General features: G+C 28.5%; 4 protein-coding genes across 29 annotated transcripts; 1 reads left to right on the top strand and 3 right to left on the bottom strand.

The window, feature by feature from the left end:
* The first annotated feature begins 3,309 nt into the window (after positions 1–3,309).
* LOC145180627 (TIP41-like protein) lies at positions 3,310–13,561 on the top strand. Of its 4 annotated transcripts, none has more exons than XR_016450506.1 (7): positions 3,310–3,491; positions 3,587–3,766; positions 11,204–11,300; positions 11,440–11,545; positions 11,659–11,754; positions 11,843–11,905; positions 12,238–13,561. XR_016450506.1 is itself a non-coding variant. In XM_090081023.1 (7 exons), exons 1-7 carry the CDS (start codon positions 3,373–3,375, stop codon positions 12,313–12,315), a joined length of 765 nt encoding a protein of 254 aa, XP_089937149.1. In that variant the 5' UTR covers positions 3,310–3,372; the 3' UTR covers positions 12,316–13,561. The 4 variants fall into 4 exon arrangements, 3 of the variants coding, with proteins under 3 accessions (XP_089937149.1, XP_089937150.1, XP_089937151.1); XM_090081023.1 differs by having other exon boundaries at positions 11,440–11,571; XM_090081024.1 differs by lacking the exon at positions 3,310–3,491 and adding an exon at positions 10,293–10,381 and having other exon boundaries at positions 11,440–11,571.
* On the bottom strand, positions 11,907–14,290 carry LOC145180626 (putative sodium-coupled neutral amino acid transporter 11). Its single transcript, XM_080055540.2, has one exon. It carries the CDS (start codon positions 14,150–14,152, stop codon positions 12,569–12,571), a length of 1,584 nt encoding a protein of 527 aa, XP_079911666.2. The 5' UTR covers positions 14,153–14,290; the 3' UTR covers positions 11,907–12,568.
* Positions 14,291–14,414: 124 nt separating this feature from the next.
* On the bottom strand, positions 14,415–21,600 carry LOC145180625 (uncharacterized). Of its 12 annotated transcripts, none has more exons than XM_090081011.1 (6): positions 21,461–21,600; positions 20,510–20,608; positions 19,839–19,898; positions 17,655–17,727; positions 16,014–17,440; positions 14,415–15,405 (listed from the first exon to the last, which is right to left on the bottom strand). In XM_090081011.1, exons 5-6 carry the CDS (start codon positions 17,424–17,426, stop codon positions 14,548–14,550), a joined length of 2,271 nt encoding a protein of 756 aa, XP_089937137.1. In that variant the 5' UTR covers positions 17,427–17,440; positions 17,655–17,727; positions 19,839–19,898; positions 20,510–20,608; positions 21,461–21,600; the 3' UTR covers positions 14,415–14,547. The 12 variants fall into 12 exon arrangements, with proteins under 12 accessions (XP_089937137.1, XP_089937139.1, XP_089937138.1 ...); XM_090081013.1 differs by having other exon boundaries at positions 21,467–21,585; XM_090081012.1 differs by lacking the exon at positions 21,461–21,600 and adding an exon at positions 20,792–20,881.
* A 3,722-nt stretch (positions 21,601–25,322) lies between these two features.
* Positions 25,323–62,108, bottom strand: LOC145180198 (uncharacterized). Of its 12 annotated transcripts, none has more exons than XM_090081515.1 (42): positions 61,932–62,108; positions 61,670–61,761; positions 61,418–61,483; positions 60,850–60,911; positions 58,480–58,582; positions 58,114–58,175; positions 57,247–57,342; positions 56,492–56,569; positions 55,508–55,600; positions 55,206–55,285; positions 54,585–54,784; positions 53,609–53,709; positions 52,514–52,651; positions 52,187–52,368; positions 51,576–51,732; positions 51,130–51,311; positions 48,799–48,955; positions 48,375–48,544; positions 47,626–47,800; positions 47,315–47,496; positions 46,518–46,674; positions 41,849–42,036; positions 40,560–40,707; positions 39,820–40,001; positions 39,414–39,588; positions 38,990–39,171; positions 38,609–38,771; positions 35,538–35,719; positions 34,174–34,351; positions 33,916–34,097; positions 33,449–33,590; positions 32,239–32,420; positions 31,998–32,142; positions 31,487–31,656; positions 31,061–31,208; positions 30,026–30,207; positions 29,782–29,929; positions 28,563–28,877; positions 28,243–28,425; positions 27,829–27,975; positions 25,794–25,980; positions 25,323–25,701 (listed from the first exon to the last, which is right to left on the bottom strand). In XM_090081515.1, the coding sequence occupies exons 5-42, from the start codon at positions 58,538–58,540 to the stop codon at positions 25,529–25,531; spliced, it is 5,973 nt and encodes a 1,990-aa protein (XP_089937641.1). In that variant the 5' UTR covers positions 58,541–58,582; positions 60,850–60,911; positions 61,418–61,483; positions 61,670–61,761; positions 61,932–62,108; the 3' UTR covers positions 25,323–25,528. The 12 variants fall into 12 exon arrangements, with proteins under 12 accessions (XP_089937641.1, XP_089937645.1, XP_089937642.1 ...); XM_090081519.1 differs by having other exon boundaries at positions 61,418–61,518; positions 61,945–62,075; XM_090081516.1 differs by having other exon boundaries at positions 61,945–62,075.
* Between the last annotated feature and the right edge of the window lie 9,981 nt (positions 62,109–72,089).

Below are 72,089 nucleotides of genomic sequence, written 5' to 3'. Positions count from 1 at the left end.
AATATCCAGAAACATTCAGAAGCATCCAGACGCATCCAGATGCTTCCAGAAGCATCGAAAAGAAGCATCTAGAATCTTCCAGAACAGGTTCACATAGGTTCATTTTACTATATAAGAGACATGTAAATCGACATTTAATTCAGTCAGTATATGGAAGTCAATCAGTCAGTATTATCAAGACAGTTTATCGAAGTGAGTTTTATCAAAGTGCTTTATCGAAGAACATCAATACAAGAAGTGAAATACAACAAGTGTTTCATTACATCAATACGGTCCACATCCAACCAAGACGTTGTGTTCCACAGAGCATTATTGTATCATCACAAGGTAAATGTAACACGGTAAGCCTTGAGAAGCGTGATTATTTATTTTTATTATTTTTATGACTTCAAGTGCAAAAATGGCTCCCGACAGTCTTGGATTGGAACTAAGAAAGAAAATTATTTGCGATTACGTAAGTGGAATGTCACAAAAAAGTATTTGTGATAAATATCGCGTGAAAAAATGGACCGAATCAAGACTATGTTCCAAATATCGTTCTACGGGGAAGTTGGCAGCAGATAACAAAGGTGGAAGACCGCGTTCCACCACTTCTAGAGAGGATTCTACGATCGTCAGATCCGTCAAGAAGGATCCCTGGATATCATTAGTCGAGATACAAAAGCAAATAGAGCTGCCTGTATCGGACCGAACAATCAGACGACGTGCTGTTGAAGCCGGATTGTTTTCTTGACGCCCTGCAAAGAAACCGCTGATTTCACTAAAAAACCAGAAGAAAAGACTCCTGTTTGCTACATCTCATATTGACTGGAATGTGCAGAAATGGCGAACTGTCCTGTTCAGTGATGAATCGAAGTTCAACATCATTGGGAGCGATGGCATTTGCCGTGTACGTCGACCGGCCGGAAAACGCCTCGATTTACGTTACTGCCATAAGACCGTGAAGCATGGTGGAGGCAATGTAATGGTCTGGGGGTGTTTTTCTGCTAACGGTCTAGGTCCAATACATCGAAACGATGGAATAATGGATGGTTTCATATATAAAAATATCCTGAAAGATGTTATGTTACCTCATGCTGAATGGAATATGCCAAAATGGGTTTTTCAGCAAGACAACGATCCGAAACACACTGCAAAAGTAGTCAAACAGTGGTTTCAAGACAACCACCTATCGGTGATGGATTGGCCACCTCAATCTCCGGATCTCAACCCTATCGAGAACCTGTGGGAGATCGTCAACCGCAGAATTAATCGTGAAAGTGTTCGTAATACGGATCAACTGTTTGAACAAATCCAAAAGGCCTGGGCAGCGATTCCACAAAGTTTCATTGATCACCTGATCGAATCTATGCCTCGAAGATGCAAGGCTGTGATCGACAACAAAGGATTCGCCACGAAATATAGATAGCGAAATACAGCTTGGTCAACATTTTGTCGAGTTGCACTTGTTTTGTCCAGAAGGAAATCAACTTTTTTTTTAATACTTTTGATTAATTTATTAATTTTCGTGTACAAATAATGAACTTTGTGATGAATAAAATTTGAAGAATTTTGTCTCTAAACAGTTACATAGTTATTTCTCTAAATTAAAAAAATGCAGCACTTTTATATAAAGAAACTAAATTAGCATTATTTGGTTGCAAATGTTTTGTCCAATACCGTATGTATGTATGTATGTATGTATGTATGTATGTATGTATGTATGTATGTATGTATGTATGTATGTATGTATGTATGTATGTATGTATGTATGTATGTATGTATGTATGTATGTATGTATGTATGTATGTATGTATGTATGTATGTATGTATGTATGTATGTATGTATGTATGTATGTATGTATGTATGTATGTAATGTATGTATGTATGTATGTATGTAATGTGTTCTGATTATTCATTCTGATAAAAGTATATAACGACTTAGGCTTGATTATAAAAACAGAATGAGACAATAATGGCGCAAAAAGTCTTGACATTTAACTCACCTGGAGAATTTAAAGAAATGGAAGTTGCTTTAAAAAAGCTTGAAGTAGAATTACAGGTTGAAGCAAATATAACTACATTAAAAAGTGAATTAAAATCTGAAAGAATTATGAAAATGAAAAAGATTCTTGAAGAAGCAGAAGAAACCAATTGGAAATATAAAAAAATTGAAGATCTTATAGCTTTTTAATATTTTCAAATTGTTTCAAATTCATTACTAAAAGTTGCATAAAAACTGTGTGATTGTTTACAAAAGTGTATCATCAATAATGGTTGAATGAGAAAAAATTTTTTTTCTTGGTTTATTTAACTTTATAGATTTATCATCTATATACAAATATATATAAAATTATTCTTAAAATTATTTATTACCAGGCTAAATAAGTATCTAGATGGAAAATGATACAAAAAGACATTTCATGGCTTTCAATTATTAATGTCTTTTGTAATGTAAAAGCATTTATTTTCATAACTGCTGACAATCAAATTTTTTTATTAATGAAAATTGACATTTTTGCTCTGACTCAGTTCCTTTAAAAAGTTAACACTATTCTAAGCCAACCAACTTTTGATTACTTTTGAAGAATAGTTTAAATTATCATTTTTTCAAAAGTTCTACTGTTTCTACAAACAAGTTTTTCTGCAGACTTTTAAATTGCTCCGGAATCTTTATTTAATGTACTTTTTTCATAATGCTTTACAAGATTGGCTGCTTTTTTGGTTAAAAAATACACCTAAAGCATGTTATCAACACAATCCTTGATTTTGCACGTGGTATTCTTAGAATTAAATGTTCATCCTTTTTCTCCTCACACAAAAGCACTGTTCCTGACTCAGTTTTTGTTTAGTTAGACCATAGTTGTGATCAATTTAAAAGTCTTTACTAAGTTCTTTGGTTTTAACCATGAGCTGTAATTGGTAAAAAAAACTGAACAACAATCAGGTGTATTAGCTGTTAAAATGATGTTTAGAATGATTTATAGCTGAGTTATAGTTAACTAGAATAGGGTATGTGAGAAGTCACTGAATGCTTTATTAAAATAAATAAGTCAAAAAATTGCATTTTTTGACTTAGCATTAAAATCTTCAGCATGATTGATTAAAACTCTATTAATATACCCTTTTTTTCAGCCATAAGATGCCAAAATATCAAATAAAAATTGCTCTTTATATATAAGTAATTATGGGCTAAATAATTCTGACTATTTTCTTTTAATTTTAACTTAGAACAAAATACAAAATAGCTTGATGCTTTTGTATAAAAATGTTTTATCATTTACTTTAACTTTGGGGTATATTTATTTTAGTTTTTCTTTTTTTTTTTTTTTAATGTAACTTATTATTAGTAATATAAATTGGGAAGTATTTGAGTGTTTGCAAGTATCACAATGATTTTAGCAAATGAAATAAATATGGCTGCTAAATTAAAAGTAGAAAAAATTTCATTTGGACCATGGAGTATAATTGCTCAAAAAGGTCCAATTATGTCTTCCTCAGATAGTGATAGGTATGCCATAGTTTGAATTTAACATCTAATGAAAAAAATCTTTATACAATATTATAGCATATAGGTATAGAGTTAACTTTTTAATTTTAATTTAGAATTTCTGATGAGTTGAGTCTGCCTTCAGTACCTGAAATGTTGTTTGGAGAGACATTTCTCCAAATAGATCATGATACTGGGTTTTGCATTTGCTTTAATGCTTTGGATGCATTAAAGTTGGTGGATAACAAAAATGATATAATGAAAGTTGGTGTGGCTGAAGAATGGAGAAAATACAGGTAATTTTGTAAAGCCTTTAACAATGGAAGTTTAAAAAGGAAATGTTGAACAATTTATGAAACCTCTATACATGTATTCATACATACATACATACATACATACATACATACATACATACATACATACATACATACATACATACATACATACATACATACATACATACATATATGTATGTATATATGTATATAAAGAGAGATTTTTCATTACAAGTGCTCTTTAAGTAGGAGGTATTAGGTGTCATATTGGACTTGATTTTTGTCTTAATATGTAGCTTTTTTTTGTGTCAGCATTTTGCTTGATTCAACTTTAAACTCAAACATGTTTATGAAATTAAAGTTGGTATGCTCAAGGATTTAAAATGCTTGCAATTTGGATAAAAATAGGATAAATTTTGACTGGTTTTGCCAGTAAAATAAAGCTTGATTAGCTAAATGAATCAATAGAACAGCCTTAGGTAGAAAATGCAAATATATAGGGTAAGTCTACCTTAATGTAAAGCTTTTAGACTTGGAATTAAAATGATGCTAGAAAGCAGCTTTAAATTTGATTTGTAAAAAGATATTCTTGGTACTTTTACTGATGAGATGCATGAAAAAAAGTGTTTTTTTTTTTAATGAAAACTAGGATGCAATTCTTCTATATAAAAGTGCCAATATTATGACAATGTTCAATTATATTGTGATCATGAATGTAAAGTAGATCCTAGATCCTAAAGAAATATTGAAGATGAAGGAGTACAGAATTAAGAGTTAGTTGAAGTGACATTTATGTTAATTCCATTAATTCTCAGTACTAAAATTTTTTCATTTGTTTAAAAACTCTCCATTTTAAAGTATTCTATTTAAAATAAATTTTGTTGAAAAATATGCTAAAAAATGTTTTTGGAACTCAAATGCACTACATAAAAAATGCAAGGACTGCAAAAGAAGATAAAATCTATGATTCTAGGTATTCCTAATAACATTATAGCAAACAAAACTTATCATCAATAGAAGATAAAAGTTATATTAAAAAATACTCAACATATTGTAGCCAACATGGGTCATGCAAAACCCATTATGAATTAAAACTATGATATATTTAAGTTATTTAAATTGTTCAAATAATGTTAAAACAAATCTAAAAAAATTATAATAATAACATTTAATACTTTTTGCAACAGCTTAAAAGTATATGAGTTTAATGTATCGCATTGTTCTCTGATTAGGGTAATTACATTAAGTATACTTCTAAATTTTTTTCTCTTGCTATTTTGGGTTGTAGACTACGGTAATAAAATTTTCATTTTAGTTTTCTCAAATGTCATGTTTTGAGGTTGAGGTGAATTTTATGTTAGTCAGTAAATGGTTTTATCTATTTCAATATTTAAGTCACTGTTCCTAATTATTGGAGTTGACCTAATCTGGCAGACCCCAGAAAAGCCTTTGGTGGGGTAATAGGGTATATACCCCTGACTTCAAAAATGTAACTCCCAAAATCAGGCATTGTGAGATGCCAGAGAAAATTGAGTTCAAAATTTGGTAAATTTTTTTCAATATTTGATTACAGATAACAGCCATTTTCAGTATTTTTACAGGATGAATTTTTCTCATAGTAAGTAAGAGGTATAAAAATTAAGATTAATATGCAACATTAATAATAAATTAAATGTTGCATCATTAATGCTTGTTATATTCACTCATGTCAGCTACAATTATGAACTAATAAATATTTTCTAAACCAGATAAATAATGAAGCACAATAATTCTAGATTTTAAAAATCAAATTGAACATAATAATCTTATCACTTCTTCTCAGCATAAAGTTGAAGGTGATCAACACTCTTGAGATTTTTTCTGCAATCAGAATCTACAAGCTGACCTCCATGAAAAGATTAAGGTGAAGTATGAATAGAAGTCAACCATTCAATAATTTCAGGCTATTTTTCTTTTAAGACCTTGAGGACATGTTTAACTACACCCATTATTAGGTGGAGCTCCATGGGAGGGACAGCATCAATGATTGGGAGATTGTCAAAATTTTTGAACAAAATCGGAGCTTGCACAACATTAGAAAAATCTCTGGCTCTCTTAACATCTCCACCAGACTTCAAAAAGGTTTCATTGTCTTTTTTTAGTGTGCCTATTGTCCGATGAGATCCTGATTTTTCCAGTTCTTTAGCACTGACATCACACCAGCAGTATGGATGCATACTAGAATGAAACTGAAGGCCACAAAGAATATTGGCCATTTTCACATCACAAGAAACAACAAGCTGAATTTCCTGAGCTAGAATAAGATTAAGAATGGTTTTGACATTACCATAAGTTTCTTGCACATCTTCTCCTACAGTAATTAGCATTTGGCACTTTACACCAGAGTCTATGGAAGATTTTTGATGCAACTTGAGACCTGATGAATCAGCTTGATTTTTTTCAGGTTTCTTTTCCATGGCTCCAAGAATGACTTTCAACTCTCCTCTCCCCCCCTAATCTATTTATCATTTTGTAGTTTGACAACCCAGCTAAATGAATTTGTGCCAGGTCTTGTACTGATAGGCAAGTTAATGTTGTTGGTATTTGCAATTTTGGGATAATCCTGTTAATTATTTAATAAAAAATTACAAAATTGCATTGTAGTCAGTTATAAAATAAAACAGCTAAGATATATCATTTTGTATATATTATGTAATAAAACTGCAAAAGGACTTCCTCTTTGTGGTTGTTTCAGTTGAATGGTGCCTCGGGGAGATAATAGTGATTAGTGAATCCAAATCCGAATTTCGGAATTCCGAAATTCCGTCATATTTTGAATTTTTAAAAATCCGGAATTCAAAAACTCAAATTCCGGATTTTTCTTTCGAATTTAGAAGTTCGATTATTTAATTCTTATTTTATTTTTGAAGTTATTTAGAACTGTTTTTATAAAAATTTCAAAAAAAACTTTTTTTTTGTTTTTATATTATGTATTTCTTCCGTTCTAAAAATTTTAAATTTTATTACTAAAAACGTTTTTCAACAACAAAGTTGTCATCCTCAGTAGTATAATACAACAGTTTTTAGTAATAAAAATTAAAATTTTTAAAACGGAATAAATACATAATATAAAAGCAAAACAAGTTTTTTTTTGAAATTTTTAGAATTTCGAATTTAGAAGAACTTTTACTATAGATGGCAGCATTGTGTACTTTCATTGTTATAAATTCAAAAAATTTAAATTTTAGTAGGCTTAGGCTACTGCAAATGCATTAAAATTCTGTTAAAATTAAAATTAAATGAATTCTTCATCAGAAGCAATCATTTAAAAATCTTTTTTTAAATGATTGCTTCTGATGGTTTACCGTTTCGTGTTTTTTGTACGTCAAACGATTTAAGAAAATGTTTAACAATGCGTGGATTCGGTGATATTCCAAAATCACCCACCAGCATACAGAAAGTCGTGATGGATTATACTAAAAAAATTAAACAATTGCAAATTGCTGAAATTAATCAATTAAAAAAGAATTTATGCTTTAGTCTAACATTGGACAAGTGGACGTCCTCTCGAAATAGACGTTATATGAATGTTAACGTTCATGGGTCGAAAAATATCTGGAATTTGGGTCTTTCTCGAATTAATGGTCGATTTGCGGCTGAAAATTGTGTAAAATTGTTAGAGGACAAGTTAGAATCATTTCAGTTAAATATAAGGAACGATATTTCGTGTATTGTAACTGATGGTGCTTCTATGATGCAAAAAGTGGGTAGATTATTACCATGTGAACAAATTTTGTGTTTTGCTCATGCAATTCAGATTGCAATTGTAAATGTGATCTACAAACAAACAGAGAAAGAGGTAGGTGAAGATGATTATGAGAGTGTCCTAGATCTGGACTCTGATGAAGAAGATTGAAGTGATGATGAAGGAATGCAAGTGGGGACGAGAAATGAATGTGATGTAGAAATTACTGAAAAGTTTACATTGCAAAATGTAATCATGAAAGTTCGGGTAATTGTTCGAATGTTTCGACGTTCCCCTTTAAAAAATGAAATGTTGCAAAAACATGTGAAGGAAGATCATGGAAAGGAATTGCAGCTATTGCTTGATTCGAAGACTAGATGGAGTAGCCTGATGTCCATGTTAGAACGTTTTAATCTTTTGAAAAGTTCAATAAAAAAGGCAATAATTGATATCAAAGCGGATACATTTTTGAATGATTCAGAATGGAATATAATATCTACAGTTTCTAGAAATTTGAAGCCTATAAAATTAGCCGTAGACGCGTTATGCCGTGCTGATGCAAATTTACTTTCTGCGGATGCAACATTTACGTTTGTGTTAGAAAATTTTGATGAGAATGAAGAAATTGGCAGTGAAATGAAAAAAGAGTTTGAAGTTCAAATTAATCGAAGAAGAACTGTGGTATCCGATGTTCTTCAATATTTGCATAATGGGGGTAAAACCAAAATTCACAAGAACATTTTGCGTCGCTCGAAAACTGAAATAACCAAAATTATCATATCCTTAATCCAAAGACTTAGTGGTGAAGTAGCATTAGAAATAGACCCGACAGTATCTGAGTCTACTAAAATGGATGACGATAAACCTATCGAATCATTGGAAACTCAGTTATCCTTGCAGGAAATTCTTCAGCAAAAGATAAAGGAATCACCCTTGGAATCACGGTCAAAAGTTCTACAAAAATCATCGATTCATTCCGAAATTCGCAGTGAAATGAAATTTTGGGATGAAGGGGGATCCCGCGGAAAGCTTTTGGAAGATCTTTACAAAAGTTTATTAACAATTCCACCAACTAGTGTGGAGTCAGAGCGCGCTTTTTCCGCTGCAGGAGCATTTTCAACAAAAATTCGATCAAGGCTCAACGACAAAACATTTGATACTTTGTGCTTTTTAAGAAGCTTTTTCAAAAATCAAAATGAAAATTGAACTTTCATTTTGCAATTTTATTTATGTAGTTCAAAAAAATTTTAATATGAAATATTTCCTTATTTTGTAATTTGTTTTAATTTTATTGTTTTGAACTAAATACATTTATGTTAAAAAATAATGTACTTTCTTTTCTTTATATTTTTTAAATTCTTCTATAATAATTCCGGAATTAAACCAGAATTCCGGATTTGATCTCCTGTAATTCCGAAAATCCGGAATTCAGTTTTTTACAAAAATGGATTCACTAATAGTGATGCAAAAAGAGCCTTTTTTGCAATCATGTTTGTTGCAAGCTGATTTTCCTTTGAAGCAATTTCTGCTAGATTTTCACAAGAAGTAGTTTTTTTGCAGTTGTGAGGTTTTCCTCTGCTAATTACCGAAAAACAAGAAGAACACGTTTTTGGCTTCAGATGATGGTTTTGGGCTCTCAAATGATGGCTTAGCTAATGGATGTTTGGATTTTCCATTAACCCGTGCTGCTTCACATATAACACATTCACAAAGAACAAAAGACCGAGTTTGTTTAGAAATATTGGTTGTTGAAAAATCATAAAATTCTGGTAAATTGCATTGATTTCCATTGATGGCTTTTCTCAGTGATGTCCTACAACCCTCACAAATTCTAGAGGGAGTGCAAGGGTTTTCAAAATCGACCTCTTTTTTGAGTACTTCTGTAATTTTTTGCTCCAAAAAGTCAATCAAAACACTTAATTTTTTTTAAAACAAAAAATGCAAATTGCTTTTCTACTTTCCTCATGATTTCGAGTAGGAGACATTTTAAAAAATGAGGAAAAATACACTTTATTTGTTGTTTTTTTGATAATCTATCAGGATTAGCTTGATTTTGACCAGTACTTTAGTGTTATGTTAGGGCTAGGGCAGTTCTTTTATAATTTTTATTTTTATTAAAATGTCTACAGTTTATTGCTATAAAATAGCTCCTTTATGTAAATCTAAGTCAATTCATATTGATTTAGTTGCTTATTATCAAGTTTGAATGAAAAGTTATAACATTTTCAGCGGAATATTGTAAAAAGGTGGTTAACTGATGGAAAAATTTAAGAAAGTTTACCAAATTTTGAACTTGATTTTCTCTGGTATCTCCCAATCCCTGATTTTAGGGGTTATACTTTTGAAGAAGTTTCTAATTGTAGCAGAGTACCTAATGCTGTTATTATTTTAGAGCACTGATGTTCTTATTAACCCTCTCATGCACCAATTATTTTTCCCTAACTAACATAACTCATAAGAAATCATCTACAAAATGACAGCAGTACTATGAAATGTTAAAGTAGACTTTTTCTATAGCCTTTTTCAATTCTCTTTTATAAAACATTGTTTTCAATCGGTTAGAATGCACCATTTGAATTTGGGAAGCTTAGTTTAATTTGTTGTTATACAACAACCCAGCGCGTGAAAGGGTTAAACCAGAGCAGTTGATACTTTTGAATAAAGCTTCTTTGTTCTTTCTACTACTCCATCGAGTTTTAAGGTTTGAAGTATGTATCTTTTTGTGATCTTGGATGATTGATCTGAACATTGCAATTACTTTCAGCATATAAATTTATTCAGATTAATTTATCATTAGAAGTAGTTTGTCTTACATTTTGCTAGGCTTGTCAACAATCCAGTATTGTATGATCTCTTTGTGGGATGATTGGATGATGGGATGTTTGGATGCCCACTATTGAACAGCAAAACAAGTATAGTTTTTGCTCAAATTGTCTTATTAATTTAAGTTTACTTTTTAATTTAAATTAATTTTTGCTTAAATTAACTTATTATTATGTATGAGAAATCATAGATGAAAATGTTTATTACAAACTTGTTGATAATCATGTTTTTTAATGGTCTTTCACATGAAATTGTTATGTTCTTATATACTAAGGATTAACAATTATTTATAAATCATCTTAAATGTAAATCAGATTGCATAAGCAATTTTGCTTTCCTCAAAGTTACTTAAACCAAATGAACAATCTAAATCCATTTTAAAAAAATTGATTTTGTTTTTAGAAAGCATTACATATTTATATAGGCTAATTATGTACATACTTGGGATGTGCATAATTAGCCTATAAAAATATTTTCATTTTCCAAATTTATTTTAAACATTTGAATTTTTTTGAAAAATGAAAACAATATTTAATAAGTTTATAAAAGCAGAACTTGTGAAGCTTGCGGAATGTTTTAATGTTTTTAAAGCTGTGAACTTGCAAATTTAAATAGTTTATGTTTAAAGAGTAAGAATCTTTCTTAAAAGATTTTAAAAACTTTCAGTTCTATTTTGTGACATTTTAAAAGCGATAGTTGAATAAGAAGCGCTTGTAGCTAAACGATTGGAAACTATTTTTGTAAATTTGCTATTTAACAATGTCTAAAGATTTTTACCAGAGCCCTACATGTAACGTCCACCAATTTGTGGAATTCCGAAAATAGAATTTGTTTGAAGGTTACATATTTCGTAAACATTTTAGGCTAGCTTTAAACTGAATTTCTCTTCCAAAATTTTTTAATTCTTTTAGATCTGATAACGAATTCATCGATGATGTAGTTAATCCATTTGATTGGACGTTTACAACTAACTATATGGGTACAATAGTAGCCACTGATAAAATTAAAGTAAACTCTAAAATTATCTAGTTTTTAGATTATAGAACTTTTTCTTTATCACTATGTTGTTTATATGTGCGGTTGCAACGAAATGTGCTTTAATATTAACTAGATAAATATAAGGTTAACGTTGTTGCATCATATTTAGATCAATTCAACAGAAGAAAGAATTGATTTAGAAAAGCTTCGTCAACGTGAAAAGATTATTTTTTACCAGGACTTACTGCTCTTTGAAGATGAACTTGCTGATCATGGTATGGTGATGCTTTCAGTAAAGATTGTAAGTTATAAAATTTATTTTGGTTTCGTATTTGTACTTTTATAACTGTATTTTCTGATTCACTTTTAATCATATTCTTTTTCATAGCGTGTCATGCCGTCGTCATTCTATGTTCTACTGCGATTTTTTCTTCGCGTAGATGGAGTATTAATTCGGATGAATGACACAAGGTTTTACCACGAGGTTAATTTTTGCCATAAATAAGCTGAAAAATAAATAGATTCAATTGTAATAGTTTATTTGCTGATTTTGTTTCTATTTTGTGTTAAAGATAGGAAACAACTTCATATTGCGAGAATACTCTTCCAGGGAGAAAAATATTAAAGACATAACGGTTTGCGTCTTTTCTTATGGCTTTTTTAAAATTATAATATGTATGTTCTACTTTTTTACATTTTTTCAATTCTACTTTTTTTTATCAGCTATATAAATTTCTATATATTACATGATTGGTTATTTTAAAAAAATAGAACTTCTAAAATGCAAATCACAAAAAAGGAGTTGCAAATATTTAAAACAACAGAAATATTTCAGATCTACTCGTATGATTACTTTTTAATGAGAATGAAACAGAAATCTAAAATTTTTAAAGTAAAAATCTTTCTCCTCTTTAACATTTAGTATACTGTTAAATAAAGCAGATTGGCGGATGTTTATTCCATTTAGAACCCTCATCTCGATCCTTCAGAACTAGCTGATCAACTAGACCCAGTAAGCGAAATTATTTCGAAGCTTGAGTTTTAGAAGAATTGCTGCTTAATAAAGTACTGAAGTTTATCTTGTTGAACAAGTTGGTCATTTTCCGACACTTGGTGTGTTTATCTTGATGAACAAGTTGGCCATTGTCCGACAATTGGCGTATTTATCTTAATGAACAAGTTGGTCATTTCCCGGCACTTGGCATGTTTTGAACCTATGAGGCTAATTGTTTTGTGTTTTTTTGTTGTTGTTGTTGTTTTATAAAAGAATCTCTATGGTTAAGTTCGAAACAATAAAATTAAAGATTTGATCCAATCAACTTAGATTTGTTGTTTATCTGAGTTTCTATTGTTCCATTTAATGCCGAAAGCGTTATGAGTGGCCCGAGTAGCTCTGTGCTTCCATTGCAATAGGGAAGCATTCTGGATTCACGTACACATTGTTGTACTTGCATCAATTCGACCCCCGATCCTGTGATTGTTATCGTGATTCCCATTGCTATACTCAATAAACATGGTAGCTTTTTGGTTGACCATAGCGGAGCGGGCGACAGTCGAATGAAAAGAACTGTTGGTAATATAAAAATAAGTGGTACAGCAAAAAACAAACCAGAAAACTCAGCTACGCTTGATAAACAATCAATAAACTGGGCCATGATAAAAGTTGGAATCAGTACTATAAACGTAATTGTTAAATTAAATATATTGCGGAATTTTTTGCTCACAACGACTGCTTGTTGAACTAAGTATCTAATATTCTGACATTCAAGTGGATATAAACATAACACACCACAACCAAAACACAAATATGTGATGGTAGCAAATATGTCCTCGTCACACAAATTTAGTAGAACATTAGGCTGAGTAAAACTTGAAAAAGTAACATAACCGCATATCGTGCCAACTAAAGTGCATAATAAACTATAGGAATGCGCCATGTTTGCTTGTTGGTTACTGCCTAATTCCTTTTGTTGAATTATGGTGACATAATTTAAACGAACCGAATGTTGGCAAAGTATTGCGTACGTGATAATAGCTATTGATTGAAGTAAATTCAGGTTTTGCATTGAACTTGAAGAGATTGTTTGTAATACATTCTCCCTAGTAGTAAAAAGTTTAATTGATAAAAGTACAATTAGGCAAGTCGAAGTAGCAATAGATACGAGAGAGAGTTTTGTGATACGCCGAATATCGCATACAAGTGACATAGGTGCAATAAACAAAACCATAAATAAAATCGTTAATTTCTTTGTATTTATTTGACTTAAGTTAGTTTCTTGCATAATTCTGAACAAGGCTTTAGTTAGTATGTCCCCTAAGATTACATGGTAGATGAGAATAACACTCATTGAGTAAAACAGCGAAATAAGGAAAAGTATTATACATCCGCATGTTCCTTGTATATTACGTCCGATTTTGGGTAAACATTTTTCATCCGCAAGTAAACTGCATTGAAAAAGTAACAGTTCTGAGTATGACGCCATAATTAGGATGGTTAGAATCAAAATAACTCCTAAAGGAACACCAGTTCCACTTAACGCGTATGGCAGCAATATAATGCATGCTCCTATCATCGGAAACGCTTGTGGTTTTGCATCATCGTTTTTGTATCTTGTGAATTCCAATGACGAAGATGTGATGAATACCTTCGGAGAACTTGTTTCGTTGAATTTTCTATCCTTTCGTGTTAGTTTTTGTATTCTTTCTTTTAAAAGCTGGAGATTATGTTCAAATGATGATTTAAATTTATTCTTTGTGTTGACCATCAATGTCTTAGTTCTGCTTTTCAATTCTTCGAGAAGTTTCTTACTTTCATCATTAGCTGTTTGAGTTTGGGAATCTTGTGAATTCTCGATATTTTTTTCTGGATTAACAAGTGCCATCTTTGTTTCCTTGTTTAGAAAGTGCCTCAAGTGAGTTGCAAAAGTAATAACGCTTCGATGAACATTCGTAAATTTTAAAAACGTAAACTCAAAAAGTTAATTTTAAGAACCTAAGTTCAAAAATATTTTAAAATGGATTCCCATAGCATAAAATTTTCCCCCCTTGTAATAATTGTTACAATATACCCCCTGTATTAATTGTTACAATTATTAAATAGCGATTAGAAACTATTAAGATTCAATGTAGAAGAAAAACGTATTATTATAAATGGTGACTTCTATTAATAAAATTCTAAAATTTATCAAATGTGTCTCCCTACAACGTTAATTTAAACACAAGTTTTTTTTCGCGCCAACGATATAACTCGTTAATATTTAAAGTTTTAAAGCGCTGTTTATTTTATCTCTCCATCTGCTTCAACTTCTATTTTAAGGAACAAAGTGTCGTCAACTAAATACTTTGGTGATAGTTGTTCGTGAGGAATGAAGTCGTCGTAGCCTACTATAAGAGCTTTTGTACTGTTACTTGGCCTGGGAATACCTCCGTATTGAGTTATAACATTTGCACCTCGACCAGCAATATCGATTACACGCCGAATTTTAACATGATCTTTGCGTTTATGAATGTCTGCTCGCTGGTCGATCAAAGTGAACTTATAGCACGGTTTAAATGGCCAAGGAAGTATAGCATCATATTCACCGACAAGTACGCAAACGTAAACTGATAAAAAAGAACCAGCTGATTTACCACGACCGTTTAGATAAAGCCAGCCGTTCATTTTATAGCCATATTGACTGGTATGAAAAGGAGCACTTACTAGTGTACCATCAACTAAGCCAGATTTTGCACGATGAAGTTTTTTCATAACGTCTGTAACCTTCCATATAGTTTCACCAAATACTTGCATATAACTAGAAAGCGGTGGTAAAGCATAAGCCCTGACCTGATTAGAATCATTGTCAAATGACTTGTTTATACTTGAATTGAGTCTTTCGTGAATGCTTTGAACTTGACTTAAAACATCAGAATGTGCTTGTGATTGATTTTTTTTGTGGATGTCGAGTTGCTTTTTCATTAGCGACAAAGCTTTTGTTTGCTTCATTCGAACTGCCATTTGTTCATCTTTGAGATTAACGATTTCTAAAAGCAAATCGCCGAGCTGGTGGAGAAAATCCTCTTGCTTTTCTCGTTGTTCTTTAAGCTCTCGTCGATGCGATTCTATAGCATTTTGTAGTGACGGAATAGATGCATACTAAAAAAAAAATGTTTAACCATCGGTATATCAATTTAATTTTTGAAATTATTTTAGGTACATAGTTTCAAAGTGTCGATGAGAAAATATTACATTACTCAATGGGAAACCCAGGATTTAATTTATTACCATTATATCCATCAACGGCGTCCTGATAAAAATTTTTTTGCAAAAAAGGTGCGGTTTATATAAACCAAGCAAAATCTTCGTTTTACAATCAAAGTTTGCTGTGTAAAAAAACTCATGAAAAAACGATAAATATGCATATAACTATGATAAACATTAAATAACCATTACTGAAATGCAATTAAATAAAGCTTAAATAAAGACTTTTGCCAGAACGCCGACAATACATACATATTTTAATAAGATATATGCATATTTCAATAGAATATATACATATTTTAATAGAATATATACATATTTTGATAAGATATAATCAGTATGAATATGAAATTAATTTTATTTGAGAAAACATGACTTAAAACAAAAAGCTAAAAAAAATAGGTTATTTTAGATTTCGACAAAAAATGAAAGCTTAACAAAAATCCAGGTATTATTAGCATTATTTGGAGAACCATTAACAGTAAAAAAAAAGATTTACTTACACTTTCAGGTCCGTATTTTTCGGAACTTATTTCTGATTTTCTTTCTTTGAGATCCTCAGTTAAACGTATGAACTTTTTAACAGCACAAAGCTCTGTATTGCCATTGGCTTTAAGTTTATTTGCTAGATTTGGGCCCGGTAAATTTTCGTGAGAGAAATCCGTAGTAAAGCTTGATGTGGTAAAAGACATTGTTTTCTTCTCTAGGTTGTTCCTTAAAGTTTCCAATGTAGATGAAGGACTCCAATCACAACTAGAGTCGCTTCGATCAGTATTTCTATGCAAGCTCTTTTTAGAAAGAAACTCTTGCGGAGTTTTATCAGAACGCGTAAACGAGGGCGATGGGTAAGGAGAATTACCGGTAGAGTTGCTTGTACTCTGAAGGCCAGAATCCAACCGCTCTCTTGCTTTTGAATGAAGTTGAAATTTATCTGAACTTTTAAGAACATCTGTTTCAAACTTCACCAGTTCGTCAATCTGCTGAAGTAAAATCGCACTTTTGTCAAGGACAGATTCTTCAGTAATCACAGATTTTTCTATGGCTCTTTGAAGTTTATTATGAAGAGTAGATGAATTTTGAGAAATGCATTTATTGTCAATTTTTCCTCCATTAGGCGGTTTGATAGTAGATAATAACTTCGACATGATTTCGTTGGGATCTCGGTGTTGCTTGATCTTTTTTTTACTCGATATTATTTCACGCGAAATTTCTTCTAAAGTCTCTTGCACTTTCAAAATATTATTTAAATTGTTGGATTCATTAACAATACTGCTTCGTTCACCATTTACGTTAGTTAAGGAAATTTCGGCACTCTTATTACAAGTTGATGAACGTTTCAACGAACCGTAGTTTTCAAATAAATCACAATCACACTCTTTTGCAATTTCTTTCTCTAAACTTCTCGGCAGTTTTTCTATGCTTATATCTGTTTTTTTCAAGCAAATCTGCTGAGGACAAATTTCATTTCGCTCCGTAATAGGATTCGTCTGTACGATATTATTTTGTTTTATGAAATTCTCACTTGTGTCATTGAAGAGTGGATTGCTTTTAATAGAACTTCCCTCTGGAAATTCCAGAGTCAAATGAGGAGAAGAGCACTCAGATCTCTCATGCTCTGAAGAGCATTGATTAGATAGGATATCTTCAAGTTCTTTAACTTGCATTAAAAGCTCTGCTTCATCAAAAGAAGTGTTGCTGCATTTGACAGAATCTTCCTTTTTACCTAAGGTTTTTCCACATTCGACTTTAGATGGAGAAGCAATAATAGTTTTCGTGTGTTTTCGTGGAGAACCGGGAGATTTACAACGTTCAGAAAAAATATCTTCGGAATCCCCTTGATTTTTCCAAAATAACACTGCATTTTTAAACCAATCTGAATTCTTAGCGTTTTCAGCGCGCGATAACATTTGCGCCATAGTACCTAAATATTCTAAAAGCAAAAAGATGGAAAATATCAGAAGATATGAATGTGGTTTTGCTCAAAAACAACGCTAGATTATCGCTGATTAATCGAATAGACACATTTAATAGACACAGCCAGTTGGATAATAAATCATTAAAAAAATCGCAAATGGAAAAACAATATAACCGCAAAACTTAATAAGTAATGAGGACGATAAAATGAAACAAATTTGTGTATTTACATTAAGATATCAAGATGTTGCGTTTTATACTTTTATGCATTAATTGGTACCAACAGATCAAAAACCCGGGTTTCTAAAGGTTATACTTTCAGTTAATAAGAATTCACAAGGTGTAACAACAACATAAACCAAAAAGAGAATAAGCTTCCTTTAATATTCCACTCAAAATATCCTGTAATAAATTATACATAATAACTTTGAATCCCTTATAGACGGTGCAAAAATATATTGAAATACGATAAATAATACGCAATAACTCAATAAACTTTAAGTCAACTGTGATTAACATTGCCAAGAATAACACTGACAACGCTGCTATATAAAAAAAATGAAACAAGATGGCGCCTTCCTCATTTTTATTTTATAAGTTTATTACTTTTTGATTTTGTTCTTAGTAGTGAACAAATGAATTTAAGCGCAACCGCAAAACTCAAACGTTTCTTTAACAAAAATTACTTAATGTAACATATTTTTACTTTTATAAGCGTGGTGATTTCATTGTTTAATTTGTTTAAGCGTTGTTATCACTTATTATAAAGGATGGTTCCCACTGAACGAAATTTGTAAAAATATCTCGAAACGATAACTTTTTTGCTGTGTCGCTTTCGTCATTTTTAGCGCTTTCACTGAAGCATTGTCTGCGATGTTTTCGCAACTATTTGTATGATGTGCAACTAAATATTCACTTGTTCTTTCCTAAGTAAAAACTTGTCGGCGTCTATGATCATTTCATTTTTACGTTTTCGTTCTCGAAAGATTAGGTCAAAATAAGATCCAAATTTTTTGATGTTTTTAGATTTTATTTAAAATTTTAATCTAATTTTTGATATTTTTTTTCACTTGGAAAAAAACAAAAATTGCTAACAGCATTACCAGTTAAGTACATTTAGAAGAAAGATGCCAGGGGTCCTTGGCTCCAGACTTCAACCACTTCCATTCCTCATTATATCAGATATACATACATACATACATACATACATACATACATACATACATACATACATACATACATACATACATACATACATACATACATACATACATTTAAAAATTAACAAAGATATTTTTTTCAAATTTTCAAAAAAATGTTTTGTATTCAAAGTGTACCAGATGTGAGAAAAGGTTGTACACTGTACAGAAAAACCCAATATAATCTCTTTATATTCTTAATGCCAAATTACTGCAATTTGTTTTAACAAGTTCCCAATGACTTAGAGTGTTCTCTAACATTTCCAATATCCTTGCTCAATGACAATACCCTTCCCTTTAAAACAAAATACAAACAATCTAGTGGTGGAGTCTGTTGGTGATTACAAATATGACACATCTGTAATTGGAACAAAGCTGGTTTGATAATTTCTTCTCTACTAAACCCATCAGATTAACTTTTATTACTGGGGAGGGAGGAAGGTTGCCAAGACAAATCTTGTTGGCCCAAAAAGATCTTAGCTGAATCTAGAATACCACTTGTTTTTTGTATTACTTAGAATGGAGACATCATTCTTACCTATTATCTAAAAATTAGTTGCCTCATTTTTTGCTTTTCATCCAATTATTTGTATCTTAATTTTCAAGTTCTCTCGAAATTTGGTAAAAATTTTTAAATGTAAATAAACTCAAGATTTATATTTTTATTCCTTTATAGAAAACTAATGTTAAGTTATAAAGTTATCATTAACAGTTAGTTTGAGATTGCAAAGAGATATAAGTTTGAGATGGGGAAGTGATATAAAATTGAGACGGGGAAGGGACATAAGTTGAAAAATTAGTGCACTTTTTTTTTTTACACTATATATTTTTTTAATAATAAGATTTTCTAGTTGTTGTTTTTTTTTAATATTTGTTAAAACTTAAATTATAAAAAAGTAAGTTACATATAAAGCAAAGCTGTTCTATCGAGCAAAAAAGAAAAAGTCATATTTTGATTTACCATAAAATTCATTAAATCAGTCAGTTTCTGTAAATAGAATTCATTAATCCAGTGAATTTTTAAAATAATTATATTAATTTGGAAGTATGTACATTTTTTGTAACTCTCAAATATTACTGCAGTCACCTTTCTCAAAATAAACTATTTAATCTCAATAAAATATTTCATTTCAATAACAAAAACACAAATATCAAAAATACTACTGAATACTAAACTCGAAAGTTTAGATTTGTTATCAAAATTACTAAAATTACCTTAACTTTTAAATAAATATATCCTTGATCATAAATAAATATATCCTTGAGTAACCAGATCTACAAAAACAACAGAAAAACTTTAAATCCAAATTATATAATCACATGAAAGGTTATAGTAAAACAAATTTCTGATCTCAAATAGTAAGAGGTTATATTTATTGTGCCAATCTTTAAATAACATAATTAAAATAAACTTCTCATTCCACATTTGATCAAAATATATTTTTTTAAGTACCAATTCCAGTAAAATCTAGATAGGCAAATCATTTAACTCTAAATGCCCTAAACAGGTCATAATGTAAATGATAAACTATTTAATTATTGGGAACTAACATTGTTTTGCTATAGAACATAATTACCATCCTTTTACTTGTTATATAATATAAATATTTTACAGACAATTTTTCATTCTCAGCAACTTGTTTATCTATATATTATTTGACTTACACATACATACATACATACATACATACATACATACATACATACATACATACATACATACATACATACATACATACATACATACATACATACATACATACATACATACATACATACATACATACATACAACTTTTTTATATATATATAAACTCATATATAGACACATCTCTAGAACAATCATAGCCTTTAAAAAATTACCTAAAATAACCTAAACAAACCTACTTTTTGAATATGAAATTTATTGAACTTCTCATCTTTACTTCTTTACCCACGTGTGTAATTTAACATCATTTATAATAATAATGCAATGACGATGTTCAGCTGGTAAAAAAAGACCAGGCATAAATTATAGAAATACAATAGATTTCAAACTACATCTCTATTTAAGAGTACTTCATTCCGAAGCATGCATGAATGATTTTAAATGTAAAGGCCGGCGTTAAAACGTGATCCCGTTTTCAAAATTATTAGGTTTAAGTTAAGCAGTTTTAATAATAAACAAACCAATAAAGACAGTATACAAAGAAATCTAGTTTATCCGAGCTCCGAGCTGAATCCCTTAAACCTGTTAAATTTTGTAAATGATCATTGTTTGGCAACCGTTTATTCACAGTTTTTTTTTAGGCTTTTTATTAGGCAGCGAGACATTCGGTACTCAAATCGGCTTGATCGGCTCGGATGCCGGAATATATGCTTCCCAGGACAAACAGAAACATTAAAAATAAAACTTGCTATAGTTCATTCGCTTCATGGACCAAATAAGTGTTTTTTAAAGTTTAGAGTTTAAAATAACTGTGGTAGATTAATGACCAGTTGTCATTTAACAACAATAATGATTATTATTAGTTTTTTGTGTCTTTATTATTAAAATTCAAAAAATAGTTAAGATTATCCAAAAAAACTTAACGTGGGTTTGTTCTAAGAACCGGAAAACTGTGTTTGTAAATATATACCGGTCTGCTAAACTGGGAGAAGGGGGACAAGCGATTGCTTCTACCCTTCCCAATGATTTTCATCAGAGTTAATGTACCCTTTTCATTTTTGATTAACGGCTCATTTTTTGTCAAGAAAAATTTAAAAATATAAATTATTGTAGTAATACAAACGCGAATATATTACTATTGACAATACAGCAGAACTAAAAACATAACATCGCAAAGAAAATTTAACTACCATTACAAAAATTCTTTTTAATTTCTTCAACACGTTTTTCTGCAAAACGAAAAAACCAGAACCAATTGAAAGCAAAATTTATTGACAAGTCATTTTATTTGCAATGGCGTGTTATTCATTCCATGCTATATAATAGATATACTGTCCTTAGAAAGCGCTTCTAATCGATGCTAAGCCTTAACCATATTAACTTAGCGTAATATTGTGGAATCCTATTAACGATTGTTACAAAGCAATCAAATTCAAAGACGTAAACAATTTGTACTTTTTTGACAAAAAAAAAAAAACTCGTCGCCGACCTTGTTGACGTTCTTTCTGTTGTCTAAAATTAACTTCAGGTTGACAAAGAAAAATTTCAATCGTTTGTTTTTTAACGTTAGCCCAAAACAACTATTTTTAAGACGTATTTTAGTACATAAGTGTCACACACTTATGCTCATGAAAAAGTTAGGACTGTCCTGGGAAAATATCTTTGTCAAATTATAAAGTTACAAAATAAAGGAAATAAAATTGCTTTTTCAACACACTACAAGATATCAAAATAAAGAACACATGTTTGTAACAAATTTTGTCAAAGTTACTGATAATATGGTGCGGGACCTCAAGTATTTATTACACAATTTTTAACACCAAATACACCCGATAAATTGGCTTAATACTAATTGAATTGAGATCTCTGATTTAAATTTAATTTCTAAAGTTATTTAAGTCTGATCTGAAATCGAATTAATGTAATCTTGTTTAATGTTTCTAAAAAAACGCACATGTAGAAGTAATGTCACAGAAAAATTCTTTAATAAATATAATTTAGAAAGTTTTTCTCAGGCCTTAACGCTCACAAAATGACGCAACACGCTTTGTAGACGCAAAAAAATTTTAATTATTTGATCCGTTCGAAAAAAGATCAAATCTACCCGCAACAATTAACGTGATTTAAACGAAAAACTTCTAGCGTTATCGAATTCAGAATAAAATATTTTCTTTGAACAAAATTAGTCTATATAATAAATCTAAATTGCCAATATAGTAAAATTCCTAAATGATGGAAATTTTCTGTCTTACTCTATGAAAACAGTCTGTAAAATTATATTATGCAAGTTATTAGCTTTTATATTTACAAGTAATCTCCGTTTCTTGATAAATACTAATATTGTTAATTGTCAAAAAAGGTCGCTTAAAGAATAATAGTGATGAAAAAAAAAATGTTTAAAAACTATCCAATATCTCCAGAATCATTTTCTATTTAAAGAAACCTTTGAACTTAACTTAAAGATTGGTGCGAATTATCTCCATTTGATCGTCTAAAAGCGCGCATTAACTGCGATGTTTACTTTTCAAAAATCTTTTATTTTTTTCCCATTAGAAAATTATCTACGATTTTTGTTTGATTAAAAATAATCTGAGTCAGAAAAGTTCGGAACGAGCGATAATTTAATAGAGCTGTACATGTCTAAGTTTATTTGGCAAGATCCTTTTTCTGTTTATTTGATATGTATATCTTAACGTATCAAAGAAAATTATTTATTGAGGGATAAACTTTCAGTAAGATCAAATTAATTCACTATTTCCTAATTACATTCCTAAAATTTTTTAGAGTATTTACTGGTTTTTATATCGTGACTTATTTGCATTATTTTGCATGGTTTTAATTGTTTTCCGTTTCGACCACTTTTAAATTTTGTAATGACAAATTAAAATCAGATGTTAAAATGAAATCAAAATGATGACGCAAATGGTAGGTCCATAATAACTCTTAAATAAACATTTTTAATTTTTCGTTTCTTTTTACTTTAACTTTTAATTGCAGATAATCTTTTGCCAATGAAATTATAGGTTTTTGTTTAGCTAATGTGCCTTTTCGAAGAAAACCCCCGACACCCTATCGAGATAATTTCGGCATTTGCAAACTTGTCACTTGCTGAACAGCTCGTTTTTGAATCGCTATTTTGTAGCGTGCCATTTTTTTTTTTTAAATTCTCGCTCCAAACTCGGTCGAAGAAATAGAAGCATACTCAATATTATTGTATTTACGGCACTACGTACTTGAAAAGATATTTTTCGACAAATTTATTTTGATCAAACATTCGAAGTTACTGAAGCTTTTATAAGAAACTTATACCTGGAGTATTTAACATGATAATAACTGATTATATAAAAGACATACGTTTTTCTAAACTAAACAATATATAACTTATTTTTTTAACTTGTTGTTTTTCAAAGACTTTATTGTTAACAAATGTTGCAGCTAAGAACTTGGAAATGAACTTCTGTATTCTATTGTCAATTTCTCCTAAGTGACCAATTTTGCGGAGACAAAGCTCAATTCTCTCCTAAAGTACTAAACAGTTATTAATGCGCCTGTTGTTAACCAGTTAATAATGCGCCTAATGTATGCGCTTGTGAATCCCAAGGTATGTCCTTGGAACCCCAATGAATGGAGAAAACTATTTTATTCATAATTATCAAAGTTTTTATTTCTGAACTAAAAACTTTCAAATTTGTGAAAACCAGACCAAAAAAACTAACAAATAACAAAATTTCCCTAAAGACTTTCATAGTTATTAGAAAATTTCGTAAACTAGGTATACTTGGGACAGCACGGGGGGTAACTTGGAACGAAAGATTTAATTTAGTTTTAGCAAGTTTGACAGCCTGAGGATTTAACAACTATTTAAGTTAGATTATTAGATTAGATAACACCAATAAGCCCGCCTATTTCAATGCCTCAGGGCTTTCAATTTATAGGCTAAATTCAATGCCAGAGTTTTTTTTCTGTTGGATAACAAATAGGAAATGCAAAATACCGATTATCTTTACCGGAGTAGAACAAAATGTGAACTATGAGAAAAAAAAGCAGTACTTAATCAGAGATTAAATGACTTTTGGAGAAAAAAACAATTATAAACAAACCAATAGTCGACAGAAATAGACTTGTATCTTCCCATCTGGATAAACAACGGTTTTGTTTTTACCATATTTGCAGAAGATTTCTTCACGAGAAAACCGGTATTTTTGACCGGATCTTAAACATTAAAGCCAAGAAAAGACATAAAAGTTTAAAACTTTAACTGAAAGAAATCCGAGCAACAGCATGGAATGAAAAGAAGTTGTTGTAAAAAATCTTGGAAACATTCAATTTAGACAGTTCAAAAGTTAGTTGAATGTTCTCATACCCTTAGATTTAATGATTTTTATCGGCACATCAAACAATAGAGGAACGCTTTCAGGAACGCTAGGATAAACGCATGACGTGTGATTTTTGTTAGAGCTTGAAAAGAGTTTTTTATCAATGTCTTTTATTGTAGAAAGTCACACAAAATAAAGTTTTACAAGAAATGTGTTAGACTTTTTTGAATTCATTTTCTAGATGGAGTCAACCATTATTTTCTTCGCTGTTTCAGGAGTTCTTTAGCATTTAAAACAACAAACTGACCCTTCAATTTGCATTTTCCAAATATTACGCTTCACTTCAGAGCCAAATAGGGTGTGAATTAAACTTTTAAACTGACCAGGTGCTCCATCATTCTAGTGATTACACAGATCTCTTGTCCTAGTTGAGATCATCATATATGACTGCAAAGCATTCATGTTTCAAATCACTACAGCTGTGTAGATTGTGACTTGGTATGAGTGCCTATATACACTCTAGACCTTATACTACTGTTTCAGTTGGCAGTTTTTTAGCTAAACTTATTTGAAGGATTACTCCACCAGACAAGAAGATTTCTTTTAATTAGCTTAATTCTATGTGCTGGCGTTTTACATACCGTGATCGCTTTGTTGATATCACTCATTTTCAAAAATACTCAAGTGAAACATTACATACCTCAACGAATGTTTCAAAGTGAAGAGTTTGGAAACATTTTAATGTTTTAAGTTTTAAAATTTAAACTACTATTTACATCAATTTGCTCATAGAACAGGCTGCTCTCGTTACATAAAAATCAAAGTTTTTCTTTCTGTGAGGTAAAAAAAAATAATAATAATAAAAATAAAACTAAAACTGTACACTAAAATTTTTACAAGGTTTCCATAAAAAGTATAGAGAAAATGGTCTTATAATATTCTCTACTCTTCGTTAACTGACACTGCCTTTCTTTCACTTTTAAATAAAGAAGCGGTTCTTTCAATAAAACGTCCAAATAATGTTACCCCGCCTTCTTTCGCAGAACTCATTGTATTTGAAGTAACATCGGCGGCACTATGAAAGTTACCTTTCAAACGATACCACAATATCTTACCTAAATTTCCGAAATATTGTGATGTTAAATAAACGATTATACTAAATATCATGTTAGAATACATAATAAGTCAAAATTTTTAAAAATGAAACCTTTTCCCCGTAAGTTGTTCAGATTATCAATACTTTCAGTGACGTTCGTAAATTCTTCATTTAATTCTTCGATACTTTTATGAACTGAAAAATGGGAGCGTGTATCTTCACTTCCATCGAGTTGATTGTACCAATCGTTTACAGAATCCAGGTGCTCTCTAATTTTATTCCTTTCACTATCTTTCTCCTAGAAAAAGTGATTTAAAAAAAAAAGAAAGTATTATAAAGAAAGAAAACTGCAGACCAGACAAGTTCGATGTTATTTTAAGACTATCATTAACTCTTTTATATGATAGTTGTAAAATACCATAGAACTTGCCTGGTCTTTAGAATAACAAAGTTAGATGTTGTCTGAACCTGCCAAAGTTAAGTTATATATTGGTGGCCTGGTACTAAACGAGTTGTCTCTACAATACTGTAAATTAGGTAATTTATATAGTGTAAAAAAAGGCCAATGTTCAGACTCATTAAAGGCCAATGTACAATAGAGGTGTGTGAAACTCGAAGTTTCGAATTTGAGTTCGAGTTTATTCAATAATCAAACTCGAATCGAATGTATTTAGTTAATTGAATTTGTTTCGAGTTTCGATACCTTGGTTCGATATTTAGAAAATCTCTGTAAAGTGCTAGTAAAGGACGAGAGAGTAAGGAGCGTTATTTGGAATTATTTTTATAGTCGTAAAATTAACGATATTATTTCTGGTTTTTGTAAAATTTAAAAGTGCAGTGAAAAAAATAATCTTGTCCAACTTCAACTAAAACTGACTTATTTACTTACCTGAGAAGTTATCATAAAAAAGAACCAGCAGACTGTGATAAAAAGGCACAAGAACTTTTGGCATTAGGATAAGCATGCTTTGTTGATGATGAGACGAGTCTTGAATAATGTGTAATTAACTTAGTTTTGCTTATTCTCAACCTGACATAACCCGAATGTACACTTACACTAGTTTGTCTAAAGATATATACATATGAATACAAAATGTAACTTTTAAAGTTGTCAGTTACATAAAAGCCGATGAACAAAATCATTTCATTAATCTTGAACTCAAACTCGATCAGATTTTTTGCAGTTTCGATCGAACTCGATCGAAGAAAAAAACCTTAATCTCGCACAGTGAATCGGAAGGTGAAGAAAAGCCAATTTTCACTTAAGCAAAAAAAAAAATTTCAAAATAAACATGAGTATAGATGGACGTAAAACTACCAAACAAAAAAACACTTATTTAGTTCACTTAACTGCTGTGCAATTCGATTGTGAAAAGCGAAATAAAAATTTAAACAGTTGTAGCTGCAAACTCGGCACTTTTAGCACCAAGCCACAAATATATGGGGCTGCCCCTCTCTTTCATTAGTGAAATGGAAAGCATTAAGCAGACTATGGAATCACGACTACTGCAGTTGTTGCGGCAAAAATATTACTCTTATTAATTTCAGGACAGTGTAGAATGATGTTGTTTGCATATTTTGCGATGGTTAGTTTACACTAATTTTGAGGGATGAACTCTGGGTTTATATCTAGTGTGCAAACCGCATTGAATGCTCTGGGATTTTTTTTGCAAACATTATACAAAAAAAAAAAATATTTGTATTATTATTTTATACAACATGCTTACATTTATTTAAACAAACTAAAAAAGAACGATAGTAAAAATATCTTTAAAAGTCTAAATGGATTTAGAATTTAGTAACGAACAATTTTTAAAAATTTGTGATTTAACAATAATATATATATATATATATATATATATATATATATATATATATATATATATATATATATATATATATATATATATATATATATATATATATAAGAAATTATAAATTGAATTTTATAATCTATACACAAAAATAAGTAAAAATAAACTAATTTGTAATAATTTAAAATGTGTAATATATTAAATTGTATAATAATATTATTTAAGGATCGTAAAAAAATTAAAGAATTAGAAATATCTTTATCCTTTATCATAAGAAATTAACAGAGAAAAAAACAAAAAAAAAAAAAAAAAAAGAAGAAGAAGAACTTCACCTTAATCTCTACTAAAATAGCTTCTAACTGTGGAATCTCCAAGTCTTCGTTTACAATTTCTAACAACGATGAAGTCAAGGTTAACCAATCATCGACAACATTAATACCATGTTCTAACTCGAGTACCATCTGTCTAGATTTTTGCAGCTAAAAATTAAAAACGTAAAAAAATTTTTTATTCACTGTCGTGAATAATTATTTGAATGAGTGAACTTGAAAATTTTGATGTGGTATTTTTTATAGAACAGATCTATATTTCCTTAAACAAAAGCAGGAAAAAAAAAAAAAAAATAAATATTCAGCTCATTGTTAATGTTGAAAGTTGAAAAAGTTGAACAAAACTTGAGCAAATAAAAATCTCGTTTAGTAGAAATTTTATTATATTTAAAAAATAGCAAACAACTTCTTAAATACCTTTTTGGTGTACCCAATGGTGTTCTTCACGACTCTATTCCAGAAGTCATGAACATCAGCAACTTGAGAAAGAACGTTATTTACCTCATTCATATCATCCCCAATCACTGCTAACAGCTCGTCAGATATACTATTAAAAATTAGAACATGTTCTCTTCTTCGTTGCATAGCATTCGTGATGTTCTTTAAAAATGAAAGCAAAAAACTAAAAAATATTACCTGAAAATAAACTCATGTCAAACGCCAAAAAATAAAATTGACGAAAACCAATTATAATTTTACCAAAAAAAAACAACAAACAAACAAAAAAAAAAACAAACTTCAAGCAATTTCAGCTTTGATTCAACACTGGTTGCGTCATTTAAATCTATTTGATTCCATAACGACAAATCTTTATCATTTTCCCGCAAATAGTCTAACAAATCCTTTTTACTTTGTGTAAACTCTTCCCATTTCTGCAGGGCATAATTTAACAGTTCTTTTCGTTTACTTGCCCACTGCATTATGGCAATGCATTCTTCATTAGCAGAATTTACTTCATTTACTAAATCTTTACTCAAAACATCACTTATTGAAATATCACTGTTAGACAAGAATGAAGTAAAAGACTTTTCGTTGATTTGCTGATCAATGACCTGAGAGAAGAAATTTAACATTAGATATTTTCATGCAATTTTATTCTCATCTGTCATTTGAATGCAATAACATCAAGTTAACCCATTACAAATTACAAAACATGATGCATGATCACCAAAATTCTCTGTTTCTAAGACAAAAAAAACATGTAGTGATTTAATAGTTGCAATACTATTGTGGTAAACTTAGTTCTCCCAAAAACTTGGCTTATTACATTTTTATATTTTTATCAAGAAGAAGTAATCTGGGCACCAAAAAGCCTAGGTAGTGCTCAAGTAGCCAAAATAATGTTGAAGAAGAATGCCAAGTGCCTAAAAACAATTTTGACCACAATTAAATAATTCAGTTTTGATTAGGTAAGTTTTCTTAAAAAGAAGTCTCCAACTTATTATCTTTTCCACAAATAGATAAAAAGTGGATGCAAACTCATAATTGGTACATTAAAGTATTTCAATAGCTGCAAAAAAAGTCTTGCAACAATCTCCACAATCAGTCATATTTTAGGCAAACACATCACCAGTAATATTTTACTCAAGTAGTGTTAACCAAACTTCTGATAATGCAAGAGAGTAGGCAACTTTCAAAAGCTTATTTCACTCCAAATAGCCTCACCTTCAACAAATATGTTTATTTAGAAAAACATATCAAGAAGAAACTCATTCCTTTCATACCTAAGCATCAATATAATAATAGAATATTATTTTTTTGTGAAAAGATAAAAAAGAATTATGCTATTTTGAACAGTTTACAACTGTATAGAATGTTAGTGATCATATGTTAACCAAATTCAACAGAGAGAGTATACAACAGAATTCAAATAAGCAATACATATAGAATATTTATAGTTGAAATAAAAAAAGTAGAAAATGATCTCAAACACAAATAAAAATCCAACAAAAATACCTTCATCTCATGCAACTGCTTTTTCAAAGTAGTTATATCTGGCCCAATTACTTTAACACCTTCACAGCTTCGCTTTTTCATAATTGGTAACCATCCCCAGAAAATATCAAGTTTGTTTAGAATCAGATCATTTATGAAATTCAAGAACCTTGAAGAATCATTATATTTAACTTATAACAATTTTTATTTTTAAATAAATCTCTCTTAAAACATCAAACTTTAAAATTATAAACCTAAAATATACTTTTCTCTTTGTCCAGTTAAAGCAGATGATAACAGCTGCATGTCATTTGATAATTCACTTCTCTTTTCTTGAATTCGTTGGTAATCTTGGGGATCCAAAGCAAAGCACTCTTTAAGCTCATTTAGTTGATTGTTAATTGAGTCCAATTCATGCAATACTTGATTACCTTTGACTTCAACATCCTGCATTGAAATCAGTACTTTTATAGAAGAATATTATTAAACTTAAATTCTTGTTATAAAAAAAATTTAACAAGAAAAAGAAATATGAAAATAAAACTAGTTATAACTCATTAATACTATCCATGGACTTATTAATCCTTTGAATATGTTATGATCTCTAAAAAACATTAGATTTGTTTGTGACCAGCACACTTATAATTTAACTAAAAAGTTTTGAAGCAATACAATAAGAATTACTAATGTTATTCATCTTATAACCGATATTGTTATGCTCAAGAACATTTTATGTTGTAGAATAAAATTTAAATTAGTAGTTGTTGTCTTCTCCTACTGTTGCAGTAGTTAAGTTACTGAATTCACTCAAAAAACTTTAAGTGAATTTACTAGCAATACAGTTGCAACAGCTATATTGCTGAATTTATTGAAAATACTGTTGTAGCAGCTATCTTACTTTAAAGCAGCTGACAATTTTAAAGAAACTGCCAAGATTTATTATTCATGTTACTGAACACAGTAAACCAAGAATGCAACAAAAAAAAAAGGAAAAACTGTTATCACAATATTTGGTTCTGAAAAGGAACTAAACAAATATGCCTCAAGAGTTGTAATTGCCCATTTGGAAAAATTATATTTTTAAACCATGTTTAAAAAAAACAAATAAATGTTATAAATAATGAGAAATATTTTATCTATATCAAGATTTGACATCAATTCAACAGAATCTTTAAATCTTTCCCAAATTCAAGGTGGAAATATTATCTTAGCTCAAACTGCAGCTACTCCTTTGGTTGCTTTAATACATTTTGTCAAGATTAATACTTTAGTAAATAAAAATTCATAAACATCTAATTACTTTTAAATTTATTAATAAAACAGCAGCATGCTCAAATTCTTTCAGCTCTTTCTTTTCTAGATTTGTAGATTCTTCTTTAATCTCTTTAATTACATTAGAATTTTTCTGAAGAGATTCATTCAACATGTGGAGCATCAAAATGGTAATTCTAAACACATCAAGATAACTCATGAGTAAATCTTTCAATTTTCTTATATAAAAGATAGGTCATAAAAAGTATTAAAAAGATAACTTTTGAAGATAATTTTTGAAAAAGTAAAGAAAAAATGCACAATCACTAAAAAATCTAAATTTAAAGTTTAAAAAAATTTTAAATTTAAAATAATCTAAAATTAAAAAAAAAAAAAAAATTTGCCAAAATGATGATTTACAAGATGTAAAAAATTTCAAACAGCATAAAATGTATTAAAGCAATTTCAAAAAAACCTGTTGTAAAAATCATCATAAATAGTTTTAGTATAACCAAAATCTTTGACGACATCACCAACAATCTGTGCAACAAGCATTTTGTTTGGTAAGAAAGTAGACACTTCATTTGCAAAACCATTGAGCTCATCTATTATTGCTTTTTCTTTACCAATTTCACTCAACCAGATCTACATGAATGATTTTTGATTGTTTTTTTTTTTTTATACTTTTCATAACATTTCAATTTTATATGTTAATCTCTTCCTTTATATTATTTAAATACAATTTATATTTTTATAAAGAACGAATGTGTTGCCATTGTATACTTGTAACTATAAATAAAACACTAAGTTAAAAATTAAAATTGAATTTGCAACAATTTGTACAAATACAATGTAGCCAAGCATTTTTACAAATTGTTTCAATTTTATATACAATATATGGTTAAATTTTATATGCAATAGTTATTTTAATTTTACAGGCAAAAATTAATTTTATATGTAATAATTGTTAAACCACTTTACATTACCTGACAAGAAGAATAGTACTGCTTGAGAGTTATAAACTTTACATTGTGTTCATTCAAAGGAAACTTCATTTTATTTATTTCTTGTAGTCTATTTGTAATTGACTCTTTTTCCTGTTTGAAATATTCTATTATGGTATTCTGTTGACTAAGAGGAAAAAATTTAAAAATTTTCAATGAGAAAAATCAGCAGCATTTAAACTCAATCAAAAAAGAAATTTTACAAACTAAAAGAAGAATTTACTTTATCTTTTTATCTTCATATAAATGAACACTATGGCGGTATTCTTTGATAAGATCGTCACAAGATTGCATCAGAATTAACTTATCATTATCCATTACTAGTGTAACATCACTTAATGATACAGTGTGTTCAAACAATTTTGAAACAGGCCTTTCCAGTTTCGATAATTCAGTTCCCAATTCCTAATAGATGTGAAAAATTTTACTGCTTTTTTTTTTAACAGCAACCAAAAAAGAAATCATAATTAACCAATAAACAAATACAATAATTTTAAAAAGATTATATAAACCATTATTAGAATAGTAAACAGTTCTATACCAATTACTAAAATAACTGTCTTGACTTAACAAAAAAATAAGCTAGGTTCTTAAGGAAAACCTTTCATAATGCATAATTAAAACCAATAACTTGAATCTCTCTGTAATCTAGTATACAGAGGCAGATAAGATTTAAATGGGTGAGGGACACCACAGAAATGAAAGTTAAGTGTTGGCATTAAACAGTAGTGAAGTCAAACAACGCTTAATTCTTCATATATTGTCTATACAAAAATAATGTTAAAAGCATTGTACAAAACTTCTTTTATCCTACAGGTCTTTGTCAAAAGTTTTTACATCTGTAAGTTATTTCCATAAAAAGTTCAATTTGTTTATGCAATTAATCTTGTTTATGCAGCTTACTTGCAAGAAATTAAAAAAGAAAAAAAATACTTTATTGATCATTTCATTAAAATGGATGAAAATTATTATGATTTAAATGGGTACTTAGATAAACTTATCTAAGTGCCCATTTAGATAGTAATGGGCACTTAGATAAACTTATCTAAGTGCCCATTACTAAAGTGTACCATCTATTGGATGATTTATCTGTAAAAGTAATGTCTAATTCATTTACTTATTTATCAATTATTTGTCATTTACTTATTTGCTTAAAATATTTCCTGATGAACAATTTTTTTATTTATCAAAAAAAAGGTATTTATTTGATTCTTAGATTTCAAACAACTTGGATTTAAAAACAAAAAGCTCACACACAACAAAATCTTACAAATGGATTAAATGCAAAAGTAATAAGTAGAAGATAATATAATGGATTTTAAATTAAATATAATTATTTTAACAAGACTAATTATGATTATTTATGCAATCAAACAGTGTTATTGGAAAGAAACTAATAACTTACTTCAACATCAGTAATTTGTTATTTTTACCTCAAGCTTGCTAATATTTCTTTTAATTGTTTGTTGATCATCATTCAGAAACACTTCATTTAAACTGTCTTTTAGTGCGCGCAACACTTTGATAATTTGTGCTTTTTTAGAATCCAGTGAACTATTGATCTCATTGTATAAGCTATATATATATATATATATATATATATATATATATATATATATATATATATATATATATATATATATATATATATATGTAATTACATTAATTTTTTTCAGAAAATCTCAAAATAAATCAACTCACAAAAAAAAGGATAAAGTTGTTATAAGGAGAGGTTTTATAGCTTTTTCATGAGCATACAGTTTTAAATTTATCAAACCTATATTATTACTAACTTCCACAATAAATTTATTTAAATAAAATTAATGAAGTGTAAATGGAAAAGAAATCTAAATAACAATAGTAGCAAAACAAAAATTGCTTCAGTAAAAACGATTCTTACCTTCTAAATTGAGCATCAATTTGGTCCACCACACTACTCCATTTACCTTTTAGCTGATGCAAGAGTTGTTCAACATCTTGGTGATTTAAATCATTAGCTCTAATTTCTAATAAAACACTTTCTGCTAATTTGATGATATCTTCAAACTCATTAGCTTTTGAATCAAGATCAGAAGAGTGTTTCTATGAAGTAAATTGTAAGATCAATTGAGATTTGCAATTTTCATCTAAACTCATTATAAACTTTAATAAACTATACCTTTAATCCTTGCTCTTGATTTAAAAGAACAGAAATTTTGTTAGATCTTCTACAACTATCATCATCAAGCTGTGTTTTGATAAAGTCTAACCAAGTACAGTAAGCTTTCATTTTATCAACCAAACTGATGATCTGATTGTTAGATTGTGATTGCAGTACCAGAAGATTTTGTTCATAACTTAAAAAAAAACAAACAAATATCAAAATAATAATTAAAAAAAATCATTTTGCTAATAAACATTAACAAAAGAAAAGTTTGATTTTGAAATTACTTTTTACTAACTTTTTTAATACTAATCATCAAGTTAGTGGTTCAAATTATGAACTAATTAACAAATTTCCTAATTTGTAAAAATGTAAAAAAAAAAATTTTTTTCCAGCAAAATAATTTGTTTTCAAATATATAGCAGTGTCGAATATGTTTTTACTATCATCTTTTATGCAATAACTCTTTAATAAAAAGTATTTTAACCATTATTATTGGTCTCAGGAATGTACAACCATATGAATATAGCTTTAATTGATAGTTTTTTTAAAAATAAATAATTGCAGTCAGTTGTAAAAACTAAATGCAACTATTTACTAAAACAAATGCAAACAATTTAAAATGTTTCTGCTCTTAATGTTTCAAGATAAAAAACCATGCAAGGGAAAAGGTACAAAGGTATGATTGTCAGCTATGTAAAATGTGTAAAGGTGTTGCTCACTTTACTGCACCACAGTTTACTTCTGAACACATCAAATATTCTGAAGTAAAAATATCTGATTCAACTATAAAAGATGTTTACCGAATGGCAATTTATTTTTGAAGCCACAAAATCAATTAACAAAATTTGTTTTGCACAACTTTAAAAACCAAGTGAACTCCAATTTCTCTAATGTCTCTTCATTTTCATTTTCTTCATTTCAACACAATGGTTGAAAACCATTGATTTCAATAAAGAAATATTTGACTCTTTTTTTTCTTTGATAATAAAATTATGTGTTTCATCAGAAAAAAAAACCAACCTGCTGAAGTACAAACTGATGATCAAAATGAAATTGAACTTGTCAAACTCATTTTATGCAAAATTTATTTTAAAAAAAGTAATTGCAATATACCTGAAAAATATATGCAAACTAAGTTGTGAATTTAAAATAGTTAAAAAATTTTAAAATTCAAATTCATAGGTGACTTTTAAGCCTTAGATTTTTATAAAATTAGTAAAATGAGCCCATACATTAACAATATAATATTTAAAAGAAACCTTTTTGATCCTGAATGCTGAAGGAAAACATTAAACGCTTTGATTTTAAACACAATGCATTTTTTAAAAATTAATCATTAATGTTAAACCAATTAAAAAAATAATCAAACAACTTACTGTTTTTGTCTTTCTGTTAGAACTTTGTTTAAAATATCCCAGTTTTCTTTTATTTCTTTCATTTCTTTATTTAAAAGATTGCTTTTATTTTTGCCAAGCTTCTTATTCTTCAGAAGTGCATTACCATAGACAAATAAAGCCTGCAAATCTGCTTCATATGAAGATAGTTTACTGAGAACTTCCTTAAAAAAAAAAAAAAAACACAGTTTAGCATTTTATTTGTAAAATGATCATTGAAATCAAAATCTGCTACACAAGTAGATCATTGACAGCAGCTGAGTTAAAACATAACATTACAGAAAACATAGCATTATGGAAAAGGAAGCTCTTGCTTTAGTATGGGTCATTGAAAAATTACATTTGTACCTGTATGAAAGAAAATTTAAGGTTGTATTGGAACACCAACTACTCAAGTTTATTTTTGCTTCCGGTTCTAAACTAAATGCACATATTGCAAGATGGCAAATTAAATTGCAGGGATACAATTTTGACATAATATATAAAAAGGAGAAGAGAACATTGGAGATTTTATATTCAGAAACTTTTATATCCCAAATGAAATACCTGATGAGTCAGATGGTAATGAAGTGGCAGCCTATGTAAGTTTTTTAGTGATAAAAATGGCATCCAAATTAATATCACTTAAAGATATAAAAATGCAGACAGCAACAGACATCAGTTTATTCCAGTAAAGAGTGATTATTGTCTTGTAAATAGTATGACAAACCAGTACTTGAACCATGTCGTAGATTTCAAAATGTGTTAACTGATAATGAGGGGGTTACATTAAGAGAAACAAGAATTGTTTTACCAATGTCTCTTCAAAAAAGAGCTTTACAAATTGTACATAAAGGACATTTAAAAATGCATAGGATTATTGCATCAAAAAGTGTACTGGGTCACTATGAATAGTGTTATTTAATCACATATTGAAAAACATCTTGGATGCCAAGCAAATTTACGTATGCCAAATCCTGAACCAATAAAATGTAAATTTTACTATAACACGTTTGGGATGATTTAGCAACCGATTTTTTGGGACCATTACTGTCAAGAGAATTTTTGTTATAGAAGGTATATATTCTAGATACCCATTTGTTGATATAACGAAAGTCATGACAGCACCAAGTATCATAAAAAAACTAGAAAACATTTTTGCTATATTTGGTCATCCTAACAAAATAAGAAGTAACAACAATCCACCATTTAAAAGTGAGGCTTTAAAATTGTATTTTGAAAATGTTGATAAAATAACAGTGATATCCAGAAGCAAACAGTATAGTAGAAAGATTCATGCAAGTAATAGGAAAAACAATTAAAACAACTCTTTTTATGGGTAGAAACTGGAGAGAGGAACTTCAATGTATGTTTCTAAATTATATATGTGCTCCTCATGCCATAACCAGAAAGTCACCAGCCACATTGTTATTCAATAGAAACATCTGAAGAAAAAAATCCTTTCAATAATAGTTGAGAAATCACGATATGATAATTGAGAATTGAGAGAAAGTCAAGATAAAAAGTATGCAAAATTAAAAAAATATTTTGACGATAAATATAATGCAAAGATGAGACATGATATTAAAGCAGGAGACCAGGTTCTCATAAAAAGTCATAAACATGAAGGAAAATTAAATTTAAAATGTCTAAACAAGAAATACATAGTTAAAGAAATAAAGCAAAGCAGATATCTGAAGAAAAATTTATGGATGAAAAACAATTTTAAAAAAACTTAGTAAAAAAAAAGTCTTTTTTCTTGATTAAAACTGGAACAATTTTCTGTTGAAACAATTTAAATGCTGCTAGAAATATGAGAAAGAATAAAATAAGAAACTTTTATGTTTTAATTGAGAAGAAGTTTAAATGTATTTCTACAATAAAACATTCTTGAAAAAACTTTTAAGTTTAAAGTAAATGTTAATTGGAACAAGAAAGATTCAAAAGAACACTTTAACTAAATGGGTTATCAGATGTAATGAAGTTTACTGTTCAATAATAAATCACAAGCTTTTTGTTTGCTGATTGATAATAAATGATTGATTGTAAAACTGTTTTATTTTAGTAAGTGCATCCATGTCAGCCAATACTTTGAAAAATTTAAAATATGAATCTAGAGGTTACTGCCTTTAAATTTCTATCTTTAATTTCAACTATTTCTAAAGTGTAATTCTTAACAGAACTTGAGCAACAGATGAATCTTGTGGAATAGATGTTTTGTTTATATTGTTAGTGCTGGCAATAAAACAGTAGCCATCTTGCAATTTCCAAGTAAAGAATCTAGTAATTTATTTGCTTTTTCCCATGGTAAGTTATTTTGAGACTTGCCATAGGATGGAGAAAAGTTTACAAGGCCCACATACAAAACCATCAATGTAAAATTAAATCAGCTACTATTTGATTTAACTCTGGGATAATATTTAGAATGTTTCATAAACCAAACTAAATCATCAGAAATGAAGCAGAGATAAATGAAGCAAAGTGATAAATGCAAAAGAGAGATGTATGAAATCTATTTTATAAGAATTTACAGAGAGAAAGAGAATTTACTATATGAAGTGTTTTTTATTTCAGGTTATCTTCCATCAACTTTTTCATTTTTTTTGTAAGATTTTTAAAATACGTAGTTTAAAACTTTTTAAATACACAGCTCATAATTTTTTGATCATTATTTCACTTGTAACTAATTAAGAAATTAAAGATAAAGCAAAAACTGGGTCTTCTTTAGAGTCAAACTTCAATATCTCAATATCATTACAATTTTGCAAAACAATTTTGTTTTTAGATGTAAAGATGACTTAAATATTTTCAAATAAACTTTGCAGAGCAAAGTTCATATTTTAAAAATCAATAACTGAATAATAGTTCAGTAAGAATGGCAGAGTACAGATAACCTTCTATAGAGTAGTTTATGCCATGCTTTGTTAATATAAACTTTAATATGCTATTTTTAAGCTCTCTCTTAGTTTTACACTATGCTTTTTATGTAAAACAAAAAAATACATAGCAAAGACTTAATAAATTGGTATTCAAACCATCAAAACGATTCTAAGAAATCTTTAAAAAGGTTAAACCTTTATCTTCATGGAAGCTTTTGTTGCTTCTCCAACTGTTTTAGTATCTTCTTCTTGAGTATCGAATCCTTCTAATTTTTGTTTTACAATGCTGGCTTGTTGAATCCAAGAAGCAAATTCAGCTTCTTCTATTGCGAGTAGTTCTTCTGAAAGTTCTTTCATTCTTAAAAACACAAAATATGAATTATTTCAGGAGAGCAACTGCTGAAAATCTTGATCTTTTTAAATCTTTATTTATTTATTCTGTCTGAACCCTGATTCTTTCATCTTGATTTGTAATGTAAATCACAACCCTAAATCACACTCTGATTCTTTTTTTTTTAAAACTATTTTTTGCTTTTTAAAATTTTTTTAAAAATTACTTTTTCAAACTTAACACACCGAGATTGTTGATGCTGAGTACTCCTGTTAATAGTTTGCTTTCGGATTTTAAAATCATTTATTTCTTCAGTAAGTTCATCAATATGACTTTTCTTAAAACTTTTATTTTCAATCAACAATTGCCCATAGTCTAACTGCTCGTTCACTGTCTTTTCCTCGGTAGTTAAGTTTGTAAGTATTTCCTTAAAAAAAAAAATTAGATATTTAAAAATGAACTCAACATAAACTTGAGATTAATAACAGATTTAATACTTAAGTAGTTAAAAAAATACCAATTTGCACTTTTTCTTATCTTACTATTTTTTCAAAACATCTGATTTTAATTTATGTCCTTTTTGATCTCTATACTTCAACTACTTAAATCAGTGTTACTGATGTAAAAACTACTGGTGTAAAAACCAGTCAATTGTTTTAATTAGTTTACCTCAAACTTTTGAATTGTAAACAATAAACTATCCAAATCATTAGGCAGGTCTGAATATGTTTTAATTAACAATTCTGCATGTTCCAACCACTCATTAATGTATTTAGCCATCTTTGACCAACCTTTTAAAGTTTGTTTTTCTAAATCACTTTCTCTCTCACATGCAATTTTCAGCCTAAATATACAGAGAAGTAGTAGTAAAAAACTGTTACTACACATACAGATCCCATGAATACAGATATCAGAATTTTATTACAGGTATAGTTAAGAGATGATACGTTGAAATTAATTTCTTGAAAGAACTTTAAATTTAAAACACTGGCATAAACTAAATTCCATATAAAATGAATAAAGAATGGGAAACATTCCTCTGTTGGATAGTGAACTAAAGACATAATGTAAATACCGCAAAAAGGCATCTTTAACTTCTTCACAAATATTCTGCCAGCTTTTATCAACAACTGTTAACTCAGTATTTATAAGTGATAGAACTGTCTTACTAATTGTATTTTTTTTGTGGAGAGATTCAAGGTCATCATGAATACTTTTAAAGTCAGGATCTTTTTCTTGTAAGATTGTCATCAAATTCTAAAAAGAGAAAAAAAAAAAATACAAGTATAAAAATGTTAGTAAATTTTTACCAACATCTTCAAACAACCAGAAATATTTAATAATAATGATAATAGTAACAACAACAACAACAACAAAATGCACTATATTTTCTTGAAAATACAATAAACCTCTTTTTTCCAATTTTGTTATAATGTCAATCTAAAATGTTATAATGCAAATGCCAAATGAAATTCTTTTACACTGGAGGAACTAGTGTCCAAATTGACTCCTTCAAGCTTACAATTAGGACAGATTGAGTATAAAAAGTATAACTTCCCAAGGATTTAACTATTTCCCAAACTTTGATCTTGCTTTGATTCAAATTTATAGGCTTAAAATCAAACTTTATTCAACAATGCCAAGTCATTCCTTTAGACATGGTAAATGCAGTATATAGTTAATAGTACTTATGCAACTGTTGAATAACTAATATAACATAAAGTTCAAAGAAATGGCCTTCATACATTGACATATGTCAAATACAAATCCATTTTATGTTACATATAAATAGGTCTTTAAAACTTATGTTTTTACCTCCAAATGAACCAATGCTACTTTAGAATCTACTTCTTTGTTTATTTGATGGAAGACTCGCATTTTCTCCTCCACATATCCCATTAATAGTTTTATTTTATCTTTGAAGGTTGATAAATTAAACTTCTCAGTCATAGCAGATTTGTACCTTAAAGCAAATTTCAAAACATTTTTTTGCATTTCAGTTTTGATAATATTGACAGCTACAAGGATTAGTATTTATACTAGAATTAGATGTCACAACCTCTCATGTAACTAATGTAGTAACCTCCCATGAAACTAATATAACATGTCACAACTTCTCATGTAACTAAAATAAGATGTCAAAACCTTTCATGTAACTAACATAAGATGTTGCAACCTTTTATGTAACTAATAGATTTTGTACAGAGTATTATATCAATAAAAACCAACATGATTAAGTTTACCTGACATGCTTGTTTAAAAAGTTCAAGAAAACCTATTTGATAAAACTTAATAAGAGCTAAGAATTCCTTTTTGCACTAGAAAATTATTAGCAGATAATGGCAAACAAATTGTTTAAAAAAATTATGTAAGTATTTAAAAATAAAACAGTTTCACCAAAAGAAATATTCAAACGAACTAATATTAAACCAAATAAAACTTTAATATTTGTGTAGGTTTACTACTAATTCATTTTAACAATTAGGTTTTTTAAGATTTTTATGTAGTCATAAAAGCATTTTAAATAAATTTTGTTTATGTGAGCTATAATTAATCATTTAACAAATATCTAACTTTCTTACATATGAACTAAACTCAGTGGTTTTTAACTAACAACATTTTGTTAAAACTAAGTTCCATTTAAAACTAGTGAAAGTGTAAAAAATGCTACATACTACAAAGAGTTTTGTTCTAAATGCTACAAAGAGTTTTGTTCCCTTTCTATCAGTATTACTTTTCCGCTACTATTGTTAAAACTGAGGTTTATTTGCAAATATTCTTTGATGTAAAAATTTTAAATAAAAAGTAAAATATAAAGCTATCACCCAAACACTGTTTTAGCAAGATTGTAATATATATCTTTATATAGAATATCAAAGATATTCTCTTTGAAAACATATTTGAAGTTTAAAATAGTTTATGTAGACTTAAGGTTTGTAAAAAAATGACCAACTAAAAATTACCAAACTATCTATTTTTCTCTAAACTTTAAGTGACTGTGCATTGTTGTTTTAAATTACACCATAAACCATGTTTGAAACTTTTCATTTAAAATTATATACTTTTAATTTTGTGTAAAACTTTAAATATAAAAAAAATCATACTTTTGCTCCAGTAAACTAACTGAATCAGATAGATTATCCCAATTTTTTGCAAGAGACAACATTTGGTTATTAACTTCATTAGTTTTTTTTTTACCAAAATAATTTGAGTTCAAAGCTTGATCACCTTCATTAAGGATCTTTTCAACTTCTTGGTGATATTTAAGGATTTCTTCCACAAGATACTGCACCTAAAAACAAAACTTTTCTTTTAAAATTTCTAAGTACTCATCTTCCTATTATAAGGGAGATAAATATGTAAACAGAGCATTAATATCTCACTACTTTATTCAACAAATAAGGGAAGCTATGAATACATAAACTAAAAGAATAGCACTAATATAAAAGTAATGAGGAGAGTCTAATAATTTATAGAAAAAAGGAGTAATTGGCAGAGTGAGAGATGGTTGAGTAGGTACCTCAATTCAAGGATAGTATAAGCAGACATGAAACAGTAGAAATATTAAATTGAAATTGGTGGCCAAAAATATTATCATATTTATGTGGATATAAAGTCATGAGTAAAATAAAACCTTAAGATTAGGGATTGCAATCCCGCATTAATTTAGCGCATGCGAGATCCCGCACTACTGCGGGATCCGCGGGATTTTGAAACTATTGCTTTTTAAAAAAAAAGTCAATTCTTTTAAACTAAAAAGACAAAAAAAATATCAAATTAAAACTGTTTAATGTATTTGCGAAACAAATCCATTTAAAAATTTATCTTCAGCTATTAAAATATTTTTCTTGGCTATAAATATAAAAAAATCATTCAAAAATAAACAATCATTTAGCAAAACATTAGTCGAACTCGTTCAAATTTTTTTTTTGTTTAGTTAATGATTATGTTAAAATTTTTGCTAATGAGTATGTTGAAATTTTTGTTAATGAGTATGTTGAAAACGTGAAATTGAAAACGTGCGTGCATAATTATATAAAATATACTTTTAAAAACTACTTTTTAAAAAGTCTTTAAAAATTATTTACATACAAAAACTACTAAGCATGTCGCAAATTAAAACTATATAGAATTATTTTAAAAAAAGTGATAAAGAAGAAAATGCGAAGTACATGTTATGTTTGGCTATTTTAAAAATTAGTCAAAGATCAACTAAAGGGTTATTAATCCATTTAAAAACTAAACATGACACCGATTTAAAATCAAACGTTTTACAACAAGACGAAGCTTCAACTTCAAAACAGCATGAATCAGTTGAACTAGAGCCTAAAATATACATCGACTGCAAAGACGAAGAAGTAATTCCATTGAAAAAGGTCAGAACAATTGACACGTTTTTCATAAAGGAAATTTCTATGTAAAAAAAATGGTATTGCGCATGGTTGCAAAAGATGGCTTTACATTTAATAGTTTTTACACATCTTCAGATTTACGGTACTTGTTTTCAAAGAGTGGTTTCCGGCTCCCTACTTCATCTAATACTATAAGATCGATGGTAGTTAAATTCTCAGATCCTGTAAAAGCCAATATAATGCAAAAATTCACATCACTAAAAAAGCAAAATCAAAAGTTTTCAATAACGTTTGATGAATGGACATCATAAAATAGTTAGAGATACTTAAACTTAAATTTACATATGGAGGCGAAACACTTTAATCTTGAATTGATTCGAATCGATGGACCGTGTAATGCAGAATATTGCGCCAAGTTAGTTTCAGAAAGGCTAAATAGCTTTGATATTGACCTCCAAAAAGACATTATTGCCATGACCACTGATGGAGCAAGTGTGATGGTAAAAGTCGATAAAATGATGTCTTGCTATCAACAACTATGTTATGCTCATGGAATACAACTTGCAGTTATTGATATCTTATACAAGAAAAACAGCAGAGAAGTCGAAGAATCGTTTAATACATATGAAAATTGTGAAGAAGAAGATGAATATGGTAACACTGAGGATGATGAGTTATAAATAAAGAATATGGTTTGACAATGAGTTTGGACCGACCATCTGCTGAATTGGTTAGCAATTACAAAGATCTCATGAAAAAAGTGAGAAAGGTTGTAAAAATATTTAAAAACTCTCCTGTCAAAAATGATACATATTTACAAAAGTATATCCTACAAGAACACGGGAAAAAGCTTCAGTTGATTCTTGATTGTAAAACTAGGTGGGACAGTATGTTCGATATGTTAGAAAGATTTCATAGACTAAAAGTGTGTATTGAAAAAGCCTTAATTGATGTTGGGTCAGAAATTCGTTTCACCCAAGAAGAGTGGTCCCAAATCAATGACTTAATTATTTGCCTAGCACCACTAAAACTTGGTCTCGAACTTTTATGCAGGAGAGAATTGAACCTTGTCACTGCGGAAACAACTTTTCAATTTATGCTAAATAAATTACAAAAGCAATCATCACTTTTGAGCATAGATTTAGCCGCGGCACTTCGTGAGAGGTTTACACAATGTCATAATAAGAATTTAAAAGGACTACTAGTTTACTTACAAAATCCGACGAAGAAAATGAACTCGAAGAAAAAGAAGCTGTAGATTCTATTAACAATTCCCAAATACTTACTCCTACAATTCTATCGCTGAAAAAAGAATTGGAAAATCAAACACAAAAAGACAAGAAAAGCTGGACAGAAAATGTAAAAGAGATACCAAATTTAGATTCTTTAGACTTTGATAAATTATTGAAGCCGGAAATGTCTGCCTATGAAAGTAATGTAGTAAGAGGCAAGTTTCTAGATATAGCGCATAGTTACTTGATGACCATACCACCAACAAGCGTAGAAGCCAAGCGAGCTTTTTCAGCTGCTGGTTACATATGCAGTCGTTTGAAGAGTAGATTAAGTGATGATACTTTAAGTAGGGTCTGTTTCTTAAGAGCGCATTTCTTACAATCATTTTCTCATTTTGATATTTAAAAAAAAAAAAAAAAGCTAATAGACGTTCTACGTAAAGCTAAAAGATGTCCTATGTACTTTGGATTATCTTTTTGTTCATTAAATGTTAAGAATTATATTGATTTACAAATGAATTGTGTTTTTTAGCTTTATTTACCTTATCAATTTAATAAGTTGAGTATATTTTTTCTGAAATACTTGAAAGAAAAATACAATTTTTATTTTGCCTTTTATAATGTGCATAAGAAACCTACTAATCCCGTGTGGAATCCCGCGGGATCCACACAAAAATTAAAAATTCTGTGGGGATCCCGCGGGATTGAAAAGTGTGCGGGATTGCAATCCCTACTTAAGATAATATTTTCCTCATTTTTGTGTTTATAACTGTTCATAGCATAGCTAGAAGGGGATGATGGTACAGCTCCTCACTTCTCGCTCTGGATTTTAATTTATATTAGGTTATGTATTGTATACAATTCAGAACTTTGTTTTTCATCATCAGCACTTTCAGTATTCTTGTCTAAAATTCTTTCATCAACATTATCAACATTTAGATATAACTTTATTGATTTCATTTGATTCTACACTTAACCACAAAATTAACGCACCACTTATACATTTTGATTTACTTTAATTGTTGTCAATATTATCATATATTTTTACAAACATATTAAGAATAGAACACATGAACACAATTATTTCGATGATAATAATAAAATTCACTTTGAGGATGTTGAAAAAAAAACTAAAACCAAAAATATGGTTCATTTAACAAAATAAAGTAAAATGATTATTACTGTTATGCACACTAATACAGCTTAAATTGAAACATTTTTTACTTATCAAAAACTAGTGTTACCATCTCTTGATGTTATTACAGCCTGACAACGCTGTGGCATAATTTCAATTAGAGATCTAATTGTTTTTTGAAGGATATCTTCCCACACGCAGATAAGACTTTGTTAAAACTCATCTAGGCTGTTAGACATGACATCCCAATATGCAAAGATATCTATTGGGTTCATATCTGGACTGCAAGCTGGCCACTCCAAAACTTCAATATTAACATTATTTAAGTATTCAGTAACAATGCATAAGAAAGAATCCATCTACAATGTACAGTGCAAAAGGTACCACAAAAGGTTCTAAAATTTTTGCTATGTATTGTTGAGAAGTCAGACATCCACCATCAATAATAAAAAGCTCTGTGCGAGCTGTTAAAGATATTCTGCCCCATGTCATCAATGAGCAGCCTCCATATAAAGTGGTTTCTCAAATGTTACAAGTGAACTATCTTTCATTTGGTCTTCTGTACACTCTTGGGCGGCAATCAGAACTTACAGGGCTAAACCTTGGTTCATCTATAAATAAGACCTGTTTCCAATCATGTGTTTCCTACTTCATATGCCTTCTTGCAAAAGCCAGTCTGGTCAAAAATTTAAAGCACAAAGTCTTCTTATGGTATCTTGACTAACAGCAGTTTACAACTTGCTGAGGTTCAAGATATGGTATCTTGAACCTCAGCAAGTTGTATTTGGAGACTTCATGCAGTAGTGAGTCGTTCTCTCAGTGTTCAAAGCACTATACATATAATGTATATTACTGATTTTATTTAAAAAGCAAGCTTGTGTGCTGCTTTGTATAATGGCAGTATTTTACTAACCAAATTCAATAAATCTTTATCACTGGTCTTCTACATACATGTAGAGAACCTTAAACAATTTAAAAGAATGCTTAATGACAACTTTTGAAGAAAATTCAAATATAAAAGGAAATGATTTTTTACAAACACAATATTTCATACCTCTTTTGTGCAACCAAATACACTATCCATTGCCATGAACTTTTTAATATCAGCTTCATTTTCTTGAATCCATTCAAGCACAATCTTGCACTTTTTTATAAGACGAACAAATGTTTCATTTTCTTTTTTCTTTAATTGCAGGTAATCATCTGCAAAGCTAAAATTAAAAGATGTCAAAAAATCCTTCATAAATCCACATTAAACATGATGGCAAACACAAAAATTAACTAAACTATTTTAAAGAAAAAAATGTAAAAATATCTTTTCATAAGTAACGTAGTTTAAAAAGTTCAAAATAAATGCCTAAACAATTTATTTGTGTTACAAACAATAAAATCTTTTTATAAATGTTAACTATTTTAATTGCCTAATTAAAAAACAAAAAACAATTTCAAAAGTAAATTTGAAGATAACTTTATTTTTCCAATCCTTAAAAAGGCCTTGTCTAATACAAATATAAATAGCTAAACTACTGCAAAACTATATATCATAGCTCTAGTAGAACCAAAAGTCTCTAAGTTATTGCTTTTTTTGTAACAAACTCATAAAATTATTATACTACTGCATGAATACTAATAAAAAAATCTCCTATTAACATTTAAATTCAAAATAAAGAAGTATTATTTTTGGCTGTTAACATACTACTTTTTACTTGGTTCCTATTAAACTGTTTTTGATAAACAGAATATCTTGCATAAAAAATAATTTTAAACTAAAAACTGCAGGTTTCTAGTCATGACAACATAGGTTTTTTTTTCAGTATAACAACATAGTTGACATAATTTCAGTGAACTTACAGTTTTTTGAAATCTTCAACAGTATTTCGGTTGTTTTCAAGCACACTTTGAATTACTTCAATATCATTTTCAATTGAGGTTTCTACTTCAACAGAAAAACCATTTTTTTTATTCATTTGCAACTTACTTTCCATTAGAAGTTGAATTTCTTTCTCATGACAAATAATTTTATTTTCATATTCCTAATTAAAAATAATCAAACTATATTTTCATATTTCTAATTAAAAATAATTAAACTTTTTAAAAAAAATAGCAACTAAAAGTTCAACCAACAAAAAAAAAAAAAAAAAAAAAAAAAAAAGAAAACAAACCTTTAATTCACGTTTTCTAACTTTAGCTGAATTTATGTCCATTTCCATGGGATGTCTAACAAAGCTATTCTTTAACAAAGTCATTTCGTCATACTTTGAATTGAAAAGAGACTTCCATTCCTGCAATATATTGCTTTGATCTTTTTTCATCCTTTCTTTAATCATTATTTCACATCTATCAAAAAAACAACAAATTTTACAAACTTTATTTCTAGAAGTATTTAAATCTAAGTAGTACATAAATTAGTATTCAAACTTAGTATTACTTGTTATTTAAACAAATTAATTAAAAAAGTGGTAATGGCTAATTTTTTTTTTAATAGTAATAGAAAATGTTTCTTTCAGATTTGTTTGTCAAATTATTATGCACAATTTTCCAAGAAATTTATTTATTTAAAAGACACTAATTTTAATCAGTTCTGATGCGCTTTTAATCTTTTTTATAAACATACTGTTTATTGAAATTCTCAAAAACCCTAACATAATGTGTATATTTTTTTTAGATTTAAAGAAACATGAGTTTTAGAGAAATAGAAAAATAGTAGAGGTATTTACATTTTTGATGTTATAGGATGCTTAATTATGTTAAAAATAAAAAAATTGTTGGACTTTTATTTATCTGATGTTTTATATAGAAATTTTTTTTTTTTTTGAGCTTTAGATAATAAAAAAAACAGGATAATTTTCTTTAGATAGGAAGCAATAAATTCAGGGAAAATGCAAATATCTTTGTACAGAAAAAACCGTACTGATTACTAGAATATACAAGCATCTTATGTAAAGTAGTAAAGTCTTTTTGCACATCTTCTTGTAAGACAGCATACTGGTTGTTCTTCACTTTATCACAAAGTTGTTCATTCCATTCCTGTGTTAACTTTAAAAATTCTTTCCACTTTGAATCAACATCAGATAAACTAGCCTAAAGAAAGTTTTCACAGAGAATGGTTTCATTAAGTGTCAAAACTTATAGTTAAGTTTATTTTCAAATTATTTATATAACAGTGGAAAAAAAGCATACTTATCACATTTGGTTAAAAAAAAATTGCTGTATTTATAATCTTATGAGATTGTAAACAATAAATTATAGATGGATGTAAACCTAGGTGAATGTGGCAATTATGCACATTTAATTAGGCATTTCACATCAAACTATGCACAAACAAAACTCTTTACTTTGATTTTAAGTAATTCTTTATCAAGTTGCTCTTCTAACTGAAAATCTTTCTTAAACTCCATAGATTGTTTCAGCCATTCTTGAATTATCTGTACTCCAGAAAGCCATTTATCCAACTGATTTTTCATTTTCTTTTCTTCAACAGATGTAGAAGATCTAAAGTACAAACTCAAGTAATTAAAACTTTATGTGAAGTACAGCACAACAATATCATGTGTTAAGAGATGTTTCTGTTAAGTTATTTAAAAAAAAAACTGGTTGAAAAGAAGATATATTTAAAGAAATTTTTCAAAAACTGACACCTAGACTTTGAGATATTTTTTAGAGTGAGATTTAAGAATATTTAGTTGCAGATTTATAGGAGTTTGAATATGCAAATAATTAACAATTCTAAGCTAATGAAATACTTTAGAGAAATAGAAAATTTGTCAACAAATTTTATTTTAAATAAACTCCAATACATAATAAAACTCACTTCTTTAAGCTAACACTCAGTAAAAGTTTATCTGTAATGAACTTTGTGCTTTCATTGTACTTTTATACTATTTTACTGGGAAACCCTCCTGTTATTATTAAAGATGACAGATTAACTTAAGGTGATGGATTTTGCTGACATATATTCAAAAATTTATTTGTAATAAATTATAATCAAATTTTGCCACTGCAAAACTTTTATGTAGTAAACATCTTTATAACACCTTTATAAGTACAAATAAAAAAAAGGCTAAAAACACAAAGTTTCCCAAAACCCTCTGAAATATTGCAGAGAAAAATGATGTAAATTCAGCATAAAAAAATTCTTATAAAACAATAATATGAAATGAAAAAATATCAACATGGATTAGAAAATTTTTTTGACATCTTGACACTTTTGGGGGATGCTTGATCTACATTTGGTCTAAAGTAGGATTGAGCTTTTACCTTTTTTCATTGACATCCTATTGAACATGTATATTCTTGGTCTAAATTTGGTCAACAAGCTGACTAACTCAGAATAAGCACTGAGTTGGTATGGTTGCAGTATAGTCTTTAAGGCATAGATGGTAGTAAACTTGTTCAGGCTGTGTTTTTTTGTGTGTGGAAAGAACTGTTTCTTTCCTTTCTCAACCTCAAACAAGAATAATGGTAGCACCTTGATTGAAAGCATAGAATAAATTTACCAAAAACTCCTACAACAAAAAAAGAAGCAACAAAAAATCTCATCATTTTTTTAGAAGTAGCCAATCAGAGATGTTCCCTCAAGCAGCTGTGGATGGATTTACTTTTAATGCTTTAACAAAAATTACATTCATTATTGAAAAAGGTTATAATTTTCTAAGAAGCCACAAGCAACCAGTTCAGTTGGTAAAACTTTTTTCAGGTAGTGTGAAGAATGACCTAAAAGATCATCTTGATTGTTGTTAAATGGAGAAGGTTTTTCTATCACTCTGAGTGTGTAAAATCCCTTGAAAAGCACACAATTTCTTTATGTCATCATTCCTGAGAAGAACAAATACTGGAATTTTTTAGTTTCATGTATATCTGGGAAACTTACTGCAGAAAAAGCAGCAGAAACTTACATCTTGGATCAATTGAAGAGTGGTAAAAAACAAAGAACAACTTTCTCTTCAAGATGAGTTAAAAGAAGCCATGCAGCATTTAGCAAAGAAGCAGAGACATAACTCAAGCATTCAGATTAAGGTTCTTTCAAAGGAAATGCTGAACTTTGAAGCAACAAGCAAAAAAACTGCTAACCTTAAACTGTTGTTTAATTATCTTAAAACCATTCCTCTTACAAGTGTTAAATCATTGAGAGTTTTTTTGGATTAAGTGACAACCTGCTCAACACTGTGTTTCCTCAAGGCTTTTTTTTGTAAAAAAAAATAATTTTATTTATCAAAATGCATTATTAATGCTGAGGTGTCAAACTTAAAATTATTTAGAGAGAAACTAATATTTTTTAATAAACCCTTTTTTTTACCATTTATTGGAAAATTCCTTAAATTATACAAATTTAATGGTAAATTTATAACCCATTAAAAAGGTCAACCCTAATCTAAAGTATTTAGTTGTTACTTTTGTAACCTTGTTGCAATTGTAGAAGTTCAAATACTACAACTGTAATTAAACAAAATTCTATTCATTATTATATTATTATACAACTATTACATCTCTGATAAAGATTAATATAAATTAATGATATAAGTATATACTACTTGTATTAAATTACTAATCAATATAATCAATCATTGTGTTGCATGGATGCATTAAAGATTTTATCCATGAAAAATATATTTTTAACTCATTTCTCTACTAAAATGACAGTAGAAATGATGACTTCAAATGAATACCTTTTAAACAGCTTTTGTAAAGAATCAACAAGAATTTCAAATTCATTTTTAGTAGTAATGCCGGACTGGTGTAACTTTTTTTTAGTGAGTTCATTGATTGTTTGATCACGAGAAAGTTGTTCACTGAGGTCATTTAACAACTTAACCAAAGGTTTCATTTCCAAAAGCACTTCCATGGTTTTCTAAAGCATGAAAAATAGCACCCTGACAAAAATACAATTAATGTATAGCAACAGATGAACTCTTTAGTAGAAATCAAATTTTTTATGAATTTACAATAAAAAACTTTGATGACTTTGAACTTAAAAATTGATGGAATCAACCTTTAATTTACTTTTACTTGAAAAAGATTTCTTTTCTTTTTTTAAATAAAAGATATTTGCAAAAAGAAGAACATTTTGAAACGCACAAATGTAAATGTCACTGTATAAATATTTTCTAGTTACCTCACACAATAGATACTTTTCCTGTACTTCATTCATTAAAGCTTCTTCATCATTTAATGTCTTTGAGATGCTCTCTTGATCACTTTTCACCTGTTTGATCACTTTAGAAACTTGCTCAAATTGTTCTGTTAGATGACTCACTAATTTTGATTGAACTCTTACAAAAATAAGAAAAATAATACTGCAAAACTGTTAAAATTTTTTTTTTTATTTTTAAAAAAAGAATCAGCTTAATTCATAATAATGTAACTTAACAGAACTAGTACAAAGTAATTAATCCATGATTTTAATGAAAGTTTTTAAACTGAGCAATTTACAACATTTTTATTTAATACTTATAAAATATAATTTTATAAGTATTAAATAAAAGGTACATGTTTAAAAAAACAAACTTTTATCAAATTGTTAACAAAATATTTTAAAAGGTAAGAATCAAAATTCTTTAAAATTCTTAAAAGAACTAAAAAATATTTTTTTAAAGAAAACTTTGTTAAAAATTTTTCCTTGTAAAAATGCTAATATTAAATTGATTAACATTAACAGAAATATCTAGTTTTAGCTATATAATATTATTGCAATATAGCAACATAATTAAAATTAAAACAACTTACGCATTGCGTGCAACTTTGGCATTTGATTCCAAAGTTGCAAAACTATTATTTAACTTCTCAAATGATAATGTCACTCTCTCTTTATCCATACTGGAGACATTTTTAAGCTGCATAAGATAATCATACTCAATCTTAATAGAATTGATCCTCCTAGTTGCTGCCTCAAGCTCTTTAAAAAAATTCTAAACAAAATTATATTTTTCAAAAGAAAAATATCATTTAACATTATAAATTTCATTTCATCCAGTTTTAACAGTATCACTATAAACCTGTTTAAAAAAACAAATATTCTTAATAGCAAAAATTAAAAAATACACTATACTTTACATTATAATTTTTATATCTTTTCTTTAAATCTTTAAGAGTTGGATTCTGAAGAGCTTGTAGCAATGTTGAATCTTGCTTACTGAACAAAAACTTTAATTCTTCTGATATTGCTTGTTCTATTTTACAAACAATTTCATCCTTTAAAGAGAAATAATAATCTGTTTAACAAACGTATGATAATAAAAAGAAACTTTAATTAAAAAAAAAAAAAAATTATAAAAAAATTTTCTTTTTCTAAATAAGGTTAAAGGTTGGAGTATGAAGTAGAGGAGTAAGAAGTGCATACCTTGATTCTAGAGACATAAAAAAAACATGCTCAATTGATAGAACATATGAGAACAGCAAGAACTGATGAGAGTATAAAGGAAATAAATGAAGAGCAGAAAAAGAGTGGATAGAATGGACAAATACTCCTTTGAGAAATATAATGAATCTAACAAAGAATTTGTTAAGCTTACAATTAAAGGTAAAGGATAAAAATAGAAGGGCTTTTCCTACTTTATCTGCAGTTCTTATAGAGAACTTGATCATAAGGTTTAAAAAAGAAAACTATTAAAAAAATTTAGCAAGAAGATTCACAAAGATGTAGAAAATATGTATTCCATTTCTCTCCAGAAGAACTTGACTCAGGCCAGCACTTACAATACAAAAATCTATAACAGATTGATCCATTAGGTTATATTAAAGGAGATTCTACAGTTAATAATGCAATAATACATTAGGGGAAGGTTGTGCTATAAGGAGAATTGAGGATCTACTTTGAAGAAAATTACCCTCAATTATATGTATACTGAACACAAGTTAACCTTCTCTCAGGCATCATATTCAAAACCTGCACATGAAAAATATATTCAAATTCCATTAATAAACCTGAATCAAACCTGCAGAAAATGTAGATTCATTAAGGATGAAGTAGTAGATGAGTAAAAAAGAATTTAAATTTAAATGATTCTTTGAATTTTTGCAATCTGACAAAATTAAATTTTTACTTTAAGCAAAATTAGAGTCTATATGAACAAAATGAGGCAGTAGCAAAAGCAGCATTATTATCTTTACTTTTAAATAAAGGTTCACAAAAACAAACTCTTTACTCACATTTTCTTTTTTGGAGACTGGCATGAGACTACTCAGCTTCATGTATAACTGACTAATGTATATCACTAACGCCTTGCTATCAACAAAGTCATTTATAATATCTAAATGTTAAAAAAACATAATTGTCTTTTATGCTATAAAATATTTCATCAAGACTGTTTAAAAATAGAAAAAAGTTAGTTTAAAAAAATGCTGCTTTAAAATAACTTCCATGCATCTTGCTGCAATGAGAATCAAATTTTTATGTACCAGAAAATAATTAAAACTTGAATAAGCAAAATAATGGGAAATAAAATGCTAGAATTTCCAATAGTATTTTTTTGTTATAAATCTTTTTCTCTTGATTCAGAAAGCTAAAAAGTTCTTTTGGGATTAGGCTACATAACATTTATCTGCATCAGCAAATAGCTTCAGCTTTTCAGCTAAACAGGAAATTTCTAAAACATAGTCAAAATTTGTGAGGAATTGGGAAAAGCTTATGATATTAATTTAAATAAGTTGGCAAATTGCTCTATAATAAAAGGTCAGAACAGAATAACAATGTTAATGAGACAGAAATAAAGATACCACTTAAAAAACTAAAGTACAAATAATCATTAACTTATACAGTTAAGAATTTAACAAAAGGAATTTTAGCCCTTCAATAGGGGAAATATCTAATTAAATACAAGATGTTGTTAAAATGCTTACTATAATAAGCTTTAAAAATTAGTCATAAGTTAATGCTAATTATAAATAGATTACAAATGAGCATGCATTACTTAATTTCTAAATTCATTAAAAAAGATATTAGATGCAATTGCAATTATAGTAGATTGATGCTCATATGGATTAGATATTAGGCTAGAAAAATAGGATTTTGTATGTGCAACAACACTTATTCCATGTGGTTTACCTTGTAATTACAGTAGAAACAGAAAATAATTATTCAGAAGTTTTTTTACACAATAATCAGAAAAAAAAAATCATAACCTACCATTTGCCTCAAAAACAGGCTCAATTCCAAAAGAATTCTTGGCATGGTATATAGCATTTTCTAGACGAGCTGCATCCCCAATACTTGAAAGGTCATTCATATTAAACAAATCAGGTTGAAAAGCATGAATAATTCCATTAAGGGCATAACCATCTTTCCATTTACTTGGCTGAAAACTATTTATTTCTATATCAGTGCAGCTAAAAAAGAAGTTGTTCATTATTTACAATTAATTGTATGTGAAAGATTAGCATACATGCATTATTTTTTGCATCTTTTTATGCATTGGGTGATACATAAAGTAATCTTCCTAGGTTTTTAAAATTGATTTAAGTTGAATCAATATTAACATTGCATGTATAAAGCTTGTTGAACTTTAAAAAATTTTAAGATTATTTAAGATTATTAGTTAAGAAACAATTTATTACATCAGAAAAAAAGTTATAGAATCAGAACCAAACAAGAATAATGAATGATTAATTAATCCAAATATCAAAAAATTATGTTTAACAATACTTTGCAGCATGATGCTTGACCAAAAGTTTTTGATGTTCTTTTTATTTTTTTATTTTTATTCCCTAAGAGCTGTAAAAACCAATAGAATATTGCAACTATAAATACCTTTTAAGTATTATTTGACACCAGTCTAGTAATGCTTTTTCTGCATTTTTAGTTTCATGACCTTTCACAGCTTCAACAACCTACAAAACAAAATTACAAAAAGGTAATTAACTATTTGTACAGCTCAAAAAAAAAAAACAATATGTAAATATATTCTAAATTATATTAATAGTTAAGTTTTTAAAAAAAATATTTATTCACAAAAATGATTAGCATGTTAAATTAGCTACTTAAAAATTGACAGTAAAAGTTATCACAAAAAATAATAATAAAATATTGAAAACAATGCAATCTAATCAAACCTGAAATCGATACATTATATTCCAACATAAACCCATTGTGGTCAAACGATCACCATCTGCTAAGCTATTACTATGTATACCAACCAACTTTACCTAAAATAAAATTGACAAGAAAGAATTGCAAAAAAAAAAAAAAAAAGGTTTTTTTTAAGTAGCTAAACTGTCACAGTGTAGAGATATCTTAGCTGGAATATGTTCATTTCCAAACATAAAGGGAACAATAGCTTTTTGTTTAAACTAACAAAATATTAGTTTTAAGAATTTTGTACAACTTTCTTGAAATGGAGTAAAATAAAAGGTGTTAATATAATGAAAGATATAGCAGCAGAAGGAGTATTCCATCATGGGTCTAGAAGCAGAGAATAACCATGGTGAAATGTCTCATACTTTATTGCTATTCTTCTTTTTATTTACACTGACTTAATAGTTATATCCACTTTTCGCTTCATAACTTTGAAATTTACTGTCGGAAACTAATGACATTTTTATGGTAGGTGTTAAAACTACTTTCTGATTTATTAAAATTGTACACATTAGGATGCAGTCATTATCTAACCTGTATGATTTTTAGGCCAAATAAAGCATTTTTTCTTTTATTTTATCTTTTGCTGTAATATGATAACATTATATGATGTGCAAATGTTTTTAAAACTTATTAAATAACAAAATAACAAAAATAGTATAAACAAAGTAAAAATAAAGCAATCAAAAGAAACAAGTAGTACTAACAATTACCATTACATGTATATATATATATATATATATATATATATATATATATATGTATGTATGTATGTATGTATGTATGTATGTATGTATGTATGTATGTATGTATGTATGTATGTATGTATGTATGTATGTATGTATGTATGTATGTATGTATGTATGTATGTATGTATGTATGTATGTATGTATGTATGTATGTATGTATATAAGTACATACACATGCTGCTAGATGATAAAAGAATTAATAAGTAAATTTACTTTATATTCTTTCAAAACACTCAGTGCAATGTTGAGATTATTGACATGATGGAGCCTCATGTTTCCTTTAACAGGTTTCTAAATGACAAAAATGAGCAAATAACATGTTTGGTGCAACGTGGTTTTACTTGTTATTGTTATATTTTGAATTGTCATTTTGATTCGATTGCTCATGAAAATTACAATAGAATTCATAGTTTATTTTTTTAAATAGCAAAAGTTTGATTTTCCACACAAATTTTTTTATGTAAAAATATCTGTAATAAAAATTTATTAGTAACACAAGTTCTAAATGTACTAAAAGTAGCATAAGCAGTTGACAAAAGTTTTGTCATTTTACTGTTTTCAAGGTATGGTAATATTTTAAAAAACATTTGTTTACTGTTCAACTAATGATTTTTTGAACTTTAGACAAGTTAAAGGTATATAAATAGATTCTAGATAAGATTTTTCCTATGTATGACACAATTTTCAAAATTTTGTTTTAAAACCTAATTTTAAAAAGATATAATTGGTCTACTCAAACATTCTGTTTGAATCAAAGAATTCATTCACTGAACAATTTCTTTAAGCTAATATAGCTAAAGCCAGACTTTAAAAAATTCTTTTAGAAAGCTTTAAAACTTACATTAAAACTAATAAATCATTCAGATTCCTATCAAAAATTAATTCAATTAATTGCAGTAAAAAAATGAACTACTTGAAGAAACTTGATTTATATTTAAAAAACTTTTTTTAAAAAAAAAGAAAAAAACCAGTATTTTTCCAGTGAGAACTTCAATCAATATCAGTAATGTTGACCCATCTTTTAAATCTTCAAACAAATTATTGACTTGAATAGATAGTGGATGCTAAAACAAAGATTTTAAGCAATAAAAACTAAATAAATAAATAGGGATGAAGGGGGTAAGATATAACATTTTGAACTGTATACATGATTTCTGCAAACATAAAACTAGCTTTTCCAAACTCATTTAATTGAGATCATATTCAGATATCCATTTGTCAAACAATGAGTTTAACCTGCTTCCTAAAACCATTTTTGTATTATATGCAGTCTAATCACCAAGATCTCAACTGCAGACAAAACATTAAAGTTATGTCTAACTTGCTTGCAATAGACAGAGACCATACTAGCAACATAAAGGATGCATTAGAAGGAAGAATCAAAAAAAGAACTAATGATTGTAATATTTCCATAACGATAGAGTAAATATTTTTGAATCTGTTGATGTGTTTACTCTCCTGAAATAAAGGACTTTCTGAGAAAATTTTGTTTTCATTATTAAAATGATTATTTAGTTCAGTTAATAGTAAAGATTCATTAATAATTACATATGCTAAAGTTCAAGAAGTAGAAGTTGAAAATAAAATTTGAAAGCATGAAATATGCAATAAGCAAATGAGAACAAAATTATCATACCAAATGAGAATTTTTTACATTTTCTACAACTTCAATTAAAGAGAGATCTTAAAGGCATGAACAAGCTCAGTTTAAAGATGATAGTACTAGGAAAAGTATTTAAAGTTTTGTTATGATGCTTTAAAGTTTTTTCAACCTACATACCTAGGATCTACAATAATATTACAAAATAATATATTAAACCAAATGAGAAAATTACAATTTTTAACTTGCTGTTAATCCAGTTTTCAAAGACTCGCTTCTGAAATTCTTGTCGCTCCACTAAAAATACATAAATTTCTGCATATAAGAGGAAAAAGTAGCACAAAGACTATCAGGTTTTTAAAGCCTAAAATTGTTTTTCTCAAGTACACAAACACTGAACAGACATTTAATTACTTTCTAAAATATACATATCTCAATATATATTACAATACATTATCATAAAATACAAGTTGCAAAACAATATTGAGAGTTAATTATATATAGAATCAAAGTTATTTTCAAATTTTAAACATTTAACCTTGATAAATTACCATAACATTATATAGATATCTTATTTAATTTAGATATTTAATTGCAATACCTGCCTTGATTTGGACAGCTGCATCAAACTCAGATGTGTTTAACAATTGTAGCGAAGCCATGAAAAGAGTAACTAACTTTATCTTTAATTAGTTTATTAGTATCTGTTAGTAAATAATAATTAGAATTAGAAAAAAACAAATGAAAAAATTAGTAATTAAAATATGATAACAGATGCTTATACAGTAACATAAAAATAAGTATTCAAGGAATATGCTAAAAGGAGGGAATGAGGGACATTTTTAATGCACTTATAAGTTGAAAGAGGACAGTCACACTAACAAGCTTTGGAAATTAGTTATAACCTCAATGTTATTTTGTTGTAAAAGAATAAATATTTTCCAAACAAAATATTATCATAAATGTTTTATGAATACCAAACAAAAACCATTTACATTAAAATGAAGTTTTCAAACTCTAATACTTGATTAAAAAAAAAAAAAAATCACTTATATTATCTTGATGGAAATATCAAAAACTACATGTTTTGTGTTCTGAAAAATTTCCAAACTGATCTATTTTATCTTTGCAACTAAGTCAAACTTTGTAATTTCAATAAAAACCATTTATTAAGTCTACTCTTGGTTTTTAAATACTTTAGTTAAGTATTTATACACTGTGTACACAACTTGAGATAAATCACATGGCAAAACATGAAATAACAAATTTAACAAATAAAAACAATATCAGGAAATCATTAAATAGTATGTAAATTATTGGACTCAATGTTTTCAAGCAATTAATCATTAATCTCTTGATCAATAACAAAGATATTTTAAAAATTCTTGCAAAGTATAAGTTAAATAAAAAGTTTTAGTCTTATGATATTATAATAGCAACAGCAGCTGTAATATTGTTTGCTTTTCTATCATTAAACTGTTAATAAACCTATCATTTTAACATATTATGCAATCTTTACACTTTTATAATTTATCTTTAACTTAAATTAATTTTATATCTAACCCATCAAGTATTAGTTTTTCTATTTCTTCAACTATATCTTCAACCATTTTTCCAATTACTGCAAAACAACATAGCTCATTATAGCACCATCATACTCAAAAATCAACCACCTAAAATAGCTTTGCTATTTTCAAAGCAATTGTTTTAAAGCCTGATTAACAACAGCTCAAACAACTCAGAAATTTACCATGACAACAAGATTTATTAAATCATTTTCATTGTTTACAGATGAAAAAATAATTTTTTAATGTAATCTGTATAGAATAAGTGAAAGATAAATATGCATTACAATATATATATATATAAAGAAATCTTTTTCATTAAAAACAATAAGAAGAAACAATTACTTTTATCACAAGTAAGGAATTTCAAAAGTAATCGGCAACATTTATAATTTTTTGATTGTTATGAAATGTAGCTTCAATATTCTAGATATAAGTCTAGAAGTAAACAAGAAAGTACACTTTTCAGAAAATTAATATTTTTAAAACTGATGGTTTTGCTATAAAAAATCTTAAAAACCACCTTACCTAAAATCTTATAACCTTCTTTTGAAATCAGGAGGTGTAAATTTGAAGAAAATAATTTTTATATTTTAAATATGGAACAAATAATAATAAGAATATTCATTACAATTAACTATATGCATTAGTTTATCATCATTGACAAATCAATAAATAACTAATGCAGCTTTAAAAAAAATATTAGAACTTTAATTTACAAAAGTTTCTGTTTAAAACTATTTAAAAATTCATTACCTATAAAAATCCAGCTAACTTTTTAAAAATTCATTACCTATAAAAATCCAGCTAACTTTTTAAGGCTTTTCTATAAAATTATTTTGCATTTCCAGATGTTAAATTCAAAAAATAAAACTTAATGAAAATAAAATTTAGGTTTTTAAAATACTTTAACATAAACTTTTTGCTTATGTTTATTTGCAGAAGTTGATGTTTTTACTTTAACAAATTTTGCAAAGAATACAGTTTATAAAAAATCTTTTTCATATGTATATTATAATATATATTTACATATAAAATATTAATGTAATATAAAATATAATAATATTATCATTAGCTAAGAAATTTCTACTTTATATTTACATAAACTTTTTTTAAATATGGTAACAGTATTATCAATATTTTGCTATTCATCTCTATACATATTGCTAACTATTAATCAGTGTATATATTAATCATCTAGTGAACAAATCCCATTATTACAAAAAGTATGTTTTCTAAGAATACAAAATTGAAATTTAAACTTTTTTAAAAAACAAAAAAATTACAACAAACACTAAAAGGTTTGAACAGATTTAAATTTACATATTTTTATAATTTACATAGTTTTTACCTTGAAATGTAACTTTCTATATATTTATTGAAATTTCACCAAAAATTTTACTTACCATGCTTGTGGGCTACATCATTGATGTATGAAATAAGTAAAGTACAGCAGCTAAATATTCACCTAAATAAAATTCATTCACTCACAAAACTATTAATATAAGAACAAGTGTTTATAATTAGCATTAGTAACACCTTTGATAACATATAGAATAAAAAACATAACAGACAAATATAATTTTGAAAATATTACAATAGCCTTGATTTTAAACCAGAAGTAAAAAGTTTGATTGAAATATTGAAGATAATCAAATAACAGAAAAAAGTATGTTACATAAATTTTTGTATGCTACATTTGTTTTCTTTTACCATTGTGCTAGATAATTTACTATGCTTCATAGACTTTTCTCTTAGTTTATTAGTAAACCTAAATCTACCCATAAACAGTCTCCAATTTATTCATGATACCCACACAGAAAGGATGTCTATTAGTTAAGTCTCCAATTTATGCATGATACCCACACAGAAAGGATGTCTATTAGTTAAACAACTGATATTGGACAAGTTAACCAACATTAGTATATCACAATACCTAATACATCTAACTTACTGTATATCTAACGTACTTACCTATAAATAATCCCCACCAGCATGTAGTATAGTGGATAAAAGCTTAAAGATGGCTTCCATATGCATCTAGTAAAGTTATACATAACATTTTGTTGATAATCCTGTTATTTAAAAAATGACATAAATAAGCTTAAACTTTCTCAGCTTAACTAATCAGTTGTAAGATTCCAGTGTTAAGATTGTGATCAGTGAGATTTAGATCAGCGCTAAATAAAATAAGATTTAGATAAGCGCTAAATTTTATTATGGCACCTGTTACAAAAATTCTTGGTAGCAGAGAACACAGCACCATACTCAAACTTCAAGCCAAATTAAAATTCTTTGTAAACACTATGTAAAGCAACCTAAAATATAAAGCGCATCATATAAAAACAATATCATTTTTATAATGCATCTTAGGTTAAAAGCTAGTTAAAAAGAAGGATCTATATACAGTTATTTTATCATGGAATTATTTTTTTGAATTTACAATTGGAATGAAATGTTAGCCATTATAAGAAGGAAACATGCATACATGAATTTCTTACACACTTGACTTTCAATTGGATTTGAAGCAAGTTGGAGAATTACATCGCCTGTTATATTGGGAAACCAAGTGCTCAAAGATATTGCGCGCTTTTTTCTAGAACACACTTGCACATTTGTTTACTGTCGCGATGCATAGTATACTACGAAATGTTTATAATAACATTCTTGATTTTATCAAAAAAGAAACGGATCATTTCTGTTCCGCAAATAAAGAACCGTAAAATAGGGTAACTTCGTACAGGGGCTATTTAAATATAACTGACATTCACTTTTTTTTAAAATCTTAAAATAAATTTTTTGCATACCAATTAACTGAAGAATGAAAGATTTTTATGTGTAAAAGTGTTATAGAGAATCAAATAAAGTTACGCGTATTTTAATAGTTTTAATGGTGCAACAGAGCTAAAACTCATCTTAATCAAAGGGGGGAAACTAATATCTATCTATAAGTAAAAAAAAGTTCTTTAAAAAATTCTTAATCATAAAAAACGCAACTTTGAAGTCAAAATTTCGAAATATTGTACCAAATTCTTTTTTTATACTGCTCGTTAGTTAAGACTGTCGGTAGCCCCTAAAGCATTTTGCCTCTGTTCTTTCGAATAACATTTTCAGCGGCAGCCGCCAATTGGGAGGCGGAAGCCACTGGAGGCAAGAGCTAAAACATTCTGCCGCTAAAAGTTTTTAGAGTCATTATCATCTCTAAATTAGACCTCTTATTTTTAGTAAGTTTAACAAAACCTAACGCAGTAATAATAAAGTTATTATGTCTAAATATCTGGGAATAAAAGGTTGCTAAGACGTTTGAGAACTGCTTGTGAGTGTGCTAAAAGAACATTGTCAGTGAGGTTTTAGGGTAAAATTGAGAGAAGTAGGTGAATGAGTAGGTATTCCATTTTGTACATTAAGTAATAATGTTGATGGCAAGAACCAGAACCAACTGGGCCTTGTTTCGGCATCCAGCGAGACCAAAAAATCTACATTTGGGCCATTCCACGTTGTCACGGAGTGACATTTCACTCTTTTTTTGGGAAAAACATCAGATTTTAGCGCATTTAAAATTAAAAATTTAAAAATTAAAGATACTAAAAAATTTGAATATACATTACAGTTTCTAAAAACAAAATTATTTAGTTTTAATATTTTATAGACTTTTAGGCATATGCATTAAAAGGTTGCGTCACGACGTGACAAAAATTGTCTAGCATTTTCAGTCATTAGAAGAAATGGCAGTAGTTCAGCTCTTGTGGATATTTTGAAATATTCTTTTGTTATGCCTTGGATACTTAAAAAGTGTTATAATAGTTACATAACATTTTTAAAATGTTTTATAAATTTAAATGGAGACACCACATAAATATACCAACGGAGTTTAAGTCACACCGTGACGTCACGGTGTGACCAGTACAAAATCTTTGAATATTAAGACAATAACATCATCAAAAAGACAGTTGAAACAAAAGAAACCAATTTATTCGGATTTTTATAAGATTGGTATAAAAATAACGTTTAACAAAACAGTTTATTAAAAATAATTTCAAAAAAAGTCTTGTAAAATTCAACTATGTTTTTTATTAACTTTTATCTAGTTAACTAAGTATGATGCACTTGAATAAGGTTTCATTTCCATTTTATCTTTAAACTATTTTAAGCAATCGGCACTAAATATTCCAGGCGTTTTACAAGCATTGTTAATGGTATTTCCAAGTTCTGTGCTATCAAAAGCAGTTTTAATTTTTTCAGCAGCAACCATGAAAACGTTTACTTGACTTTCATCTTTGGCAGCTTTACAAAATGCTGTTGCGTCATTAATCAGAGCTTCTCTTCGAACAATTTTTTGTGTTGCTAATCTTTTTATGGTTGCTCCTATACCATCACATCGTCCTTTACCATGAGAGCTTGCAAAGTAATTCCAGCAAATTATAATTTTGTGCTTGCTTTCAACCCATGGAATTGAAGCTACTATGTAACAATTTTTAAATTGACTGCTAGGACCATCAGACCAAACTTGCAAGTATTTTACATCCTTTCTAATAAGGTTAGCTATTAACAAATCAATAAAATAAATAACTGAATTTCTTGAATGGTTCAAATCATCAGAAATAATAACGGCAGATTTACAAGAGTCGCCATGCCAGCTATCAGCAGTAAATAATGTTACTAATTTTTTGTTCCAATGTGCTGACTGAACTTCATCCTGCCAAAAAGTTGAGAAGTTTTCTGCAAAGTCAACTTGTAACAAAACTGAATTAAGATTGCTTTTTAAATCTTTTTTTTGGTTTTCATAACTCATTGATTGTTTTCCTTTTATAAAATAATGCAAAAGAAATTATGGGAGCATTTTGCAAACATTATTATACAAAATTATGGCTTTGTCTTTTTTTATTGCTTTTTCGAGGTACTTAGTTCCATTAAGTTGTGTAACTTTCTCTCAAAGGTACCAGGTAATTTCTTTATCGTGGTTTTTTTCATCTAATTGGTATGTTTTGAGAAATAACTTTCCGTCTTTACAAGCTTCATTAAGATTGTTCCAACAATTATCATTTTTCTCGTCACACACTGAAGTGAATGCGAATAAAGGGGAATTTTCAAATCAATGAAATGTAATGCTTTGAGTGACAAGATAATGTTTTCATGTTTTTGACATGAACAAACATTTCTAAGCATTAAGCTTGATAAAAGTATATGGTCTGGTCTTAAACTATCAAACTTGGATTTTCTGATTGAAAAATCAGTGTGTTCGTTTTTAAATATTTGATATACTTCACTTATATTCATTAGTAAATACCTTTTTTGCATTTTCTTTTTTTTTTATTACTTCTTAAAACAATCATATCTCTTACTCCAGGTGCCTGACGGGATATACCATCTTGTTCAAAAAAATTAATGACGCATAGCTTAGTTTCATCATTAAAAACATTAGGTCGATGTGTTGGTTGCATATCTGGTAAATCTTTATTAAACTGAATTGCAAGTTGTTTAACAACAGCTGCTTTTTTAAGAGGAGAAGTTGGAAGAGCACGTATTGCTTTTTTAACAGCTTTACTAAGTATACAAGATGATTTGTAAGCAGGAGAGATGTTAGATGTTATTTTAGATGAAGAAACTCTACTCTTTTTTTTTCTTAACTTGTCCTTTAAACGTGCTAATTCAACATTAGAATTTTGTTCTTCCTTTTTCCTTATCGAGTCCTTTTCCTTCATAAAATCCGGACAAAATTTTTGCATTTGTCTTTCTCTATACTTTCTCTGGCGTTCAGCATGTGTCAGAGGCATTTTCATTACTTTAACGAAGAAATAAACAATTTGTTTGTGAAAGTTTTCTTTTTATAAGAATTGTATAAACAATAAACATTCAGAAAAACTTCAGTAATGGCGCGACAAAATTTAAGAAAAACTAAATAACAAAGGTGTTAGTAAAATATGTCTACATACTTACAGGTTCACCTACAAGTTTAATAAAAAAAAAAATGTTAGTTATATTAAAGGAGGTGACATAAACTTAAGACACATAACACTAAAACTAAAAATATCTAAATTTAAATATCTATTGATATTTATTGCCCTATTTTAGTTACAAGTAATTTATAAATATTTATTTAAAATGAATAAATATTCTTACGCTAGAATGAAAAATGTTACTATTAGTTTCACGGCGTGACATGTCACAGCGTGACAAGCTTAAAGAAGACCAAATAGAAACTTCTCAATGAAAGACTATTTAATTATTATAATAAATTTTCAATTTGAAAAGCAAGAGCCCCATCTATATTTTGCGTGAGACAAATCTACATAGAAATTTAAAAAAGTTTCAAAAAAAAAAGGTTTCAAAATGATTTACTAGAAAAATAATTTAAATTTGAAATCTAAAAAATTTTGTTTAAAGTTTAAGCATCAAATCCTAAAATTCTTCGAAAACCAGTTCTACATGTTACATGTTTTTAGAAACTACAAACCTTTAACTTTTGAATGATACATTTAGTTTTTTATTTTCTAGGATTTGTAATTTATATTAAACTTTTTGTACAACGTGGAATAGCCGATTTGTGCTCATCATTATTCAATGTGGAATCAACCTCTTTATCTTCTTGATGTAAGGAGAACTGCCAGAAAGAAATTTCCATCCAATTGCTCTAAGAATGACACATAGTATCAAACGGGCAAGCGATTGGCTCGTATTGACTTTTATTACAAATAATAGCTTTATCAACTTAGAAGCTACTTTTTTCCTCATGTGCAAGCTGCTGCAATTATAGCATACTTTGAGATTATCTCGCCAAGTAGTGGTTTTTCTTAAACTGTGCAAAGTATGAATGATAAACATGAGGAAGAGTTTCCCTTTGATCATACTTGTGACAATCCGCTTTGATAATACTTGTGACAATAGCCTGTGAATAAAACTTTTCTCCGACTCCGGCTAATTCCTCCAGGCATATTATAAAACAGTCTGAAAGACTGATGATTGTGTATAAGCTAGTAAAAATTAAGTAAAAAATTTTTTTTTTAGTTTTTAGAAATTAGAAAGTAATAGTTTGTCTGTAACAAATTTCCAAAATTTTAGTAAGTTAAACAACTAGATTTACTTAAAAAGATATTTATTTGAACAGATCATTTCTATCCATATGGCATGGTATTAGATGTTGAAGACAGTGATTTGAGGGAATAAAACAAATAATTCCAATTTTTTAGATGAAAATGTCCCTCCAATACAGTGGCGAGGAATTTTTTTTTTAGTACTTTTTTTTTAATTAGGAATATATTAGAAAATTTTGCCGCTGCAGAATTTTACCAAATCATCACTGGAGGAAAGGCCAGATGAGGTAAATTATGCGCATGGAGTCTGATTTTTTTCTTTTTTTAATGATTTGTTGTATACAAGACGACGCTATATAGGGATGTAATGTTTGACGCTTACTTCTTTTTCTAATATCATTTGAATTTCACCAGAAGTTCGACCGATCAATTAATTATTAACTGGGCTACTCAAGTGTGACCAAATGAAAAAAAATTTGTGCCATTAATGGAAATCATATTAAAGTAGACAAAACAATAAAAGATCTGGATTCCTATATAAACAGGAAAAGGTTTTTTTTTCAAAATAGATATTATGGCATCGGGCTTATACTGGCATACAGGTAATACTTTCAAAAGTTTAGATTTTTGCGCAAACATAGATAGATTTACAGATGCATTTGCATGTCTCATTAGTTCAGATGAATACAAGTACCATTTAAGGTACGTGTACCCGTTGGTTGGAAATGCATATGAACTACCGTGCAATAATGACATTTATAAAAATTGAACGTGGTAATGAGGCATTGAAAAAATTTTCTGAAGCTGTTTATTAGTCTTTTTCTACAATATACTCCGTGTTTAGGTTTATTCACAAAGTATAAACTAGGTCTGACTAGCTTATGTACACATAAAAGGAACTGTCAAATGTTAAGTTTTAATATTCACTTGTCCTTAAGAGTTATTCTTAGTTAATTCATCTTAACTAATTCATCCTCGCATTTTTCCTCTAGCCATCCTATCACATAGGCTAAAATACTCTCTTCAGTGGCAGAAACACACATCATAAATATATAGCTGCAATAAAAGAATTGAGCTCATAGATTGGAAAACAATTAGCTGCGATAAAAGAATTGAGCTCATGGATTGTTGGTTGACAGAAAATTCTTCTTCAATTTTGTTATTTTGAAGTTTACGAAATAAAACATAATCAAAACCAACAGAAAATAAATGCTTACAAACAGCTATGACTGACTTGGAAATACCAAGAAACAACGAAGTTGATCATACTTGCATTTTGAAAATGACTTACTGGCTAAAGAATAATCAGCCTACGGAAGGAATTGTTACAAGAGCAACAAAGTTCTTTTAATAATTTTTTTTTTTTCTGGTCAGCTTCAATTAATTAAAAATCTTCAGCTTGAAAAGTTGTTGTTACTTTTCAATAACATTCACATTTAGATTACCATTATAAACTAAATTAACAGCCTCAAACAGGTTTTTGTTTGGATTTCAGTATTTCACTAAATGAAACACTAATTTCATTTTTAAAATATTTACACTTATTATAAACAAATACTGTCATGTTATTCTTTTTGAAATCATTTGTCAGAAGAAATGCAAAAAAATTCTTCTTACTGTCGGCATATTTTTTCGTACGTCGTACTTTTTATTGTCGAGATATTACAGTCATATATTGCACTTTTTATGCAAACCTTCGCCTGGATAAAAATTAGAAAAATTTATTTTTTTTTAGAAAACAATTTATCTTCTTATCCTCAGGTTTACACTGGAGTTAGTATTGGTAAACAAGAAACATTAAGAAAATGCAAACAAAAAAATCCTCACATTGGGAAGCACGCTTATCCATTCTTGCATCTTTAGGCAATTTAAATACACGACATTTTTTCCACATATTTGGCATATTGAAAGTCTTCTATAAAAATGATAATGCAACATTAAACGACCCTTAAAATAAGCAAGAATTAATGAGCTCAGCTATCTAGCTAGCTGAAGGTCAGAAGTTTAACTTCTTCCACTTGTTCTTTTTTACTTTTAACATAACTTGATTTATGTGTAATTTACAGTCAGAAAAATAATAATAATGTAAGTATAAAATAATCACAATGTAAGTATAAAATAACAGTTAAACAATGAAAAACAAAGAATAGTAACGTTATCACATTTTGTTTTATCTTTGTTGTTTTACTTATTTAAACAACCAATCAAAATTTAAAATCAAAATTTCGTAAACACTGATTGTTGTAATTCACATTTTACGCGATGCTATAATCACACGACAGTGGAAATAATTTATGTAAATAAAAGTATTCATTAGAAATGGTTTGAATTTCCAAAGCCACCATTTACAATAAATAAATTTAGATTTTGATTGTTTTCTATCGAAAGGATCAAATTTTAAACTTAATTAAAAACTTTCTTATCGTTTAAAAACGGCGACCATGCAAAGTTGACTACCGGGTCCTCCGGACAGAGGGTAACCCCGGAAAATCAACGTATAGTTGAAACTAAAGAAGTTATTTAATCTTAAGTACCACAAAAACATTCGTTTAAAAAAGCTGTGGCGTATGCAAAATATCTGTCTCAATGCATCTAAACGATCGATTGGGAGTGCGAAATATTGTTTGGTGCCATCAGAAGAACAACGTATCGTCGTATTTGATTTTACTTAATACGGTGTCAGATTTTTATTTATACCTTTAACTTTTTATTGATTTTTGATTTAATTTAACTTACAATATTGATTTAAAAAAATTTTTTTTGTTATTCTTTAATCATTTTTACATAAACAGTTTTTTGTAAATAAGGTATGATCGGGTGATACCGGACACTTGTTTGGATGGTACCTCCGGACAACTTTTCACATGAAAATTTACGAATTTTTCAGTAATCAAAATTTACAACTTTTTACATCAAGAAATTTATAAAGAGATGAAGTATGATTTTATAGCTGAAGGGTTTATGTGTATGCCTGGGACTACATTCAACTTGAATATATATTTTTTCGTCATTTTTTTATTTAATTAACTTAGAAATCGACATTCACATATAAACAACAAAATTTCAAGCTCACTGTTTTTCATTTGAAATGATCTGAGCAGTACTAAATTAATTTGTGAAATGTTTTTTAACTGGGGGAGAGGTGGGTAGCCAGGGACGATTAAGAATGTTTGAGATATAACACATATGCAAACGGAAAATAAAATGAAAAAACCATTTTAATGAAAGTTGAAACACTTATTTATTAAATTAAAAACAAGTAAACAATGACAGGGTACTTAACAAATGCACAAAACTTAAAATAATTTATGTAAGAAAATCAACAACTTTCAAAATTGGAGGGTGGGGTCCCGGACACAATATTTATACGTAATTTCAATTCTTTTTTTTAACAATAGGCAAATATTTAATTCAAAATGCCACACAGGCATCCCAGTGATCATAATCTGGGGTACAAATAGTTTTAACACAACTTTTGTGTCAAATTATTAAAATGTTTGCAGTGATAATAGATTTTTGTGCTGCCTAATTTGTTTTTCAAAAGGATAACATTGAACAGAATAAGCTCTTTTTAAAATTATTTGATCAATGAAGATTTTCCTAATGGTATCTATGCAAGGTGTAGAGAAAAGCTTTAGACAGACTGTGTTTATTTTAAGTAAATCATATGATTTGTCAAAAACCAAAATTAACATTCTTACAAGAAACCAACTAATCTGTGTTTGTGACTAAAATTACTTTAAGATCTGAAAATAGAAGAAGAACTAAGTTGTGAAGAGTAAATCTACCATTACTTGAACCAATATAAGTATGTAAACGTTGCAGGGGTATTATTGGACCAATATTACCCCACCGTTGTACCCTTAAAAAGAGAAAAGAAAATACAACAGAGGAACCAGACAAAAGTAGGGCGAACCTTTTACTGTTGATTTAACTTTTCAAACTTAAAATTTAGAAATTTATTCCAAAATCTGAAATATAAAAACTGAAAGTCTAGATGTAAATTTCTTTTTACATAAATACACGAGGTGCCGAGTTTTAATGTTCAAAAGTATTGAAAAGGAAAATATCAGAGGAGGGGGGTAAAATTAAGGTTGCAGTCAAAGATAAAGAACTTCTTGTTAAACAATCTAAAAGTTCTGCTAAAGCGCTTGTTCTAGTTTAAAAAAATCCCTGTTTTACAAATGAGTAAATTTAGAAACAGTTGTAATTGACAAAGAACCAAATTTCTTAGCGTATTTAGAAGCTGGAAGGGAAGCGACTTATTTGAAAGTATTGTATTGGGTTGAGGAATAATTCATGAGCGTTTTTTTCAAATTTAAAAATGCACGCAGAAATAAAATGCATTGGCAAAATATTTTATGTTGTTTGAAAGAGAATGTTTTGCTCTACAAGATAGTGTGTTTTGATTTGTTAGTTTTTTTTATTTTTATGTATTTTCAGATCATTAAAATGGAATGTCAAGTGGACAAAACTGAGCATTTTCGACACCATTTGCTTTTTGCATTTAATCGAGGTGTTAAGGCCGCCGAAGCTGCTCGTGAGATTTGTGCTGTGTATGGAGAAGGAGCAATGCCTGAAAGTACCGCCCGCCGTTGGTTTTCGCGCTTCAAAAATGGGAATTTTGACCTCAAGGACGGATCACACACCGGTCGACCAATTGAGTTCGACGAAGAGCGATTGAATCAACTTCTTCACGAAAATCCACGTCAAACGACCAGAGAATTGGCGGAGCAGACTCCGCATTGACTGTTTGGTTGCGCTCAAGCAACCAAACAGTCAATGCGGAGCTCTACGTTCAACAACTGCACCGACTCAACGAAGCAATTCAGCAAAAAAGACCAAATAGGCGAAATGGCGTTCTTCTGCAACACGACAACGCCGATGAAGTAAGCAGAGAAATACCAATTTCTCTGCTTCCTTCTGTAAAATTTGACCCCTTCAGGTAAAGCATGGCCAGTGGTACAACTATAAATGGGAAAGCATGAACATTGTTTTATACAAAATATATTTTAGCTAACAACTTTTAGATAACAAAATACATTTTAAATAACTTCTTTCAATACCATATTAAAACACCAATAAATATATCATTACGATTATTTATAGCAAATGGCGTTTTCGTGATTCACATTTTAAAGCCGTAGCCCCTCTCGCATTTGGTATATTCCCCATATCATTGATCGAGAAAGATTTTCATCAAAATGTTTTAATAGAAGTAGGCCTCTCATAATTGCAAAACTTTATGACATCATTTGAATCATTTGCATTTACTGAATAATGAAAATGGTTTTTAAATTGCAAATAGAATCCGAAAAAATTTAACTTTTAAAAAAATTCTATATATTTAGCAGAAAAAATTAACATTAAATTTAGCTACAATTTAGAATATTTTTTTTATTCACAATAAACATTCCATCGTCTTTTCAGATCAAAATCAATCAGCAAAATTTGCGAATGGGACCGTCAATCTGATCAAAACCATGTATTTCTGCCTATTATTTCTGCACTTATTACACTAAATAAGATTGGTAATAATTCTATTATTAGTGATTAATTCTATTATCCAACTCCTCCAACTTTTTGTTTTATTTTAAAGACTTTTTGATGGTTAT

Source organism: Hydra viridissima, unplaced genomic scaffold (assembly GCF_058129835.1).
Source record: "Hydra viridissima isolate aposymbiotic clone 2 unplaced genomic scaffold, HvirCarnegie_v1 scaffold_3, whole genome shotgun sequence".
NCBI lineage: Eukaryota > Metazoa > Cnidaria > Hydrozoa > Anthoathecata > Hydridae > Hydra > Hydra viridissima.
This window is presented reverse-complemented; position numbering and strand designations above follow the sequence as displayed.

What these genes read in the sequence shown, in the direction of transcription:
- LOC145180625 (XM_090081011.1), bottom strand. Translation starts at nt 17,426, where the DNA reads ATGGCGCAAATGTTATCGCGCGCTGAAAACGCTAAGAATTCAGATTGG. An exon ending in AAAAATACGGACCTGAAAGT is followed by an intron (nt 15,406 to 16,013) that starts GTAAGTAAATCT and finishes TTTTTTTTTTAG; the next exon opens with TATGCATCTATTCCGTCACT.
- LOC145180198 (XM_090081515.1), bottom strand. Translation starts at nt 58,540, where the DNA reads ATGGCTTCGCTACAATTGTTAAACACATCTGAGTTTGATGCAGCTGTC. An exon ending in AAAAGTATCTATTGTGTGAG is followed by an intron (nt 51,312 to 51,575) that starts GTAACTAGAAAA and finishes TTCATGCTTTAG; the next exon opens with AAAACCATGGAAGTGCTTTT. An exon ending in TTAACTGGACAAAGAGAAAA is followed by an intron (nt 29,930 to 30,025) that starts GTATATTTTAGG and finishes TGATTCTTCAAG; the next exon opens with GTTCTTGAATTTCATAAATG.
- LOC145180627 (XM_090081023.1), top strand. Translation starts at nt 3,373, where the DNA reads ATGATTTTAGCAAATGAAATAAATATGGCTGCTAAATTAAAAGTAGAA. An exon ending in TGATGCTTTCAGTAAAGATT is followed by an intron (nt 11,572 to 11,658) that starts GTAAGTTATAAA and finishes TCTTTTTCATAG; the next exon opens with CGTGTCATGCCGTCGTCATT. An exon ending in AAAATATTAAAGACATAACG is followed by an intron (nt 11,906 to 12,237) that starts GTTTGCGTCTTT and finishes TATTCCATTTAG; the next exon opens with AACCCTCATCTCGATCCTTC.
- LOC145180626 (XM_080055540.2), bottom strand. Translation starts at nt 14,152, where the DNA reads ATGGCACTTGTTAATCCAGAAAAAAATATCGAGAATTCACAAGATTCC.